Source organism: Nelumbo nucifera, chromosome 2 (genome assembly GCF_055504915.1).
Source record: "Nelumbo nucifera cultivar China Antique chromosome 2, China Antique-T2T, whole genome shotgun sequence".
NCBI lineage: Eukaryota > Viridiplantae > Streptophyta > Magnoliopsida > Proteales > Nelumbonaceae > Nelumbo > Nelumbo nucifera.
Genome location: NC_142650.1, coordinates 77,525,122 through 77,597,210, shown reverse-complemented (window position 1 = coordinate 77,597,210; position 72,089 = coordinate 77,525,122). Strand labels below are relative to the sequence as shown.

At 39.3% G+C, this 72,089-nt stretch overlaps 2 protein-coding genes across 5 annotated transcripts; both read right to left on the bottom strand.

The window, feature by feature from the left end:
* Positions 1-26,330: 26,330 nt before the first annotated feature.
* Positions 26,331-26,819, bottom strand: LOC148802351 (uncharacterized). The gene has a single exon (XM_088897878.1). The coding sequence runs from the start codon at positions 26,817-26,819 to the stop codon at positions 26,331-26,333; it is 489 nt and encodes a 162-aa protein (XP_088754004.1).
* Positions 26,820-37,956: 11,137 nt separating this feature from the next.
* LOC104589499 (putative arabinosyltransferase ARAD1) lies at positions 37,957-66,788 on the bottom strand. Of its 4 annotated transcripts, none has more exons than XM_010247849.3 (3): positions 66,594-66,788; positions 64,996-65,741; positions 37,957-38,809 (listed from the first exon to the last, which is right to left on the bottom strand). In XM_010247849.3, the coding sequence occupies exons 1-3, from the start codon at positions 66,739-66,741 to the stop codon at positions 38,255-38,257; spliced, it is 1,449 nt and encodes a 482-aa protein (XP_010246151.1). In that variant the 5' UTR covers positions 66,742-66,788; the 3' UTR covers positions 37,957-38,254. The 4 variants fall into 4 exon arrangements, with proteins under 4 accessions (XP_010246151.1, XP_010246152.1, XP_088754887.1 ...); XM_010247850.2 differs by having other exon boundaries at positions 64,996-65,050; positions 65,138-66,759; XM_088898761.1 differs by having other exon boundaries at positions 64,996-65,773; positions 66,594-66,754.
* Between the last annotated feature and the right edge of the window lie 5,301 nt (positions 66,789-72,089).

Sequence of the window (72,089 nt, the reverse complement as noted above, 5' to 3'; positions counted from 1 at the left end):
ATATACATACATACATACATACATACATACATACATACATATATACATACATACATACATACATACATACATACATATATATACACACACACACACATATATACAAGAAATTAAGAGAGAAAATTTCCATATTTCTTAGTCTAAAATATTTTATATTGTAAATATAAAATTTAAAATTTATTCTTTTAATAAAATCATTGTAATATTTTAAATTTATTTTTTTTTTAAGTTTAAATCTTTTTAACTGACCAACCAAATTGAAAATTAACCCAAACCGATACCAATGTCTTCAACCCACATTGGCCCAACTGATTGAATCGTTCGAACCATCACCTGACCTTGGTTCCAGGTCTAAGTCTAGTGGGGACCCATGCGATGCATGGACTTTGTTAAGCAAAATTTTGGTATGGTTTGGCCATTTTTCGGGATGTTAGACAGTTGTATGCCCTTAGCTCCAATTAGAATGATGTACATTATGAGTTTATTGTAAATGAATAAAAGTGCATATTTGATTCATGTTCCCTTGGTATGTTTCTGTGTAATACCCTTAAATTGGACACTTAATGAGACTCGTGTTAGTTTAGAATGTTCACAGCCAGTGGGTCGGTCTGGGGAGACCTATCCTGATAAGGCTGACACTGTTGTGCCACCAAGTCGGTTGGGGTGGCCTATCTCAGCTGCCAGGGTGAGACCCTAGGTGCATACAGTGTAGGATTAATTAAATTTTTGAACTGGACCAAATTTCCAGTATTGTCCTGGACCTTGGAGATTGATGGGCAAAACTGGAAAGTTACACCCGACCCCTAGACTCGATTATGATACTGCACTAGGTGTCGGATTGGGCTGTCTTTGATGTACCAATCAGTGAGATCCTTAGCGGGGGTCAAAACCTGGGTATGTTGGGACAGTCTAAGAATTCATCTGAGTGGGTGATCATAGTGACAGGATCAGCCCCTTTGTCGGACAAAGGTATTGATCGGGGATGCACTCTCACTGATGGAAACCAAGACTGCCGGCAGCCGATTTCAATCGTTGAGATTTGTTTTGCAAAATATATTTTATATGAGATATAAAAGTATATATATTATGGTTTCTAAAAGGTTTGCAAAAAGGTTTTAATTCCTGGGATCCATATAAGTAGAGAGTGCAACACTGTTCTTTACAGCCGAGGGAGAGGTCTTCTCTTGTCGGGTAGTGTATGATCATTATGGGTTGAGAGGTCAAGTGTAAGACCATTGAGGATAATACCTAATGGGCTAATCTTGCATCTGCCCACAGTCCCTGGGTGTTAGAAGGTGGCTTGGCCCAGAGACCACTTAGGGTAAGTGTTGGGCCCATAGAGCCCATTTGATGGGTTTCAGGGGGTGCACTATCCATAACAGTGTATTCGGCCAGGCCTTGTAACAAAGGCTGGGCCGAACCCATGTGGCTGATGTATAGATCATTGCTTGGGTCCCACGCCATACAAGGAAGCCCAACTAGGCAACAGTTAGGAAGGTTAAGTGAGCACATAAGCTTAATGGGCCTAAAGCCCATTTCAAACTGGGCTATTTAATTAGTTAAATATGGGGGCGAATTCTGAGATGGATTAGCAGATAGGATAGGGTCTTGACCCTATCCACTCAGAGAGTCCAGATCTGAATGTGATTCAGATCTAGAAACCTCCTAATGAGATTAGGAGAAAGCTAATCTAATTTGCAGATAAGATAAGGGTTAATCCATATCACCTAAAGAGATGTTTTGATCCAAATAAGATTTGGATCAGCAACTCCTAATTGGATTAGGAGCTTATCCTTTGGGGTTACAATTAAGGAAGGGGGCGACAGCCAAAAAGAATAGAGATTATTCACATTCTCTTGAGTGCTGAAAAACACAGAAGAAAGAATTAAGCAACCCTGCAGAATTCTTTCTTGCCGCCTCCTTGTTCTTGCCGCCCTGTTTGCCAGTTCGATCTCCAGTTGTGGGAGAAGTCAAGATTCGATCTTGACATCAATTCTTTGAGAAAGAATAGATAGGAAGTTGTGCTCACGTGCCATCCTGCTGTTTCTTGCGAAGGACAGAATTCTTGGAGAAGAATACTGTTAATTCTACTCCATCCTGCACTGCGCCATATTCAGTGGGAACAGTCTTTGGATCCTTCCTTGGGCGTGAACACCTTCGTTAGGTGATATTACTTCTCCGTATCAGGTATAATCTTCTCCTATTACTTTTGGTTCAGATCTGGTTCAGTTTATGGTTCAAGATTGATTATTGAAAATATGATTTTCTAAATAGGGAATGCGATTCCTAGTTGATAGGGAAAGAAAAATTTTTGAAATTCGCCCCTTTATTCCGCAAGATTTGGGCGTCCATACGATGGATCTCTCATCCCATCAAGAGAAGTGTCATAATGGAGATCTAAGAATTTGATAGTTCTTGGCCACATGAGTAGTCGATTTGGAATCTTTTTATACGAATGGTAAAATGGGAATTTCTAGATTTGAAATTAGATGGGTGGGGTCGGTTAGGAGGCTGATGAAGTTTTTGGTAAGGATTGGTTGGGTGTCTTAGGAGAAGTTTTATGATAGAGATCTAAGATTTTGAGAGTAACGGGCGATGAAAGTGGTTAGTTTGGATTGTTTTTTATGCGAAGGGTAAAATGGGAGTTTTTGGGCCTGAAATTGGATGGGTAGTCAATCAAGAGGTTGATAAAGGTTTTGGTAAGGTTTTTATGTTTTGAGAGAAGTGTCGTGATGGGGATCTAAGATCTCAAGTGTAGTAGGCAACGGGAATTGTCAATTTGGAATCTTTTCTATAGAAGGGACAAAATGAGGATTTTAGGTCTGAAATTTGGTGTATGGGTAATGAGACTGTCTGATGGTTCTAGTGGTGTTGTAATCCTGGGAATCTAGGTTGTGTATTTCGGCCAATGGGGGGCTGAAAATGAAATCTTGGTTTGATGAGTGGGTAAATGAGGGAATTTTAGGTGGAGTGGTATGGATTTGAATTACAAGGCTATTGGTAGGGTTTCATCATGTCAGGGATGTGTGGATCATCGGTTTTAGGCTTGGGAAGTGTTGTAACATCAAATTCATTGAAAATGGTTGGTATGATTGGTTGTTTAAGAGTTTTGTTTTATGTGGTGGAGTTTGATCATGTGAAAGGTGTAGTGATGTGGCACAATTGTGACTGTCAAAAGGAAATCTTATGGATTTAACATTGGATTTAAGGGTATTGGAGCTAAGATTTTGTATCCTAGGGCTTTGACATGTTCTAAAGAGATTGTGGGGTCTGATTGGGCATCCAGAGTGTGAGAAGTGGGTTAGAGATTAAGTCTAATAATTTGAAGGGAGAAAATGATAATTTCAAATTATTAGAAATTAAGTCTAATAATTTGAAGGGAGAAAATGATAATGTTAGTTTATCAATCTCATCCAAATCAATTGAAATTTATGAATTAAAATATGAAAATGATAATTAAAAATATTCCCTTCAAATAATCTTTGAGGAGAATCAATTATTAAGATCTGAAAAGAATTAAGTCCTCGATCACAAAGTTAAAATTCTCTTCCAGTTGTTCAATTAGATCAAACGTAAGTCAAGGATGACAAGTAGTACAGAATAGAAAGATTTTAGGATATCACTCCACTCAAAGAGTTAAAATTGTTAACAAGATTTTAAGTTTCAAAGGTTATCCTAGTAAGGTCAAATGGTTTTGCAAGTTCCTCACAAGTAGAAATCACTCTTAGGGAAAACAAGGGCTAAATCATGGACAGGAAAAGGCATAGGCTACTCTTATCATCAACCTAGCAAGTTTCCATCTGGGAGAAACCTAGAACAAACACATGCTAACAAGTAAGAAATGTGCAAATAATTCAAGGAGCAAGCATGAACTTGCATAGCAAAGAAATTAATTACTAACATATAAAGGATAACTATCAACTTAAATTACCAAATGGAGTAGCTAAACAATTTAACCAAAACCATTCTTGTTTGACATGCTAAAAGGGATGTTATCCACTTAGAATGAGACCAACATAACCCAAAGGAAATTAATCATCCAATTATTATTAAAGAAAACCCTAATCAAATTCACTAACACAATGATTTACTGAGAACTAAATACGAAAGAACAAACTAGATTATTGGTCAATTATCCCCAACCAAATTATAAGATGTTGTCTAAGAAACAATTCAACAAAATGTCCAATCACACTCTCAACGCAAATCATTTTGGGTTAATGTTTAACAAGGATCATAAGATCAATCCAACGACTAACTCTAGCAAATAGAAAATAAATTGGGGATTTCATATAAGCTAGTCTATTCCAACAAGAAAATTTGTTAAGGATTAATACAAATAGTAAATCCTAAGAGAGGTACCTAGAAAGAAAACAACTCACTTGGCTAAAAGTATTGACTAATTGCTACTTAATCAATCTAATCATCTAATAGATTATAGAGAATTTTAGTGAATTAAATAAAACAAAACTAACATTCTGGCCTAGGCAGCATTACAATTGAATAATTAAAGAGAATTTTTAGAGGAATAAATAAGGAAATAAAATGATAGTCACAAAATGTGATAAAGAATGAGGTTAAGTGATCATTACCATACTTTGAGAACTGGTCGATCCTAACAATGATGTGGGTGAGAGACTGAGGAAAGGTTTTACCACCCCATAATGTTACCTTCAATCTGAAATGTAAAGCCATGAATTAGAGCTGCAAAGATTGGGCAGAAGAGATAAGAAGAAGAAGAAGAAGAAAGAGAGCAAGCAAGAGAGAGAGAGTGAGAAAAAACCAATGGGGAAGAGTGATAGTCACTTTAGTGCCAAGGCAATTTTATAATTTCATTAAAGTTGTGAGGGATACTTTAGTAATTTTATGGGGGTAAAGAGGCAAACTAAGATTCCATTTTGGTGACTAGGATTTTAAGATGATATATGAATGGTAGGGATAGAGTCCGAAGGTGTAGTGTGGTCTTTGATGACTACGTTAATAGAATTTTCTAAAATGTTAATTTTATCTTTTCAGTTGAGGGGGCAAATAAGGGTATTTTTTAATGAAAATTGTTAGGTTAGGGTTTTTAAGTGTTCTAGATCCATTAGAAAGGTCTGATTGGTCCAACTGCACTTGCATCAAAGGGAGTTTGAGGGTGAAAGAACCATCTAATAAGGACACTCCAAATAAAATCTTTATCTAATGGAAGAGCGGATGAAGGAATTTTCAAATGAAATTTAGCAAGGTGGGTTATAGAGGTTTCTTGATCAATTGGTAAGGTCCAATTGGTTCAAAGATTCTAGGATCAAAGCACTTTGTTTAGTGGGTGTCCTTATATGTGTGGAATTTATTGGTAGTGTTTGATAAGTCCAAAGTTGGGTCGAAGGGATTGATCTAAGAACTCAAAGGTTTTGGCTAACAAGGTAGGCTAAAATGAAATCAAGGTATAATGGAAGGCTAGATATGGTGGAGAGTAGAGGTGAGATTCTGTGGATAGGTGTTATAAGGTTTCTAAGATTTGAACCAAAGGATAGGTTTTCAATTAGATGGGTGGAATGAGAGAGCTAATGGTTAAAAGCATCTTAGGTCGCATTAGGTTGGACAATTTGAGATCTCATAACAGAATATTGGATTGTTTATAGGACAAATGGGGGAATTTTGTTGTGAAATTTTATTGGTTGACTGAGTATGGTCTTTTAGGATTAATGGTAGAATCTGATATGATCAGTGTTGTAAACATCGGAAAACAACTCATTTGGGCTAATTTAGAGTTGTCACCCATCATTTGATTAAATTAGAAGTGATGAGCCTCCTGAGAATCATGCTTGAAATTGTTTTAATTTATTAGTGACTTCAAACCCAAGGAAATGTTCTAACTCATCCGGGTAAGACTCAGATGGGAAAGACATTAGGCAACACTTTTCCATTTACAATAAGATGGGAGAGGGAAGGGATTAGGCACCACTTTTCCATAGGGTAAGGTTTTCAAAACAAACACACACATATTAATGTCAATTACTGAATGGATATTACATTATTAAATAACAAGGATCATTTAACAAAACCTTAAAAGTCTAATTAATATTAATGGGGAATAACATGTAGTGAAAAATTATTTTATTTAAACTAAAAGAAAACGCATGACAACTAAGATGAGAGTTGTCTATCAATTCAAAGAAAAACAAGATCTAATGGTGTAGGATAATAACAAATATTATCCTAATCTAGGCCACTTAATGATCTAAGGAAGTAAAATCTTTGATGCTAAGATGATATGATGCCTCCTTCTATTTGAAATCGAAGACTAAGAAGTAAAAACCAAGTGATATCATGGAACAAGTAGAGAAAAACAGATGACCTAAACAAAACTCTTATAAAGTCATTAATTAATAACTCGTCATTTAATTTTAAGACTTCATTACAAGATAAAATACAATAATATGAGAATACTTAGTAATATGAGTAAGAATTCTTTGACTTTAAACCAAATTTTCATGAGACATAACCATCTAGAATGATTATTTAAGACAAAACTAGATTTTCATAAGGCATGACCATTTAGAATGGAATCTTTATCTGATGATGGGGTAAATAAAGGAATTTGATGTCAGTCTTTGGTGGATAGGTGTCTTGGGATGTCAAGAGTTTATTGGTGGAATATGATGGGTTCAGAGCTGGGTTAGAGGGGTAGATTTGGGAACTCGGTGGTTTTGGTTAATAAAATGGGTGGAAATGGAATCTAGGTTTGGTGAAAGGCTAGATGATGGAGATAAAAGGTGTAATTCACTAGATAGGTGCTTGAAGGTGTTTGGGACCTAACAGAAATGACATGCTTTCAGTCGAATGGATAGAATGGGAGATCTGATGATTAATATCATTTTAAGTTACCTTGTGTTGGCAAATGTAAGGTCTGAAAACAAAATTAGGTGTTGTTCTTGGGGTTAAACAAATGAGTTTTGTCATGAAATTTGGTGGGTTGGTTGAGTATAGGATTTTGGGCTTAAAGGCAAAGTTTTATGTTGCAGGTGAGATGTGATTGAGCAGTTTTGTGCTTTAAAGGCTTGGGTTAATTAGGATTACTGAAATAAAATCTTTAGTGAATGGAGGGTAAAATATTGGAGTTTGGAGAAGAAATTTGAATTAAACAGGTATTTTAAGGTTTTAAACTAGATGGTTGGACTTGATTTGATGGTAAGGGTGTCTATGAGGTTTAATCAAGGCTATCAGGTTGTGGTTAGATTAGTTTAAAGGTGAATTTAGAAGATTCTAGACTTGGACTTTGACTTCTTAGGATTTTTTAGTGTTTTAAGAAGATTAGACTAGTCTGATTAAGTGTTCAAGGTATGTGTTGGGGATATAAGGGAAAGTTGAGCAAAAATTTGGTGTTAACAACTACCCCTCTTTATGGTAAGGTACTAAGCTATGAAACAACAAAAACAAAAAGAGCATACTGACATTTTTGTGATGGAAGAATTAGAGAAAAGGGTTTTAGAAAGGAAGGACTTCCCATGTAGTATTACCTCATCATATAGAGGCTAACTATATTATATTACATTTACTTGTCCACTGGGGAAATCATCTCCATGAGGGTTAAGGAAAGATGCATGTACAAAAATATAGTGAAATTGACAATAAACCATATGTTATGTTATGATGTAATTTAAAAATCCATTACATATCAAAGAATCGACATAATTCATATTATGCCATGTTACACTTTGAAAATCCATTATATGTAAAGAAATCAACCAAAACCATGTTATATCAGGATATTTAACAAAACATGTTATGTTGTAATGCAATTAAAAATCCACTATATGTTAAGAAATTAGCAATGACCACATTATGTCATTATGCAATTTTAAATAAAGTATGAATATTGAGAAAAAGCACATTATGTCAAGGTGTAATTAGAAATTCATTGTAATTTTAATTTTTAATATAAAATTAAAAATAAAAACACCACCTATTTTCCCTTGTCCCCATCGGGTCATAGGTGGGGATTGAATTCCCTGCCCTGCCCCGACCCCAATTATATATATTAAATATATACATATATAATATTATTTGTATTATATATATATATATATATCAAAATATATTTAAAATATTTTTATATTTTAAAAAGTTCCCTTATTTTAAGTAAATATATTTTTAAAAATAATTTTAATTTGAAAATTTTGTGGATTCAAGTCCCTGATGGGGAATCCGTCTCCATTAGGGTTTAGGGATGGGTCATTTTTATCCTTGATTGGGATTGGGGCCAGAGATGGAGATTTGTTTTAAAGTCAAGGTTGGGGAGGGAATATGATCCCCACCTTGTTTCCATTCCTACTATCAAATTGGTTTGACTTGGAGATTTGATCGGATGACCCATGACCCAGACGAAATGGGTATACACCATTTACAATTTTAAGCAAGAAAGAATAAAATAATTATTTCTAATTAAATGAATTAGGAATTTCTATTTTTCTTAAAATATTAAATAATAATTTATTATTAATTAAACAAATTAGTAAGTTTGAAATACCAAATTCCCACAACGTCATATCCTATTCCCTCCATCAATAATCACATGCCTATACCAATTTTTATTTTGTCACACTTCAAGTTTGACTTGAACTATAGGACCATCCAGAACCTCTTTGAGTTCAAGTTGAATTAAAATAACAATTTGATCTCCAAAAGTTATCCAACTTCTACTTTTCTTCTATATTTCTATTTACATATTTAGGTTGTCAATCTCTTTACTAATAGGGTTTCTTCATTCTCTAAACATTAGTTGCAAATTTGTAGCGGCTAAGCATGCTATATTAGGTCAGAAGATCAAAATGGTGATTTGAACTTTAAGTTTCCTCATTCTCTATTTTCCACTAACCCTCATCCTTAGAACATTAGATGTGTAGCAGTATTGACTAGGAAGGGAAGGACTAAACCCGCCTAGTCATTATTTCATTTGATTCTTTCTTTGATGTTCTATTTCAATACCTAATATTGTATTGAGATTATTTCATAGCATATTATCATTACCTATCATTTTTCCTTTTGATTGATTATTTGTTTCGGGTCTAATAATTTGTTTCATTAGAAGGCAATATGGAATAGTTCCATTGTTGATTTTGCTTCAGAGGTGGCATAACTAGAGAAGAGTTGTATTGTGGGTCTTCTACTACCATGTGGTTGCACTATTGGACCTCCCTTCTCCCTTGTGGTTTTTATCAAAATATGTTAACAAGTATTTTCTAATGCAGGCCACACAATTTTTACAGAAAGAACCCGAATGACTCTTCTATTATCAAAATCTTTCTTTATATTATTTGAGACACAGCCATTTGGTCAATGACTAACATGTATACTTGTTAGAGGGAAAACTTCAAGAAATGGTCTTGTGGTGGTAGGAGACAAGTCTTTTGTTGGGATGTATCAACTGATCATGTGATTTGAAAACTTTAAGGCCAAGAAAGTGAGGTTGGTTCGTCATCTACGTTAATTTCTTTTGTCTACAAAATTTCCTTCATTTCTTCAAATGATTCAACTTGATATTATGCTATCAAATCCAATTTCTCAAAAAAAAGGGCGGGGGGAAGTAAGAAATGAAAATGTAATTAATTATATTAGTAGTTTTCCTTGTATAGCATTGTTTCATTTTCAAAGTACATTGCAAATAAGACAGTATTAGCCTTAGAGGCGGAACAACCAACTTGTAACTTAAATAAACTAAGAATCAACCCATGGTGCTCAATGTGAGATATTCCAAGTATAAGTTCTTTAAGTGTTGTTTGGGATGATCCTGAGAGCTGAAAATGGAAACCATTTTTTTTTAGATATTACTCAAAGTTATATAACATAACTACAACCCAAACATGACTTAATGGTTTTCACTTTTATGTTATTATAACAAAAACATAAATGAAAAAGCTAAGTGAAGTTGTTGTAAATGCAACTGACTTTTTAATGTAACTATAATGCAGTTGCCCATAACTTTTTTGATTGTTACTCTAACTCAAAATGGATCCATTTACTTGTCACATATTTTATGTGGATCAAGCTCAATATCACAAGTAATCTTTTTATATATAAATTTACTTGAATTAAGTAGTTTTTCTTAATATTGTACTTGATAAAATTATCTATGTATTACATTTTTGCAGGGCAATAATAATGAGGGTGTTGGTGCTTCTCATGATATGACACTTGACAATGGACATGATTGGAAGAATTTTTTACTTCAACTTTTTGTATCTTAAATTTAATGATATGAATATATTATGTTTTGGAAATCAATAAATATATGTACTAAGTAATGGATTTTAATGTTGTGCATTGATTGGCAATATGTTATATGATGTAACAAAGATTAATAGTTGGCAATAGCCAATTTCTATTGGTAATAGTTCCATAGTCAATTAAGCTATTGGTGATAACTAGATGTGAATTAGCTACAATTGAGTAATATTTACAACAACTAATTAGGTCATTAGTAAAAGTCGGCCAACAATCAACAACAAATAAGTATTATTGACAACAATCAATTTATATTAGCTATAATCAAATAGTCTATTAGCAACTAGTATATTATTTACAATAATTATTTGTATTAATGGCAACTGTTAAATGAATATAGACAACAATTTGTAATTCTTATTACATGATAAACCATTATTTCAGTTGATAACAAGCAACGACTACTCGCTTGTTGCTTAAAATAGTTATAAGTGCCATAGACTTCGAGTTCAGCATGGCTTGGTAAAGCCTCCAAAGGTCCAAGACTATGGCGGCCAGGAAGAGAAGAGAAGAGAGGAGAAGAGAGAGAGAGAGAGAGAGATCTTAAGAAGCCCTAGGGTTAGGGCTACATGATAGTCTGATCTGGAAGGATAAATGTCCCTCCTTTTATAGAGAGGGACTCAAGTCTATAAGTAGAAGGATATAAAAGGGAATCATTCCTATTATGAAAGGGAATCTTTACGTTATCTATTAAGAAAGCACCATTGGGATCGTGCCTCATACCTAGCGAGATCCTTCAAATATAAAATTTCCTTTCTTTTAAGAATTCTCACATGGCACGTGTAGGCTACGTCCCCTTACGGGTTTCCCAGTGACCACGTGTTAAAGGACATGATCTAACTAGCGATGTTATCACAAGTCTCAAGTGATGCCCATTGTTCACTGTGGGTCCCAAGAGGTTTTTTATGCTCATCACAAGTCTTTTGGATGACCTTTTGTGCTTACCACAGATCCCATGTAGCTTTTAAGCACATCGTAATTTTTGCGATAGAAATTAAGCTCATCATAAGTTTGTGATGATTCTTAAGCTCATTGCAAGTCTACGATGGTTATTAAACTCATCGCAAGTCTGCAATGGTTATTAAGCTCATCACAAGTTTGCAGTGGTTATTAAGCCCATTACAAGCTCTGGGAAATTCCACATTAGATTTGTGCTTGTGGCCTTATTTTGATATCTAGAATGTAATTGGGGTGATAAAGAACTACATGTACTTACAATTAGCCCCCTGATTATTGATAAGAGTATTCTTATTGATAAGCATAAGTTATCTTTTCTTCTTAATGCGCTTTGAACTGCAATGAATGAATCTGGTGATTCTACGATTTTTAACTCTTAGTGCTTAATGAATCATTTTTTTTTTTTTTTTTTTTGCGATTTCTTACTCTTGGTGCTTAGTGGATGGATCTAGTGGTCTTGAAATTTCTACTCTTAGTTCCTAGCCCCCCTGCTTCTTGATAGAATTCTATCAAGAAGCATGAAAAAAAATTAGATGGAATTGTCAACCCCCTTATTTCTTGATGGAAGGTGTTCTGTTAAGAAAAATTCGAGAGGGGAAAAGATCGGACCAAGTCTACAACCCCCCATTTGAATTATTTTGGGGTTAGGTTAAGCATGTTATGTCGAGAGGTGTATATAGGACCTCAAGCACATTGATACATGTTAAATATTGTTGGAACATCCAAATAATCGCACAATGTTGTTAATATACATATGTTGTGATCGATGTGTTGTTGATATAATTACTAGTGGGTTTCTAAAAAAATAGGAAATGTTCAAAGATAGTTTTAAAGTATTATGACTTTACATTTTAGTAAGGGAAGTATCAAGTAGGGGGAAAAATATGGCACCATTTAGTGTGCAAGATTTTGGAACATGGTAATGCTCTTACAATGTGATTTGAGAGTTTGTTGCGATTGCTTTATTGCAGCATACCGATATTCTTATAACAATAATATTGCAGATCATTTATTTAAACTACGTGTCGTATATATAGTAATGTAGTTTGGTCAATGTGTTGAAAGATTAATAGTCAATTGAAAATAGTATTTTCCCCGCTAGTTTGGTGTGAGAGGGACGTTGTCGAAGCTCACTAGTGCCAAGTTCTTGAACAATTGTTTGATTATAGTAAGCTTTGTGATCTTCTATATTAAGGGAGAGTATGTCATCGCACTTGGGGTTGCCAAGGCCTTCCTGGGTTGATAGGGTATGTCATCACACTTGGTCTTGCAAGGGTATGTCACCGCACTTGGAGTTGCAAAGGCCTTCCTGTAGTTTCCAAGGAATGTCACCGCACTTGGGGTTGCTAAGGCCTTCCTAGGGTTTGTAGGGAATGTCATCGCACTTAGGATTGCCAAGGCCTTCTTGAGGTTGCTAGGGATTGTAAGATTGAGCCTAGGGTTTCCAAGGCCTTCTTGTGGTTGCCAGGGTATGTAAGACCGCACCTATGGTTGCTAGGGCCTTTTTGGGGTTGCCAGGGTATGTGAAATCTGCACCTGGGGTTGCTAGGGAATTGTGACGTATTTCTGGGGTTGCCAGGGCTTATTACAACCAGGGTGTTAGCTGGGAGGTGGTGCCCGAATCTGGTAAACCAAGGATATAATGGATAGTCTATGTTGGTGATTAGCACTTGTTGCTCAAGATTTCTATGTGATGCTGCAAGAAACATGTTAGTGAGTTGCAAGATATGTGACGAATGCACAAATATTTTCTTAAAACTTATTTTAAAGTTCATAAAATTGACTCAAAGTCATATCTTCACTGTAAAAAAGCCATGTTTGAAATCATGTTTTTGAGGAACAATGATAAAGCATTCTTTTGGAATCATATTTCAGAAGACGGTATTAAAGGTATGTTTTTGAAAATAACCATTTGATTCGAAATTCCATGTTTTGGAAAGCAATTTCTTTATTGAAATACTAAAATCGACTGAATAGGGGTCACACTAAAATGTTGGAACTGGGTAATGCTTCTTGCAATGAACCAAAATTATATTTGAAGTTTTTGGGTCTGAATTATCATAATTTGAAATATATCAGAAACATGATCAATCAAATATATATAAGAGTTTCACATGGCTTTGCTAAAATCATTGAAACCCCCTCTCCCTTTTAATAGTTTTTACTACTAGGAGAAAAAGTAAAGAGAACAAATCAGAGAAAAAAAAGGCAGTAGGATATGTGATATTTAAGAACACAAACAAGTTTAGAAGAGATACAACCCTTAATTCATATCATGGTTTTCAAAATTGGACCGGACCGGACAGTCGGACCAGAAAAACCGGTAACGAGTCAGCCATCCGGGTCCGGTTTTACTAGAAACTGGAAAATTGAAAAAAACGTTGAAAAGTCAAAAAAACCGCAGACTCGGGCGGTCGGACTGCTAAACCATTCGACCCGGGCAGTGGTTCGTGGGTTAAGATTTTTATTTTTAAAGTTTTAAATAAAAAAAATAAAATAAAATACCCATTATATCCCAACCAGTTCAAATCCTTATTTGATTTTCCCTTTAGCTTTAGGGTTATTTCCCATTTTCTCGAGTTCCCTCCTCACACCCTATAGAGTGATCACTTGCGGCGGCCATCACCTCCGGCATCCAATGGCGATACACACCGACGGCGACCGGCGAGCTTGCAGTGGCGAAAAGTAACCCTCACCCCAACATTTGCAGCAACGTCCAACGGTGAGAAGATCCAGCACTTGCAGCGGCGACTTGCAGTGGCGGACGACGAGCTTGCAGCGGCACTTGGCACTTGGCAGCGGCACTCAGCATTCGGCATTTGCATTGGTGAGCCCAAGCCCGACTTGTAGGCTTGTAGTGGCAGCGAATCCACTCGACACTCAGCACTTGTAGGCTTGCAGCGGCAACTTACCAGCGACCAAGCCCAACTGCCCAAGCCCACCGGCAGCGAATCCACTGTCACACCACCATTACCAGCACTCGGCAGTGAAACCCTGAAGGTATAATTTTTTTTTCTGATTTTTATTTGTGATTTAATTGATTTTTTTAATTTTTTTTATTCATTTGGTTCATCAGCCCCTGTTTGTTCTTCATTTGGTTCATCATTTTGCTTTGGACCTGCTAGGCAGAGGCTTTTAGTGAATACTTTATAGTTTATAATTAGGATTAGTAGACGATAAGTTGATAGATTTACTAGTAGAAAATTGTTGCTTGTATTTTTGTATTAGTTTCTTATTGATTATATGCCTTGTTGAATCCTCAAACTTCATTTGATGATCAGATGCTTAGTTCTTTGTTTAATTAATCTGACTTAATTTGTTTTTAATTTTCATATGCATATTTTGCTTAATTTTCTTATGATGATCAGATGTTGAAAGTTTTGCTTAAATTTTTGCAAGCAATTTACTCTCATTTCTAATGGAGTGATTTTTACATTTTGGTTAATTTTTTGCTTAATTATTTTTTGCTTATATGGAGTGATTTTACATTTTGGTTGGTTCTTTTAGTCAATGCAAGGTTTTAAATTTTATATTTTGTGTTTGTATGAAGGGATCTATTTTTGAGTTGGGTTTCTTTGATTGAACTAAGATGATGGAATCTCAAAGTCCAAATGCTAATACATCTGATCCAGCTCCATCACAAGAGTCCATTTCATCAAATGTTAGGGGAAAAACTGATTCTGCTTGGGAGCATGTTTCCCTTAAAGTTGACCCTCTTAATGGATCAAAGTCAATGACATGTCTTTATTGTCAAAAGACTTTTAAACGGTGAGGGATTAATAGGATGAAACAACATCTTGCCCAAAGGAAAGGTGAGATTGCAATTTGTCATAAAGTACCCCATGATGTAAGGTTCAAAATGGAGCAATCATTGAATGGAATCAATGACAAAAAAAGAAGTGAAAAGCAACCAATGAATTTTGTTGACACTAGAGCACAATGTGGAAGGAATGATAATGATGATGATATTGATATTAGAGAAATAGATCCACCTAATACACATGATACCTATCAAGGGAAAAAACCAACTACATCATCAGGAAAGGGGAAAGCATCTTCAGGGCTAATAACTAGCCATTTTGCTCCATGGACCACTCCAGGTGCACAACCTGGAATTAAGAGTATATTGGCATCTAAGGGAGCAATTAATCATGTGGACCATGCTGTTATGAAGTGGTTGTGTGATGCTTGTATTCCCTTGAATGCTTTGCATTCAAAATATTTTCAGCCTATGTTGGATGCCCTTGCTACTATTGGTCTAGGGTACAAAGCTCCTTCATATCATAACTGTAAGGCCAATTTGTTGAAGGATTTAGTTCAGGAGGTGCAAATGTTAGTTGATAAACTCCGTAAGGATTGGGCTACATATGGTTGCACTATAATGGCTGACGATTGAACAAATACATGTATTCAAACATTGATTAATTTTTTAGTCTATTGTCCTACAAAAACTGCATTTGTGAAGTCTATGGATGCTTCTGAAATAGACAAGAGTGTAGAGAATTTATTTCTTTTGTTTAAGGAAGTTATTGATTGGGTAAAAGAAAAAAATGTTGTTTAGGTGGTCACTAACAATACAGAAAATTATGTAGCTACAGGAAGATTGTTGGAAGCAGAATTTCCATGGATATATTGGTCACCTTGTGCAGACATTGTCTAAACATGATGTTAAAGAAAATTGGGGAAATGGATTATGTTGCAAATGTGGTTCAACGTGCATCTAGAATTACCAAATTTGTCTACAATCATATTTTTGTACTCTCAATGCTAAGGAAGAGACCTGGTTGGACTGAGATAGTACGTCCTGAAGCCACTCATTTTGCAACTAATTTCATTGCATTGGATAGCATTTTGAAGCACATGCATGATTTGCAAAATTTGGTGACAGATCGGAGTTTTATTGATTCTAGGTATGCAAAAGATGTAAAGGGGAAGGGAGTAATACAAATAGTTTTGGATTCTGAATTTTGGGTACAATGCAAAATGATTGTGGGTTTCACATCACCTCTTGTTAGTGCATTGAGACTTGCAGATTCTGAGTTTAGGCCTGCAATGGGGTATATGTATCATGCAATGTTGAAGGCAAAAGAATCACTGAAAAAGTTTTTTTATTATAAGAAAGTTGAATATGGCCCAATCATGGACATTATTGATAGAAGATGGAGTAGACAAATGGGTCAGAGTCTTCATCTTGCAGGGTATTATTTTAACCCGACCTTCCAATATGATCCGAAATCAAAAATTAAATCCCCGGCTGTTATGTCTGCAATTTTTGATGTCATTGAAAAGCTTGCAATCACCATCAAGAAAAAGAGTTAGGACTGATGGTAATTATCATTGATATTATCTCAAATGACATTTCCATACTTGATTATTTTAGCTATTTTTTGAGTTCTAATTTTTTATTTTCGTTCTTTAGATGATGATGAATTTTTCATTGAGCAATGGAGAATCATGGTGGAAAATGCAGCCAACATCCATGTTGGAGATATAGATGAAACACAACCTCCCGAAGATGAAGATGAAGATGATGGTGAAATACCACTTGGCTTTGGTTGGTAGTTGGTACCATTGAGAAGTGGAGCAAACATATCTGCAGAATTTGGGTGATTAGATTAGTGAACCAAACTCTATATTGAACTTGAAGTTTTGATTTGTGTTTAATACTTGGTGAACATGGTTTTTTATCTTTTTGTTACTTGTGTTTATGATCTTTTTATTTTTGAGTATCTAAGTATTATGTTTGATGAATTAAGAATGCACGATGTTATAGCAATATGAATAAAATCTTTTGCAAAATTTCTTTTCTTGTCTTCTTATTGTTTTTGTATAGGAAGTCCAAAGGAAACTCTAAAAGACTTGACCATCTAAAGGGGTCCCTTTCCATAAGGTGAAAGAAAATACTCTTTTTATAGTTTGCATTTCTTATGGCCTGGTAGAAGTTTTTCTTACCTTTTTCTTTGTATATTTGGAATACAGGTTAAAAGGGCTTGTCAGAAAATCAAAGAAAGTAGAAACTAAAAGCATGAAATAGCTAATGGTAAGGTGCATTGAGTTCTCATAATGGGTATTTCTCAAGGAATGATTTTGTTTCTCAATTATAAGTTATAACTTTTTTCTGTTAATTAAAAATGTTATTTATCTAACTAATGGTAAGGTGCATTGAGCTATTATAATGGGTATTTTCTAATAAGTAGGGGGAAGAGGACTTGATGGAAGAAGAAGAAGAAGAAGAAGAAGAAGAAGAAGAAGAGGAAGAACCTGTGTTTGTAATGACTGATGAATTGATGGAATTCTTTGCAAAATTTGAAGCAAAAAGGAGACAAGGTGGTTGTTCAACCCGGCGACGCTCTCGCTCAAAGGTCAACCATGCAGAAGCTCCAAGGCGAGCTCGACCGAGCCCGAGGTGAAGTACTTCAGGCTCGAAAGGGGAGCGAGGTCCAGGAACTGCTCGTCCGGGACCAGGAGGCACAAATCGCCTGGCTATCTAAGGAGAGCGCTTGCTACCGGGAGGAGTCGTCGAGGGTGGTAGCGGAGAGGGAGCTTCTTTGCCAGTAGGTCCGGGACTTGGAGTCCACGCTTCAGAATCGGACTCGGAACTTCGATGCCATGATGGAGGCTGAGCGAGCTAAGGCGGTGTGGGACTTCAAGGACTCCCAAGAGTACCACGACCTCCGGAAGAAGTTGTTCAGGCTCAACCTTGAGGGCATAACGATGAAGAGCCCGGATCCAAAGACGGCGGACATGGCAGAGGAGGAGGAGCCTGACTCTCTGGAGGATGACGAGGATGTGGAGGCGGTGGATCCCTGAGGCCGGTTGCTGCTCTTCTTGTTCTCTCTTCTACATGGATTATGGTGGTTCCCGGGTGTTTGAACCCGGTTTTAAATATTTCTTCTCTTGATGAACTTTCTCGGGCTGTTAGGCCCTGTTTTTTATTTGTGTTCTGATGAACTTCTCCCGAGCTGTTAGGCCCGGTTTTTATTTATAAAAGTTAGTAACTAAATGTTTTGTCTTTTTCTACTAAGTATTGTGTTCTCTTTACTTTCTGCCGAAGCAATTTTATCACTCGACCTGTTATAGCTACATCCACGAAGTATTGTGTTCTTTTTTTCTACTAAATGTTTTGTCTTTTTCTACTAAGTATTGTGTTCTCTTTAAATGGACATAGGTTGTCCCTCATCGGGTTCAACTAGTATGCTGAGGCGAGCTACGCTTCATAGGATTCATGTCGAGCTGCCTATGCCTATGGCATTAATACTTAGCCTTTACCGACAAAACGATTAGGTCTTTCATAGTGTCGAGGTCTTAGTTAGCTCGGCGTTTTAGCCCTTATGCTGAGGGAGTGACTTATAGTCCACTCTAAGGGTTCGCCCATGCCATAGAGGCGACTGGGTCTTATCGCGCCGAGGTCTTCGTTAGCTCGGCATTTTGGCCCATAGGCTCTAGGAGTGACTTGTGGTCTACTCAGTAGTTCACCCATGCCATAGAGACGACTAGGTCTTATCGCGCCAAGGTCGTCGTTAGCTCGGCACTTTGGCCCTTAGGCTCTAGGAGTGACTCGTGGTCTACTCAGTAGTTTATAGGTAATATTGCCTTAAGTTGATGAATATTCCATGCCCGATGTACTTGTTTCCCTTCTAGGGTTTCGAGCTCGTATGTTCCTTCTCCGAGCACCCGCTTTACTCGGTAGGGTCCTTCCCAATTTGGCCCGAGCATACCAACACTGGGCTCAAGCACCATAACTTTACGAAGGACCAGGTCACTGACGCAGAGGATCCGCTTCTTAACCCTTGCATTATAGTACCGAGCTACTCTCTACTGGTAGGTCGTGGTCCTAATATATGTGAGGTCCCATACTTCATCAAGTAGGTTGAGGTTGGTGCGTAGCTCATCTTCATTTGCCTTGTCATCATACGCTTCTAGTCGTAGCGAGGGAACCTCGATCTCGGCTGGGATGACTGCTTCAGTGCCATAGGTGAGGTTGAAGGGAGTCTCTTCTGTAGCGGTCTTCACTGTGGTCCCATAAGCCCATAGAACACTGGCTAGCTCATCTGCTCATAGTTCTTTAGCTCGGTCTAGGCATGCCTTCAGTCCGTGGAGGATAGCTTTGTTTGTGACTTCCGCTTGGCCGTTTGCTTGAGGGTGTGCGACTGAGGTAAAGTTCTGTTGAATTCTCATGTCTTGGCACAAATTCTGGAATTTAATGTCCTTGAACTGCTTGCCATTGTCTGAGATGAGTACCCGAGGTAATCCAAAATGGCACACTATACTTTTCCAAAAGAAGTTTTGTACGTTCTGAGCTGTGATTGTTACGAGAGGTTCGGCTTCTACCCTCTTAGTTAAATAATCAACTGCTACCACTAAGAACCACCTTTGGCCTATTGCTGGTGGAAACGGTCCGAATATATCGATCCCCCACTATGCGAAAGGCCACGGGCTGGTGAGGTACTTCAGGTCAGCAGCAGGTTGATGGTGGATATTGGCATATTTCTGGCACTTGTCACACTTTCTAACGAGCTCGATCGCATCTGTTTTCATTGTTAGCCAATAGTACCCCTGTCATTGAGCACGAGCTCAGCTTTGGAAGGTCGAAAGCAACGTACGTAAAGGAGCATGTAGGATCTTTGTTATAGCCGTTCGTCAATTATGATGTATTTGACCGCCTAACGCTCTACCCTTCTAGCGGCATTGCGGTCTGCAGGGAGGGTCCCGTGTAGCAGGAAGCTCGCAAGCAAATCAATCCAGCTCGTCTATGCTTGAACGATAGGAGCGACCTCCTCTACCCCCCCGAGAATGTTAGGCTGAGGCAGGTTCTCTATGTACACGGTTCTCATGGTATTATCACTGGTGTTGGCTAACCGGGACAGGGCATCGGCCTTAGCATTCTTCGATCTTGGGATTTGCTTGATGAAGTGTGACTGGAAGTTGAGTAGGGCCTCTCTTACTTTGGCTAAGTAGGTGATCATGGTTGGTTCGCGAGCTTCATATTCGCCTGTGACTTGATTGACCACGAGCTGGGAATCACTACAGATGACGATATGCTTGGCTTTCACTTCCTTGGCTAGAGCCAGCCCGGCTATCAATGCCTCGTACTCTGCTTCATTGTTGGATGCTGCAAACTCAAAGCATAGGGCGTACTCCAGTTTTGTGCCGCTTGGGTCGTACAGAATGATTCCAGCTCTGCTGCCCTGCTGGTTTGACGAGCCATCGATGTAAAGGATCCAAGGCTCCTAATCCCAATTCGCACTTGGCCCAACTAGGAGAGATGCTGCACTGGTTGCTACCTCACGGTGCTCGAGCTCAACCGGCCTGGGAACTTCAGGCTTCCTGAGCTAGGGGCCTCGTGCTCGACCGGCCTGGGGACTTCGGAGCTGAAAGTGCATTCTACGACGAAGTCTGCTATGGATTGGGCCTTGATAGCGGTTCGCGGCTTGTATTGGAGGTCGTACTCGCTGAGTTCAACTGCCCACTTCGTCAGTCTACCGGAGACCTCGGGCTTGAGTGGAACATGCCTCAGAGGTTTGTTGGTGAGGACGATGACAGTGTGAGCTTGGAAATACGGATGGAGCTTCTGGGCTGCAATAACTAGTGCATAGGCCAACTTTTCTATCTCTGGATATCTTGTCTTTGCTCCCTGCAACACTTTACTAACATAGTAGATAGGTCGTTGGACCCGATTTTCCTCTTTTATCAGTACCGAGCTGACCACTTCGTCACTTGCCAAGAGGTACAACTCTAAAACATCGCCCTCCTCGGGTCGGGTTAAGACCGGTATACTAGCGAGGTACTTTTTGAGCTCGTTGAACGCGAGCTGGCACTCTTCAGTCCATTCAAAACCTTTGCTTTTAATTGCCTTAAAGAAAAGCAGGAAGCGGTCTGTCGACTTGGACATGAAGCGGCTCAGAGCATCTATTCGGCCATTCAGCCTCTGAACCTTCTTCAGCTTCTGGGGTGGTCTCATGTCTAGGATGGCCTTTATTTTATCCGGGTTGGCCTCAATGCCAAGCTGGTTAATGATGTAGTCCAAGAATTTACCCGAGGTGACACCGAAGACACACTTATTGGGGTTCAATTTCATGTTAAATTTACGCAAAATTTCGAAAACTGAATGCAAGTCTTGTATTAAATCATGCGAAAATTGGGTCTTGATGACCATGTCGTCTACATAGCATTCTATTTTTCTACCAATCAATGGCTCAAATAATTTATTTACAAGTCTCTGAAAGGTTGCCCCAACATTTTTCAACCCAAAGGGCATGACCTTGTAACAGGTCGAGCTCGGTTATGAAGGTAGTCTTTTCTTCGTTAGTCGGGTCCATCCTGATCTAGTTGTAGCCCGAGTAGGCATCTAGGAAGCTTAGCAACTCGTGCCCTGAGGTCGCGTCCACCAGATGATCGATCTTGGGGAGTGGGAAGCAATCCTTTGGGCAAGCTCGATTCAGATCGGTGTAATCGACGCACATGCGCCATTTACCGTTAGCCTTTTTTACCAGAATGGAGTTGGCCACCCAGCTCGGGTAATGGACTTCCCTAATAAAGTCGGCTGCGAGGAGCTTCCCGACCTCCTCGTCGACTGCCCTCCAACACTCTAGGGTTAAGTTGCGTTTCTTCTGTCTAACGGGCCTAACTAGAGGATCAATATTAAGCTTGTGAGTTATGATGTTGGGGTCTATGTTGCGTATCTTTGCCGCAAACCATGCAAAAACATCTAAATTTTCAAGTAAGAAGCATACCAGTTGAGATCGTTGGGGCTCTTCAATAGAAGCACCGATCTGAAGTGTTCGAGTTGGGTCCTCTTTCAATGCCGTGATAGAGACAATCTCTTCCGTGGGAGCAGCTCCCTCCTCGCACTTCTCCGTAGGTCACTCCAGCTCGAGGTCGTCGGCCACCTTGGCTTTCCCTTTGAGTGCGGCAACGTATCACTTGCGAGACTCAAGATGGTCACCACGCACTATCCCGATTCTGAAGTCCATGGGGAACCTCATTGCCAAGTTGTAAGTGGAGACCATTGCGTGTAGGGCATGGATGATCGGCCGACCTACTATGGCATTGTATGGGGAGGGGGTACTAAGAAGTCGTGGTTGAGCCTCACAATGCTAGGCCAGGTGTCGACTTCCACAGGTACTGTAATCCTTCCCAGGGGCTTGACTTCCTCTCCGCTGAAGCTTACCAGGGGAGTGTTCGCGGGCTTCAGGTCGCTTTCTTGGAGCTGGAGCTGGTCAAATGCTGCTTTAAAGAGGATGTCTGCCAAGCTGCCGGAGTCGACGAGGACACGCTTGACTTCAAAGTCATTAATCTTTATCATTATGACGAGCACGTCATCATGGGGGTAATGGACCCCGCGCGCGTCGTCCTCTGTGAAGAAGATCGGATCTTCCGTCCTTGGCCGCTTCGGTGGATTCTATTCTTCCCTGGCGGCCTTGCGAGCTAATGTCCGAGCTGCAACTATGGTACACCCACGACAATCGGACCTTTCACGATCACATGGATGGTCCCCCGAACTGGTATCTCTTCTGGGGGCTGCCTCTACGGTTGCTCTGCCTGCCTACTGGATTCGAGAGCATCTCTATTCTGCTCCCCCTGCCGACCTGCTTTATTATTATTATTATTATTTTGTACAAAATTTTTTATGTATCCGCAATGGATGAGCTTATCTATCTCGTCGCGGAGGTTTTTACAATTTTTGGTGCTATGACCATGGTCTTTGTGGAAACTACAATACAAATTTTTATTCCTTACATTAGGGTCTGCCTTCAACCGAGGTGGCCACTTCACATATGGGGCATCCTTGATGGCCATAAGGATCTCAGCCCGCTTCGCGTTCAAGGGCGTGTAGTCCGTTCTTTCGGCTGCTAGAGCTCGGAAAGGCTAACTTGGCCTTGCCCCCCAAGCTGGGTACTTTTTCTTCTTACCGTCCCCTTGAATCAAGGACTCGCCTTCCCTTTTTCTCTTCTCGGGCACACTTGCGTTCTTCTGGTTAATTTCCTCCTCTGTCCCTATAAACTGATCTACGGGCTTGAGGAACTCGGTCACAGTTTTAGGTTGATTAACAACCACATGCCACTTGAATTCTTTATGGGTAATGCCTCGCTTGGCCGTGGTGAGACGAACTGCGGGGTCCAGATCGGGTATTTGCAAACAAGCGTCATTGAACCGCTTGATATAACTCTGAATGGACTCCCCTTCCTTTTGGACTATGCCAAAGAGGCTTTCTTGAGTTCTTGGCAGCTCTTGCTGGTGACAAAGTGGGAGGTGAAGACTTGGACGAACTGTGCCCAGCTTCTTATCGATCTGGGCGCAAGGTTTCGGTACCATGTGCGGGCCACCCCTTTAAAGGTGGTGGAGAATGCCACGCACATACAGGATTCACAGGCCCTTTCCAGGTGCATCTAGGACTGGAAGGCATCAACATGGTCGTTCGGATCGCAGGACCCATCATAGTTATCCAGGGGAGGGAGCTTGAACTCCTTTGGCATAGGGACCGCAAGAAGTTCTGACAACAAAGGGGAAGGAACTGAAAGGAGAGGAGTAGCTTTGACTTCATTTGAGCTTACCTCCTCCTTACCCTTGAGTTGGGGCAGGATGCGAGTAGCAGTTCGGCGAGCTCACCGGCGCCTCCGCTGCTACTTCGTCGGCTCGGCGTTGGTGCTGCTGGCTTCAGTATTATCGAGCTCGATGGGCTAGGACTGCTGATGATAGCTGTGAACCGAAGGGCCCTGCCTGTAATCTGTGGCTAGGACGTCAAACTGGTTTTCTGTGAGCGGGAGCTCGGACTGAGAGTGTTGAGGCGATGCGGGCCTGACCGGCTAGGAGGCCCCTGACCTGCCTGCAGGCTACAAGGCGGGGGTGACTAGTCTCTCCTTCCTGCTATGGGATGAGGCTTGGCTTTTGAAAGGATTCTGGGTTTGAAAGGCCTCTCCCCGGCGAGGGCGTTCGCTCCGGCGGGAGGGCTTGGCTTGCTTCAAGGCCGGATGCTGAGGGGGAAGTAGTTGTTGGGCCTGAGGCAGAGAAGGGAACTGTTGTTGGTACTGGTACTGAGAAACTTGATGCAGCACTTGCTGCTGGTAGAGTTGAAACTGTTGGAACTATTGCATTTGAGCTTGCATGGCTCGCATACACTGCACCAGGTCTTCGAGGTAGTTTTGGTTGCTCACTGGGGGAATAACGGAAGGTTCAGTGAAGGTTGTTCCAACCGCGGAAGCGAGTGGACCGTTCACAAGTGCCACTGTGTGAGGCACGTTCAAGCTGGGAACTCTGTCCACAGAGAGGGGGATCGTGAACTGTTCAATGCAGACAGTAGGGAGCTGGGGTTGCTCCACTGAAGCGTTCTGGTCGACACCACGTCCGACATTACTAGAGAAAGCCATGAATGTTGAGTTCTTAGAGAGAGTTGCAGATATTAGAGGAAGGATTTTTTAAGCGTTCCCACAGACGGCGCCAAATGATGCAGCACGATCCGGGCACTCCTATCAGGCGGACGCTTGGCTCCTATCTGGCTATGAATGGTACCTGAGAAAAGGAAGGTAATGGATTCCCGGGGAGCTCACCCAGTGGGAATACTCCGATGCTTAAGTTAGAATACTTGAGAGAGCTATAAGGGATGCAAAGAGAACTAAGAGTGCAGATAGCGCTTGATTAGTAAAATTCAAGATTAATTCAAGATTCCTCCGCCCCTTCTAGGGCCTTTAAATGCAGATGTTCTTGTCAAATCAGAAGTAACCGCCACTGGCCCTATGTCGCAGCCGTTATTTTCTAGGGCTGCGCAGGTAATTGTTGCAGAGTACTGCCCAATCGGATGAGACACGACCCAAAAAGGACAGACACGCCACCCTCTATCGAGAGACGTGGGTGCAGTCTGCTGGGCTGGCAAGGACTGTGCCGTCAGTTAGGAAACGTGATGCAGTCTGACGGGTATGGTCTCGTCAGATAAGAAGCTTCCTGAGAACGCCGCGTCGCTTAACAGCGAGCTGCTTTGTAGCGAGCTATCCCATAGCGAGCTGCCCTGTAGCGAGCTATCCCATAGCGAGCTGTCCTGTAGCGTGCTCCCATAGCGAGCTGTCTTCACAGGACTCACAATGAAGAATAGACAAATTAATTCCCCTAAATAGTTCTGGGAATAGATGACTCAAAGCAGAAAAATAAAGATGACCTAAACGAAAATGACATAACATGACACAACTAACAAACTCTGAAGAGATATATCCAAAAGCAACTTTCTTAAGTTGTCCTTGGCATTGTCCAAGAGTATCCAATAGGTATATTCCATTCACCTCATGGCCACTTCCAATCACTTTCTGAGACTTTAGGTCTGCAAAAGCACAATAAGAAGGAAAAGAAAGGTAATCTTATAGCATTAATGGTTCCCTTGCTAGAGATAGGAGCAAGAAAGCCATTGGCTAGGGTAATCTTATCATGGCCAGGAAGCAAATCATAAGAAATAAATAAGGTAGAAAGGCAAGTCATATGATCAGAAGGACTAGAGTCAATAATCCAAAGGAACCTACGATTACCTAAGATAGTTGCAAGATTGGCAGTAACTCATATACCTGAATGTGCAAATGCAGAAGTAGTTGAATTTCCCTAAGAGTTAAAGGAAGAGGCTGCACTCACTAGGTGACTGATCATCCTCCCATACTTCTCATATTCTACCTTCATAACTGCTAATTGTTCACTGACAATCCTCTCATTAGATAAGCACCTGTCAATATCTGGAATAGTGGCTATGTTGGCACTTCCAGTCTTCTTTTGGAAACGAGGAGGAAGAATCTCAAGTGCTGCTTCCAACACTTATCTTTTGTATGCTTTGGTTTCTTGCAGTACTCACACACAACTTCTCTTTTCCCTGAACCACCTAAACTTCCTGTAATCCCCTTCAATTTCAGCCCCGTGTTGGAAAAATGGTCACTTAGGCTAGCCCCTTGAACCTGGACCAGCGTCCTGCTCACTTCACTACCCACCAAGGCATAGGCCTGAAACAATGATACATTATCCTTGGCTAAGATATTTTGCTTGGTGATGTCAAACTAGGGATTCAGCCCTGTCAAGAATTCAAAAGCCCTGTTTCTCTCAACTAATTTCCTATAGGTTTCAGCATCATTAGCACTTTCCTAGACAACAGTTTCCATTAGGCCTATTTCTTGCCAAAGGGATTTCAGCATTGTGAAGTAAATGGCTAAAGGTCTCTCCCCCTGCCTTAAATTATTCACATCACTCATCAGCTTATATGCCCTAGCCACATTTAGTTTTTGAGAAAAAGTTTCAGCCACACTACCCCATATTTCCTTTATTGGGTTCATCCATAAATAATGTTGACTGATTTGTGGTTGCATTGAGTTCACTAACCATCCAATGATGGTATAATTCTCTTGCATCCAGTTTTCATAAGATGGATCATCTTCCAGAGGAGATTTCTTGCTCCCAGATATATACTCCCACTTGCCTCTACTACAAACATGAATTTTTACTGATTCTGACCATCCCAGATAGTTGGTTTCAACTAGCATGACTATGGTCATAGCCAAAAGAGAGTCAACAGGAGCTCCCAGAACCTGTCTGGATTCAGCCACACACTTGTTTTCAACTCCCAAGATATCCATCTTCTGAAAACCACTCCAAAAGAACTTCAAACAGCTTCAATTGATAAGCAAGGAAGACAGGAAACAATAGATACTAAGTACCAACCTTTATGCAGTCGTATCTATCAGTTGCATCTCACCCAAAACCCAGGAGAAAACAAAAAATACCAGTCTCTCCTTGTAGACTTTGACGAACACCAAGAAACTTGAATCGATCTTCAAGAAGAAGAACAAGGACCCCTTCAATCACTAAGCACCAAGGCGAAGCTCCCTATGGAGCCCGCAAGCAAAATTCTCCAGTTAATTGGGGTTTTGGGCAAAAACACCAGGGACTATCAGAATGATGACAAAGACAACCTTCTTTTCTCCAAAAATCCACTAACAACTGGGCTACAAAATGATCTTCAATCACTCATTCGATTTAGCTCTCCATACACACTTTGTATGGGAAAAAAAAAAGAAGAAAGAAAAAGGAAAGCCCTCTCTGATACCAAGAAGAAAAGGAGTCTTCTGAAATAAATGGACTAATTAAAAAGTTGTGAAAAAGTGTTAGAAATCAGCAAAACACATAAAGTAAGAGGAGAGAAGAAGAAGAAGAAGAAGAAGAAGAAGATGGCGGTAAATAGGGTTTGGAGAGAAAACTTTCAAATGAATTCTCTCTTCCCTAATTCCTATTCATTAAACATAATTTACAATATTTATAGGGAGGCCCTTAATTGGGCGATTTACTTAAGTAGACATAACATAAGAATGGCCCATTAGCTGGAGGCCCATTAACAACATAAAAACATAAACAAATAGATAAATAAAAATAGCCTATGTAAAAGTAGCCTATGGGCCATTCAACCCATTCTCTCTACACTCCCCTTCAAGCTGAGCGTAGTTGTTAATCATGCCAAGCTTGCTAGTGTCATGTTGAAGTTTGGCCTTGGAGATTCCCTTGGTAAGAATGTCAGCTAATTGTTCTTCAGAAGTAGTAAACAGCAAACAAACTTCTCCGGAGGCCACTCTTTCACCATCTGAGGCAGAAAGTTTGTAACTCGTATCAATAGGAGTAGCCATTGGACTTGCACCCATCTTGCCTGTTTCAATGAGCAAGTCTAGCATATACTTTCATTGAGAGATAAAAATTTCATCCTTAGACCGAGCCACTTCCATGCCAAGGAAATACCTCAATTCCCCAAGATCTTTGATCTCAAATTCTGTATGAAGGAAAGATTTTAGATCATTTATCCCTGTTGCATCAGTACTAGTCACTACTATATCATCAACATAGACAATAAGATATACCACCAAAGAACCTCTCCTCTTTACAAAGAGGGTATGATCAGACTAAGTCTGTATGTAACCAAAGTTAATAAGGGCAGCCCTAAACCTTTCAAACCATGCCCTAGGTGACTGTTTAAGTCCATAAAGAGACTTTTTCACTTTGCACACCTTTCCCTCCATATCTGTGTCATACATCTCCAGTGAAAGAGACATGTAGACCTCCTCATGTAATTCTCCATTCAAGAATGCATTTTTCACATCCAATTGATAGAGTGGCCAATCTAAATGAGCAATCGAAGATAGTAGAACTTGCACAGATATCATTTTTTCAATAGGAGCAAAGGTGTCCAAATAGTCAATCACATATGTTTGTATATAGCCGTTTGCAACCAGCCTAGCTTTGTACCTCTCAATGGTGCCATCAACATGGTATTTGATGGTGTAAACCCACTTATAGCCTACTGGCTCCTTCCCTTCATGCAAATCAACCACTTCTCATGTGTCATTCTTATGTAGAGCATCTATTTCAGTTCTCATAGCATCCCTCCATTTTAGAACAATAAGAACTTCTGATACTTACCTGGGTATAGGGTTATAAGCAACAAAACAAAGATAGGGATAATATGAAGGAGAAAGCAAACCATAGGAAAGTTGTTTAGAAATGCAATGTGCAGTACACTTCCATTTACCTTTCTTGATAACAATTAGGACATTAAGATCTGGGAATGGTGGCTCCAAAGGGACTGTATCAGTACCCATTGTCTCTTCAGTAACTGAAAGTATAAGAGGCTCATGTGATATAGAGGAAACAATCTTCCCACTTCTAGTTCTTTTCCGCTGGTACAACCTAGGATTAAAGAGAGGACGAGGAGGTAATGGAAGAGGAATAGGAATATTGGAAGGAACATGAGATGATTGCTCCTCCCTTGACTCACTTCCCCAGAGAAGAATCATAGAAAGGAGTGGACTCATCAAAGTTAACATCCCTTGAAACATAACGAGTTCCAAATTTTGTATCAAAACAACAATAACCCTTTTGTGTGGAGGCATAACCAAGGAATGTGTACATAATAAGTACATCCAAAGACATGAAGGGGAATAGGAAAAAGGTCCTTACCCAGATTAAGGGGGCTAAGAGGAAACTTAAAACCCAACACTCTGGATAGCATACGGTTAATTAGGTAGGTTGCAGTGAAAAAACATCCCCCCAAAATCTTGTAGGAACATGTGAGGAAAATGGGATACTTCTTGCAAATTCAACAATGTGACAGTTTTTTTCTCTCAGCAACTCCATTTTGTTTTGGAGTTCAAACACATGAACTATGGTGAACCTAAATTAGTGAGAGAACAGGTTAGGTTCCTCTCAAAGTATTCTTTTGCATTGTTAGATCTGAAAATTTTGATTCTATAATCAAATTGGGTAATAACAAATTCATGGAAGTACCTCACAAGCTTGGGAACTTCATCACAGGATATCATCAAAAATAACCAAGTATATCGTGAAAAATCATCAATGAACGAGATAAAGAATTTATAGCCACCCATAGAGGGTAAGTGGTATGGCCCCCACACATCAGAGTGCACAATATGGAATGGAGAAGATGATCTTTTATTACTCAAAGGGTAACTGCTTCTACAATGTTTTGGCAACTCACAGGACTCGCAATGAAAACTAGACAAATTAATTCCCTTAAACAGCTCTGAGAATAGATGTCTCAAAGCAGAAAAAGAAAGATGGCCTAAACGAAAGTGACATAACATGACACAACTAACAAACTCTGAAGAGATATATCCAAAAGCAACTTTCTTAGGTAATCCTTGGCTTTGTCCGAGAGTATCCAGCAAGTATATTTCATTCGCCTCATGGCCACTCCCAATCACTTTCTAAGACATCAGTTCCTGAAAAACATAATAAGAAGGAAAAAAATGTTACACTGCAGTTCAAAGATTTAGTTAGGCTACTCACAGATAACAAATTTGTATTTAATTTGGGGACATGAAGAGTAGAAGAAAGTGAAAGAGAGCCTGTAGCTTTGATGGTTTCCTTGCCAAAGATAGGAACAAGAGAGCCATCGGCTAAGGTAATCATATCCCGGCCAGGAAGCAAATCATAAGAAATAAATAAGGTGGAAAGGCTAGTCATATGATTAGAAGCACTAGAGTCAGTGATCCAAGGGATCCTACGATTACCTAAGATAGTTGCACGATTGGCAGTAACTCGTATACCTGAATGTGCAAATGCAGAAGTAGTTGAATTTCCCTAAGGGTTAAAGGAAGAGGCCACACTCTCTAGGTGACTGATCATCCTCCCATACTTCTCATATTCTACCTTCATAACTGCTAATTGTTCACTGACAATCCTCTCATTAGATAAGCACCTGTCAATATCTGGAATAGTGGCTATGCTGGCACTTCCAGTCTTCACATTATCAGTCTTCTTTTGGAAACGAGGAGGAAGAATCTCAAGTGCTGCTTCCAACACTTATCTTTTGTATGCTTTGGTTTCTTGCAGTACTCACACACAACTTCTCTTTTCCCTGAACCACCTAAACTTCCTGTAATCCCCTTCAATTTCAGCCCCGTGTTGGAAAAATGGTCACTTAGGCTAGCCCCTTGAACCTGGACCAGCGTCCTGCTCTCTTCACTACTCACCAAGGCATAGGCTTGAAACAAGGATACGTTATCCTTGGCTAAGATATTTTGCTTGGTGATGTCAAACTAGGGATTCAGCCCTGTCAAGAATTCAAAAGCCCTGTTTCTCTCAACTAATTTCCTGTAGGTTTCAGCATCATTAGCACTTTCCTAGACAACAGTTTCCATTAGGCCTATTTCTTGCCAAAGGGATTTCAGCATTGTGAAGTAAACGGCTAAAGGTCTCTCCCCCTGCCTTAAATTATTCACATCACTCATCAGCTTATATGCCTTAGCCACATTTACATTTTGAGAAAAAGTTTCAGCCACACTACCCCATATTTCCTTTGTTGGGTTCATCCATAAATAACGTTGATTTTGTGGTTGCATTGAGTTCACTAACCATCCAATGACGATATAATTCTCTTGCATCCATTTTTCATAAGATGGATCACTTTCTAGAGGAGCTTTCTTACTCCCACTTGCCTCTACTACAAACATGAATTTTTACTGATTGTGACCATCCCAGATAGTTGGTTTCAACTAGCTTGACTGTGGTCATAGCCAAAAGAGAGTCAACAGGTGCTCCCAGAACCTGTTCGGATTCAGCCACACACTTGTTTTCAACTCCCAAGATATCCATCTTCTTAAAACCACTCCAAAAGAACTTCAAGCAACTTCAATTGATAAGCAAGGAAGACAGGAAACAATAGATACTAAGTACCAACCTTTATGCAGCCGTATCTATCAGTTGCATCTCACCCAAAACCCAGAAGAAAACAGAAAATACCAGTCTCTCCTTGTAGACTTTGCAGAACACCAAGAAACTTGAATCGATCTTCAAGAGGAAGAACAAGGACCCCTTCAATCACTAAGCACCAAGGTGAAGCTCCCTATGGGGTCTGCAAGCAAAATTCTCCAGTTAATTAGGGTTTTGGGCAAAAACACCAGGGACTATCAAAATGATGACAAAGACAGTCTTCTTTTCTCCAAAAATCCACTAACAACTGGGCTACAAAAAGATCTTCAACCACTCATTCGATTTAGCTCTCCATACACACTTTGTATGGGAAAAAAAGAGAAGAAAGGAAAAGGAGAGTCCTCTCTGATACCAAGAAGAAAAGGAATCTTCTGAAATAAATGGACTAATTAAAAAGTTGTGAAAAAGTGTTAGAAATCAGCAATAAACAAAAAGTAAGAGGAGAGAAGAAGAAGAAGAAGAAGAAGAAGAAGAAGATGGCGGTAAATAAGGTTTGGAGAGAAAACTTTCAAATGAATCCTCTCTTCCCTAATTCCTATTCATTAAACATAATTTACAATATTTACAGAGAGACCCTTAATTGGGTGATTTACTTAAGTAGACATAACATAAGAAAGGTCCATTAGCTAGAGGCTCATTGACAGCATAAAAACATAAACAAATAGATAAATAAAAGTAGCCTATGTAAAAGCAGCCTATGGGCCATTCGGCCCATTCTCTCTACAGAAATAGGTTTGGGTTTCGTGCTTCTGATAAACACCCACTAGTCGTGCTTGGGGTCTAACCCTATCAATTGAGACATGTTGCTCCAACTTCTTGGCAGCACACTAGTGTTAGCGTTGTCAGAATAAACTCCCAAGCCTATCCAATGGATGAAAGCATTCTAAAATAATATGTGTCTCTTTAGTGTCCAGTTTAAGGGGTAATTTATAGAAAATATACCAATATAAACATGAAACATCATTGTACTTTATTCATTTACAGATAAATGTTTATGTACATCAGTTTAATTGAAGTTAAGGGCATACGTTGTTTAACACAAGGGATAGTGATGTTTACTTGGATAATTATGCATAGAATAGAGTTATTTAGGGTGGGGTCAAAATGACAAGAGGTTTCTTAGCCATTACAAGTGCACTAGATGAACATCCATGAACTAAAGGTTGGTACGATGAAGATACTAATTAAGATGGTGGCTTAAAGTTTGTGGGTGTGGGCGCATACATTGTGAGGCTCAATGGGGATAAGGGTATGCCCGATGGAGGTTTGTTGGATGGGTTTTCCCTAGTCTGGGATATCATCCAATCAACCCTAGAGACCAGTGCACTCATTGTCTTAAGTTCATCAAATTCTTGGCGGGTCACCAATTGATTATCCAAGGGTGCAAACGATTCTCTCTATCTATGAAACACCAGACCAAAGAAGCTATATTTATTATGAAAGAATGCAAAATGGATAATAAAAAAATGAGGTGATGAACTTTATTAAACAAGGATAAGCAATCCAAGAAATAGGACACCTATACTATTATAATTATATAGCAGTGACAACATGTCCAGAACCTTTAAATTAACCTTGCCTTGTTCTCGTTTTCTTCTATCCTTTCTCTCTCATTTTTATCTAAAGAGATCATCAATCCTCAAATGACAGGTAATCATATGCATGAGACAAAATAGAGGGAAAAACAGAAATGTGCATGTGTGTGTATGTGTTCCATTGGTGGAGTGAATGAAATACGAAAAAATGTAAGGAATATGTGGCAGGTGGGACAAGACCTATTAAGGAGGCAACCTAAGGTTGTTCAGAAAGTATAAAAGAGTCCTAAACAAGTATGGAATCTAAACAGGAACATAAAGAATGTGGGCACTGCAATATTGTGCTCATCGATAAAGTTGCTTATCCCTCTAAAACGAATATTGAAGTCCCTTTATTGAAAAATGCCCATGAGACTTTACGCTTTATATGCATGGACCCAGATCAACTACATACTCCATCTAAAGTTCTCATTTCAATGGTTTGAGTCGTCTCAATTATTAGTGTAAATTTCAACAAGAGTTAAGATCCTTAGCTGCAAGATTGGCAAGCTACCATCCACTTACCTGGGACCCTCTCTTGGTGCAAAGTGTACATCATTGTGGAAAAGTTTCAACTGGGATCAGGTATGTAAAATGGACCCTCTGGATGTTCTGTTTAGAGAGGACTGCAAAGATTTCATGCTAGTTTCAAGAAGGAATCAAATTGAAAGTAGGGCCTGGAGACACAACATAAGTTTTCTAAGAAGCACACAAAGTATGTTTTCGGACCCAAAATCAAAATAAAAAAAATCAGCCCTATCGGATATTAAAGCTCAAAGTTATGCTCTCTTAAAGTTTGCATACATATTTAGTGTAAAACCCGTGACCTGATCACTAGTTTACAGGTATAATTTTCATGTTGCCCTTACTATAGCAGGTTGTGCCAGCCCGACATGGCTACTATAGTGGATCAGGCTGGCATGGCCTACGCAAGTTGGAGGTGGGGCCCAACACAAGCCTGATCTCATAGCCCGTAGGCCTTGGGTCGGGCCAGCCTATATTTTTCATTTTCTTTCTTTTTTCACTACAAAAATGAAAAAAAAAAAAAGGAAAAATGAAAAATTCAATGATTATAAGTTGTAGCAACAATTTGAAAAGAAAAATCATCTTAAAATTTTATTCCGTATGAATAATCAATTCATACAATAAAAATATATACTGATTAAATAAAATTGAAAAAAAAAAACACAATGAAATTGAAAAAAAATGTTATAACAAAATAGAAAATGAAATTTACAGTGAAATTAAAAAATGTACAAATAACTAACAAGGTACAATAAAATTGATGAAAATCTCAAAATTTACGATCACCTAAAAAAATTTCTTCAAGTCCCACTAAGTGGTGATACATGGGATGACATATCTTGCAGTCTATCTTCTGCATCAAACCAATCTTTTAGACAAATGCACATCTCCAATGTTCCATCTGTCATCTAGCTCCTTTTACCTCTCAATCCATTTTCTACACTAAAACAAAACTCCGCTACTACTATCGACACCAAAGGGGTTAGTAGATCATGTGCCATAACGATAAGCATAGGATAATTATTTTCCTGTGCTTTCCACTATGCTAAAATATCAAAATTTCCTATGTTGGACATCTAATAGTCTATTAGATATCTTTTCAAATAGCTAGTGTCAATACTACTACCACTACTACTATACTTTGATAGTAAAACTCACGTTTACATTTATTGCAAATTGCTCTCATGCCCTTTCCTGATACATTCTTCAAGATAAAATAATTCCAAACATCACTAGTTTTTTTTCTTGGTACCATAAAATTACTTGGGCCAGCATTAAATTGGATTTGAGAGGGGGTTTAAGAGGAACTAACTATTTTAATAAATATTAAAATCTAAAATTTATAAAAGAATCCAACCTGGTAATTGCACTTTGGTCCTCAAAGTCCATTCTGTCGATTCAGTATTTCAACTTTGAATGCAAAGCTTTCAAGTCATTCAAATTGCCAACTTCAACATGAGACACTTGGTCAAGCCTTCCTATTTGTTGAAACTTGAAATAAAAAAAAAAAAAAGAAAAAGAAAAAGAAAAAGAAATGAGTATATGAGGGTAGACTATAGAATAGTACGAAAGTATGAGAACGGGATATAGGAGATTGAATTTGATTGAATAAGAATGATTGTTGTTAGGATGAAAATGTGTAAGGGTTAGGATATTTATGAGGTAGAAATGATTGAATTGACCAAAATATCCTCCTAAACTATCCATTTATAGTTGTTGAGAGGGGTACTTTTATCATTTATAAAGTTTATTTATCACTCTACTTGAAATACCCCCCCCCCTATACCAATTGGAGGCATTTTAGTCACTTTTGCACCCCCTTTGATAAAACACACAAATACCCCCCAAATAATAGTTTATAGATGTTGGGGTAATTTGCCATTATACCAACTTATAGCGGCTATAATTGGCACAAGTTGTGTTGTGCCTGGGCCACAGGCTGTGCCACCGCGAGCCCACATGGGCCACGGACTGTGCCTAACATGGCCCATTCTGTCCTGGACCATGTTAACCTGCAGGTGGTCTGGCCCATTTTACACTTCCACTAGGTTGAACAGGTCAATTGTCCAACCACCCAAGTTGGATGATTTTTCATTAGGTCAACGATTTTTTACCAATTTCCAAGTTTTACTATAACTGGACCCAAAATCTTGATCATGGTTCAAATGATTCTACCGGTTGGGTCCACAGTGGGTTACAAACAATATTTTAAACACCTAAATCTCATCTTCTCTCTCCATTGATCAGAGCTCCACAGTTCTCAAAGTTACGCATTTCTTGCATATTAATTTCCCTTCAATTATGTATATGACCTTGTAAATAATCGTTCACTTAGCATTTCCATATAGCCACAACTGTTGCATTCGAAAATCCTTTTCCACAAGTAGTGTCTATCTTTCTGTTGTTGCTTATGCCATGATGATTTATGTGCCTTGATGGAGAAAAAATTTGAAGAGGAACTGTCGTTGCTTTCATGGATGGCTCTCTTTGAACCAATATCCTGAGAAAGTGAGAACCAAACTACACATCAAACTAGAAAAGTGTCTGGTCCATGGTTTTCGGTTTTTCTAGTTCAAAACTACCAAGCCCATTCTAAACATTGGGTCCAACTATGATATGGAAAACCATACCATATCTAAAACCTCTATTACTGCCATGTATACAGAAGTTACCGAATTTATTTAAGTAACCGGTAATTATTTTTTTATATATTAATTAAAATTTAAAACACTCTTTAACTTATCCGTTAACCGAATCCTCGTTACCCATTCTTATCTCTTTCGAGTTTCCTCTTCTGGTCGAGCTTCTCCTTTTAAAATTGTAAATCCACAATTGGGTTATGGATTTGTCCTAAGTAAAGGATTTGGATTTGGTGAATACATACCCCAGGATTTATGCGAGTCAAAATAATGTTCCTTTCCTGTAACCTTATAAGTGAACGGGCAATTGGTTGATGGTTGTCAGACAAGGTTGGAACAATCTCAGATTGAACTTTAATCACCTTTCCATTGTCAACAACCTAATCATTTTATGCATACTGTTTCAAGATAATCTTGTAATCCTTATAGCGCTTAACCTCTGCTAACATGCCAGCAATGCGTTGGGGATCCACCTCTGTATTTATTTTCCGCTGTAAGACATCAATTTGATCCTCAAATGATCGCATTGTGTTTACAACTACAAGTGTTTCATCAAGTTTAAATACCATGCCAAGACAGCTAAGATTTAGCATGACAAGACAAGAATTGTAAAGCACTAGTGCAACATTAAAACCCCAAAAACATAAATATTGTTTATCATTCTTCCTAGATAACATGGCTACCAAATGGAGTTCCTCCTCTCCTAGTGGCATAACTGTAGTCTGTAAACCAAAAATCAATAAACACAAGGCATAGTAAGCGAAAAAATGTTTTGAGAAGTTGAAAATAAGCACATACGGGGAACTAGCAATTGAGTTGTATTTTCAGAGGAACTGAATGCTAACTAAGAAGCTGAAACACTTAGTCGGTTAAAAGTAATTGAGTTGTATTTTCTTCTAGGTTGGACATATTTCTGAATTTGTTACTAGCTAGAGAGATTTTGATATTTTGTTTTGTTAAGATTTGTTATGTTGGAGTTGGAGTTCTACCAAGAAAGACCATTATTACTAGTACGATGTTGTATTATACGAATTAGCAGTTATAATAATGTGAATAGAAATTAATCTTACCCTCATGAACTCACCCCCCCCCCCCTAAAAAAAATACAGATTAATGAATCAAAAACTAACTCGATCTCTAATGCTACAATTCAGTTACTTCACCACCTCGACAGTTGCCCACGGATATGTGCATTGTGGAACTCTTCTTCGATGGCAGAATGCTACAACAATCCCTCCTTGGTGACTACACAGGAAAAAAGAAATCTGGTTAATAACCAAAATGCAGAAAAATACACCTCTCATCTCCTATAGACTACAGTCTATAGATGTGGCTGCAGGTGGTTAATAGAATAATAAGTACTTAAAGAGCTTAATTAATTAATTATTACCTTCCGCCAACGAAGGTTGTCTGGTCTCTTGAAGATGACAATGGACTCGATTGCAACTGGGGAAGCCATTTTCCATCGGCAATAAAGGTTGTCTCTCTCTATAGTGGGACTCGATTGCTTCTTGATAATAAGGTTGGCATAACGCAGGGCATGGGGTTGGAATTTGGAGATAAAGAGAAAAGGGGGAGGGTGACATTTTTTTGAAATGTGATTTAAATAGTTGTTTTTAAAACTGGTTACCTGGGATAACCCGTATTCACCCAAACAAAAAGTTGAATGTTGATTGGTCCATCTCATCCGATATGATATGGATATCATAGATTTTCCCTGCTTTCAAATATCCTCTTAGCAATTTGATGAAAAAAGGGACTCCAGTCCTAAAAACCCAAGTGAAGGGTAATTTTGCATTTGACCCTAGAGATGAAAATATGCCCTCGTTACAGTACAATGAACATAGTTGATACACCTTTACAAAGCCATATTTTGAAACTAATTCTCTGATGTAAAACACAAACTCCCCTCATTTACATTACAAGTTAAAAGGCTCAAAATTTGTAGTGAGAAAAATCATCTCACCTTTCTAAAGCAGTAAATTTATTTACATGTTAACGAAATCATTCAGAAAGGGAGAATCAATGCAACCTACAATGCTCTTTTGGGATAACTTCTCACCAAAAATTCTTTGCCGATGGAATTACTATTGTCCTTTTCGTCCTCCCAACTTCAAAGCGGGAGAATCGCCTTGACTTGTTTAACTTCAATCGGACTGATGACACCTTACGTGCCACTGCCTGCCAAATCATTTGTACAGCATCATCCTTTTGCGATGGATACTGAAACTCGAAGAACCTTTCAACCTCTTTCAGTCTTTTCCACATCCGTGTCCATTCCTCCTTACTAATGCTCCTGATCAGATTGATGACGAACTTTTCTTTTAGAGCATCCGATGTGCGTACAAAGATGCAAAATTCCGAGTAATCAAGCACATCTTCATAAGGAAGCTCGATATCATCACTAATTATGACAGGAACACAGTGACTAGCAATGGCATCAAATAGGCGGTTGGATGATGGAGTGTCACCAGCAATGTTTAGGCAGTACTTTGAGGTCTGCATTCCTAAGGTGGCACTTCTGATCCCATCACCATGGATACTCCCAAAAGAAAAATGCACGTCCTTTTCTTCTTTCAGAAGATAAAACAACTCTTGCCGAATGAACCCACCCTGCAAAGAATCCCATGTCATATTATCTAAGAATCACATACTATAACAATCCAAGCCATCTGAGGTAACTATCAACTACACAATCAGCCTACTAATGGGAAAAAAACAATTACAAGGCCCATAAACAATCAAGTATGAACTACCATTTCTTGAGTCCAATCACAGAAAAAGGCCCCCATTAGATGATCCCTGCTACCCCATTTAGATGCACTCTAGACCATTTTAAGAACTAATAGCAAACAACTTACCAAAAGGGTAGTAAATTAGATTGTTAGTATCAAATCAATTAGGTGAATTGATGGTGTAGTGGAATTAGAACCTGTTTGGATAGTGAGTATTCATGGAAATTGAATGTCCACCACTTAAGCAACTATTGGTTAGGCATCTAAATGGAAATTAATTCAGTCATATCAATAACATTACATTAATACCATAAGAAATGTTGGTAGACCATATGGAGGGAAGTTCAATCATCACAGTTCTCAATAATGTTTATAGAAACCAATTATTTTAAGCTTATTCTAGTGAAAGACAAGATGAAATGCTATAATATTATATTATCTTATCAATAAGATTATATTAACACCAGAACCATCATGTTGGTAGACCGACTGGAGTGTTCAATTACCACAGTTCTCAATAAATGTTATAGAAACCAATTATTGAAATGTATTCTGGTGATAGGAAGACTGAAATGCTAGCTTTGGGGACTAAACTATGTTCTTTTTCAAGAACCTGTAAAATTTGAATCATAAGCTACACTATTGATCAGAGATGGAGCCAGAATTAATTTGGATCTAGGCCATGCTAATCATCACAAGTGGAGCTAGGTTTCATTATTTTATGGGAAAATTCCCGATTAGTACCTTGTACTTTGGGCCTACTGCCACTTTGGTCCCCGAACTTTAAAATGCAACAATTCAGTACCTGAACTTTCAAAACGTGTCAATCCAGTACCTACTCTTAATCAACCGTTAAATGGCATTTGAAAAAGACGCAAATGCCCTTCTAGTGTGTCTTTTTCAAATGCCACTTAATGGCTGGTTAACAGTTGATTAACGGTAGGTACTGGATTGACACTTTGAAAGTTCGGGTACCGAATTGTCGCATTTTAATGTTCGGGGACCAAAGTGACACTAGGCCCAAAGTACAGGGTACTGATCGGGAATTTTCCCTTATTTTATTATGGCAAATAAAAAGAAATATACTGAAAAAGAAGGCAAGAGAGTATATAAGAAACATATGACCTTTGTGGACCCACAGGAAAACATACATCATCAAAGAGCCCATCCGCTAAGGAGACCCATTATCTCCACTTTTGTTTATTTATGTGATGGAAGGCTATCCCAAATAACAAATAAAGCAGTGGAGGGGGGAGTCTAGAAGGGTTTTCATGCCTCCGAAATGGATACTGAAGTCCCTTTATTTAAAAATGCCCATGACACTTTTACTCTTCATATCCATGGGCCCAGATGAACTACTCCATCTAAAGTTCTTACTTCAATGGTTTGAAGTCATCTCAATTATCAAGGTAAATTTCAAGAAGAGTTAACTAATCCCTGTTGGCAAGATGAGCAACTACAAGGAATTGGTAAAGATCCATGGCTGCAAGATTGGCAAGCTTACCATCCACTTACCTAGGACTCCCTCTTGGTGCAATGTGTATAACTAAGGCCATTTGAGATCCAGTGTGTGAAAAAGAGGTAATTAGCAAACTGAAACCAAAGTACCTTTCAGTAGAGTAGTCGATCAAGACTACAATCAGTCTTGAATTCAAAAGAAAAAGAATGAAGAAATTGCAGAAGAGAAGAAGAGAAGAGAAGAAGAGAGGAGAGAAGAGAAGAGAAGAAGCACATGAAGAGATTATGGAAAAGAGAGAGGGTTGGTCTTGACATCAGCCGAGACACTCTTAATATTTATATATGTTGACTAATTGTAAAAGGGCTGAATTGCCCTTATTGCTTACATGGCAAATAAACTAATAATAAAGCTGAAATAACAAACTGGAATAACTACCAACTAACACTGGCATAACTAACAGAAATATGCTGCCATACGAACACAGTGGAGACCACATCAGTGTTCTCTACACTCCCCCTCAAGTTGGGAATAGATATTTGTCATTCCCAACTTGCATAGGTCTGCCTCTAACTTCTTTCTTGGAACAGCCTTGGTAAGAAGATCTGCGAGCTGCACGCTGGAGGTGATATACGAAGACACACTTCTTGAGATGAAACCCTTTCTCTGACAAAATGTTGGTCTACTTCAATATGCTTAGCTCTGTCATGCTGTACCGGATTATGAGCTATATTAATAGCAGCTTGATTATCACAATACAACATTAAAGGCTTCTCATAAGCAATACCCAACTCCTCAAATAATGACTTCAGCCATAGGATTTCAGCCACACCATTAGCCATAGATCTATATTCAACTTCAGCACTAGAACGAGAAACAACACTTTGTTTCTTATTCCTCCAGGAGACAAGGTTACCTCCTACAAAAACACAATATCCAGAGGTAGACCTTCTATCATCAACACTCCCAACCCAATCAGCATCTGTATAAACCTCTATCTTCATGTGATCATTATTCTTGAATAATATACCTCTACTTGGACACCTCTTCAAATATGCTAATATCCTCTCAACTGCAAGGTGAGTAGTTCTAGGAGAGTACATATACTGACTAACAACGCTGACTGCATAACTGATGTCCGGTCGTGTGAGACAAAGATAGAGGAGTTTTCCAACTAACCGTTCGAACATAGCTTTATCTTCAAGTGGCTCTCCACCCTCTGCACTGATTTTGTGATTCTGTTCAATAGGTGTATCTGCAGGCTTAACACCCAACTTTCCAGTTTCTTCCAATAGATCTAGAACATACTTTCTTTGAGAAACAAAAATCCCATGTTTAGATCTAGCTACCTCAATACCCAAGAAGTATCGTAGCTCTCCCAGATCTTTCACCTCAAGCTCTTGATGAAGGAGTTGTTTAAGAGACTCAATCTCACTGTTATCATTCTCTGTCATTACAATATCATCCACATATACAACAAGCAAAGTCAAGGAAGAGTCCACTCTCTTAATGAACAATGTATGGTTTGATTGGGCCTGTACATAGCCGAATTTTTCAAGGGCTTGTCTGAATCTATCAAACCAAGCTTTGGGGGACTGCTTTAGTCCATATAAGGCTTTATTCAACCGACAAACCTTCTTTCCTGTCTCTGCATCATAAAATCCAGGAGGTAACTACATGTAGACTTTTTCCTGTAAGTCTTCATTGAGGAAGGCATTTTTAACATCCATCTAGAACAAGGGCCAAGAGTAACTGGCTGCGAGGGATAATAAAACTCTAATAGTGATCATCTTTGCTACTGGAGCAAAAGTCTCCAAGTAGTCTATACCGTAAGTCTGAGTAAATCCCTTTGCAACTAACCAGGCCTTATACCTTTCAATGAAACCATCAGCATTATGTTTCACAGTAAATACCCATCTATATCCAACCGGTTTCTTCCCTTTAGGCTGATCAACTAGCTCCCAAGTATTATTCCTCAGAAGAGCATCCAATTCAACCTTCATTGCATCTTTTCACTCAGGAACTGACAAGGCTTCCTGCATTGTTCTGGGGATAGGAATATCAACAATGGATGTGAGAAATGACCTGTAAGAGGGGGACAAGTGATCATAGGACAAGAACTGGGAAATGTAGTGAGCTGTGGATGTGGTGCAACGTCGTTTGCCTTTACGGACTACAATGGGGAGGTCAAGGTCATCCAAAGGAGGTAAGGGTGCAATAGTGGAAGGTATCTCAGTGAGACATGGATCTGATAGAGGGACTGTGGTACCTGGATTTGGATCCGCAGAAGGAACTGGGGCTGGCCTGGACTACTGATGACCGAAATCAACCTGCCTCCACCGCCTGTGATAGACTCTCAAATCCTAACACCTCTGACAACCCTCCCCATTACATCCCTCATCACTCAATGGAACAGGTAAAGGAACTTCTGATGAATTAACCCCACTCTCAAAAAAAGTAACATCCATAGAGACAAATCTCCTTCTAGAAGTAGGTTCATAGCAGCAATAACCCTTTTGAGTTTGTGCATAACCGAGAAAAATACATTTTGAGGCCTTAGGATCAAATTTGGAACGAGATGAGGTCCAAGAATCTGAACAAAGCAAGTGCAACCAAAGGTTTTAAGGGGAACAGTAAACAATTCTTTATCAGGGTATAGAAGGGTAAATGGAGGCTTCATGTCAAGAACCCGTGAAGGAACTCGATTAATGAGATACACTACTGTAAGAATAGCATCTCCCCATAAACGAATAGGCACATTGGAGTTAAACATAATGCTTCTAGCCACCTCCAATATGTGCCTATTCTTCCTTTCAGCATCCCCATTTTGCTATGGTGTATAAGGACAAGTACTCTGGTGAATAATCCCATGATCAAGGAAATAAGAGGCTAATGAGTTGCTAAGTATTCTTTCGCATTATCGGATCTGAAGATTTTGATTGACTCCAAACTGGGTCAAAATCATCTGATGAAAGATCTGGGTTAAAGCAGGAACTTCATCTCGAGAATGCATAAGGTAAACCCAAGAAAAACGGGCATAGTCATCAACAAACAATAAGAAATATCTGTATCCCCCCATAGCAGTGATGCGATACAGACCCCAAACATCGGTATGCACAATATCAAAAGAATTACTACTTCTTTTATTACTCAATGAATAAGATGTTCTACAATGCTTTGCAAGCTCACAACTCTCACATCTCAAATTGGACATCTGAACAGACTCAAATAAATTTTTTTTTGATAAATAACAAATACTTTTATTAAGAGATATTAATATAGAAAAATACAAAGGGAGGGGTAAAAACTCTTAACCCTCCCAAGAGAACATTTCAGAATACAATGTTTCCCAAAACAAACTATCTCTTCCCACCCCTGTTTAGCCAATGAATTTGCCAAGCAATTGGCACACCTCTTAGTCCACTAAAATTTGACTTCCATATTTTGTATGAGATATCTAATTTTCTTCTTTTCATTCAAAAACTTCCACAAACTAGAATCATCTTTCATTAACCAGTTGATAGTCAAAATAGAATCACCTTCCACTATCAGGTTTCTGATATTTAATTCTCGAGCTCTTTTTAACCCTTCCATAACAGCCAATATTTCAGCTCTAAGAGAGTCCCCCCAGCCAATAGGACCCGAATGCGATAATTCAACCTTCATCATCCCTGAAAGCTCCCCCTATACCCGACAGACCTAGATTTCCTTCGCTGCTTCCATCAAAATTTAATTTAGTGAACCCTGAAGCTGGTGGGGACCAAACTCGATGAATTACATTCTTCCTTGGAACTGAACAAACCACTTCTTTCCACTTCCTGATGATATCTCCTTCTGAATAGTTTTCAAAAATGTGAAAAGTCTTAGCCCACTGAATCACCCTTATGGAAATTAATTCAGTAATTACACCTTTATTTCTTTCTTTCCCATGAAAGGTCTATTGGTTCCTTTCCTCCCAAACTGTCCAACATACAACTGCTCTTACACATCTCCATAGAATTTTCCCTCTCTTCTTCAACCCACTAACAGTAGTAGAATGGAATAGGCTTTGTACATTTGAGGAGGGGTCCACCTGCATCCAAAAAGGTAGGAAAACCAACACCAGATTTCTCAAATAAATTTGGAAACAAACTCTTCAAAGACCGAAAGGATAAATGACCCAACCGATTATGCCAAAGCATAACCTGACTAACAGACTGAGAAACAAAAGACTTCCTATCATGACTAACTTCCCAATGAGAACTCTCTCCAAGCAGATAGATCCCATTTGTCTCACGGCCAGTCCCAATCACCTTCCTTGTCTCCAAGTCTTGAAAAACACATCGGTCAGGGAAAAAAGTTACTGAACAATGCTGATGTTTTGTAATGCTACTGATTGAAAGCAAGTTAGTATTAAGCTTAGGAACATGCAGAACTGAAGACAAGGAAATGGTATTAGACAACTTAATGTCTCCCTTGCCAGAAATGGGAACAAGGGAAACATGCAATTGACACTTTATCTCTGTTAGAAGATAAGTGATAGGTAGTGAACAGTGATGGCAAGCCAGTCATATGGTCAAATGCACTTGAGTCTATTACCTAACAATGTTTAGTGTTACCTGGAGTTGAAGCACGATAAGCTGAGGTCCGAGTACCTGAATGAGCAAAAGCTGATGTGGGAGGAATTGATGGTGGTTGAGATGATGGAGCTGAACTGCCAACTTCCTTTTCCAACTGAGTCAGGGCAGCCCGGACAGCAGCTAGGGTGTCTAGAGGTGTGCCTTTTGTGCCCGATGAGGATGCACAATCAATATTAACAACCATATTAGCATTACCCCTTTTGTTCCTAAGTTTTGCTAGAACTAGATGAGGGTGCAGCTTCCAACATGTGTCTTTAGTATGCTTAGGTTTCTTGCAATGTTCACACACTAGATCACGCTTGTCTTCCTTCTTTATATCCCTCTCTGTATCACCCCCAGACTTAGGTTTAACTGCTGCCAAGGATGGTGGAAAGGACTGATGCTGCATCATAACCTTTCTCCTAGTCTCTTCACTATGCACTAAGGAGTAGGCTTGAGATAAGGTCACACTGTCCCTTGTTAGTAGTTGTTGTCTCACAATATCATAGTCAGAATTCAGACCAGTTAGGAACTCAAAAACCCTATTAGTTTCAAGTTGCTTTCTATGAGTCCGTGCATCCTTCTAACTTTCCCACTCAAGTGTTTCTAGGTGGTCAATTTCATGCCATAGAGATTTCAAGGTAGAGAAGTAAACTGAGACTAGTTCCTCTCCTTGCTTAAGGTTGTTAACCTCACACTTCAATTCATAAGCCCTAGCAATATTAAGGGGTTGGAAGTAAGTCTCCTTTATGACATCCCAGATTTCCTTGGCTGTTTTTGCCCACAAATAGTTCCGGCTGATATGTGGCTGCATAGAGTTGCACAGCCATATCATAACCAAATAGTTCTCCTGAACCCATTTGGTATAAGTTTGATCCTCCTTAGTTGGTTCTTTCACATCTCCCAACAAGTAGCTCAGTTTTCCTTTACCCCCAATGGCCATCATGGCCGATTGAGCCCATTCTAACTAGTTTGATCCATCAAACTTCACAGTTGTAATCTGAAAGGCATTCTCAGACATGTTACCAGAATTGCTAGTCCCAAAACACCTTCCCGCTGATTCTTGAACTCCATTCTTGATCAAAAATTAATAAAAAAACTTTTTTTAACTACTGTAATAGAAAAACAACACCCAAACAACTGACAACAGCTGGCCTAGGTCTTCCAAAGAACAAAGAAAACAGAATTCTGAATGAAACCAATTCAAAATCTGATCTGAAACCAACAACAGTTCTGAATTTTAGGGTTTTCTCTCAAAACCCTAAAGGAAAAACACAGATTTTCCAGCTGCACCTCTCAAAATAAACCAAGATGATTTTTTTCAAAGTTATTGTCAAGAAAAAGCTTACTTTATGAAAGAAAATCTCTGGCCGCCACCTTCTATCTGATGCACTACCCTAATCTTGAGGATCCGAGGCCTTTTTTGATTCTTCCTAACTACTAGAACTCTCCCAGCCTTCTACCATCTTCTTAGTAGCAGCCGCACACTACCAGTAACCTCCAAGAATCAGCCGATCCTCCTTTGTTGAAAAACTTCTAAACCTAGGAGATTCTCATGTAATCAATCTAATTAGACTAACATAAGAGCTCCTAGGTCGGCTCTGATACCAATTAGTCGATCAAGACTACAATAAGTCTTGAATTCAAAAGAAAAAGAATGAAGAAATTGCAGAAGAGAAGAAGAAGAAGAAGAAGAGAGGAGAGAAGAGAAGAGAAGAAGCACACGAAGAGATTTTGGAAAAGAGAGAGGGTTGGTCTTGACATCAGCCGACCCATTCTTAATATTTATATATGTTGACTAATTGTAAAAGGGCTGAATTGCCCTTATTGCTTACATGGCAAATAAACTAATAATAAAGCTGAAATAACAAACTGAAATAACTACCAACACTGAGTCACTGACATAACTTACAGAAATATGCTGCCATACGAACACAGTGGGGACCACATCAGTGGGGTCCACATCGGTGTTCTCTACAAGTAGAAGTATAAACAACTCTACCGATGAACATACTATTGCTACTGCCCATTTTCTTTGTCCCTGTTTTGAATTCTAGCTACCATGATAGAAAGGTTGGAGAATTGACAGAATTTCTATGGAGGCTGGAGGGAGGAGAGGAGAAAAAATTGGACTGGGAGCAAGTTTGTAAACCAGCAGGTGGATTGGGGTTCAAACGGCTTAAACTGATGAATACAACCTTATTAGGAAAATGAGTTTGGAGGTTTCGTACTCAATAGGCTAGGTTATGGAAGCAGATCATTGTAGAAAAGTTTCACCTGAGGTCTGGGTGTCTACAATGGATCCTATGGATGTTCTGTTTTGAGAGGGCTGCAAAGAGTTCATGCAAGTTTCAAGCAAGAAACCAAATTGAAAGCAGGGCCAGGAGACAGAACAAGTTTTTGGAGAAGTGGACAGTGTAAGTTTCTGGAGAGATATATGGTTTGGTGATAGAGATTTGATGGAGAGATTCTCAAAACTGTTCATCATTGCAGAGCATAAAGAGGCCTGGGTAGCAAACGCCTATAAGATTGTGGAAAATGAAGTTACTTGGTGCCCTACCTGTAGAAGACATCTAAATAATTGGGAGACTGAAAGCAGCAACTGTTGGATGTGCAGAAAGCAAGGTAGAAGGGAGCACAAAGATTGATTGTATAAGGTGAGTCTGATGTGGTTATTAGTTGTCTACTAGATGGGACAAACACATCTTGGTGTTTCAGAAATGAAATTAGGCATTTTAAATGGTTCTCAAAGGATTTTCAGATTGAAGTTCATTGGGTACAAAGATCAGCCAACAGCCTGGTTTGTGGTTTGGCAAACTTCTCCTTGCCTGAGAAAACAAAGCCAAAGTTTTACTCATTTCCACCTCTATATTTACCACTTTCTACAAGTCAATCAAACTTTCAATTGCGTGCATCTCATCAATGTGAACCTCATCATCACCATCATTCCAACACTGACTCCACTTCCACTTCCCAAACATCATAAAGGGACATAGTTCGATATTTTTTCCTTTTAAACACTTTTACTCCATCAATGCTCCTACTACCTTCAGCCCCACTTCAATCCACCTTATCTCCTTCAACTTGACCAAACCCACTAATCTTTCAAACCCCACATCCCTTCTAAACCTTGCTCCCTATCAGATTTCTTCAAAAAAATTTCATCCAAATCTTGTCGAGTCACCTCCTCACCACTAACCCCTCCCTAGTCCCTCCATCCTTCCCCCTTCATCTTGCACCCCAACACCAACACCCTTACCACTCATCAATGAAACACCCACACCAACCCCTTGATTAGCATCAACCTTCACACTTTCAACTCTAATCCCTCCCTCACCACCTCTTGGCTCAAAACTCCCACCAACAGAACCAAATAAACTCCTATCAACCTCCAAACAATTACTTAGATTCAAACCTTCCTTCATCCTCAACCCCTGAGACTTTGAAGGACCTAGCAAAATGCCTCCAATAGCCCTACCTCATCTCTATTCTTATATGCACAAGTCCATGAATCATCTCCAGACCACCACCAGAACACACTATTGCAACCTCTCCACCGACATCTGGCAACACGCTCTTTGCCAATTAAGGCACCATGAACCAATCCATTTCTTCAGGAATTTGAACCTCTTCCACCCCAATCGGCAGGCTCTACTTACCTCGCTCATCAATCTTGCTACAGTATTAACAGGCACAAACCTTAGACTTGCGTCCAATGGTTTTCTATGAGTTTCTTTTTTGTATTATTCTCTTTCTCGTTGTCGAGTTTCTTGTCTTCCAACCCATCTGCAATCTCATAACGCATAACAACCCAAACCCACTCCTCTTTTCTCCTTATTGACTGAGTGTCACAAGGTGACAAAGCCCCAAAGAACTCGTTGTGCCAAACACTGCTCTGCAACTGTAGCACCTTACCTAGAGCTTTCAAGCACCCTTCCACCAGTCTACCTCTAAGTCTTTGTCATGGTCTTTTTCACTAATCTGACTCTTGGCACCATAATGAAAAAAGACCAGGTTTACACCCCCTAATGGGCCCAAAATATGGCCCACCCCCTCCATGAATAGAGGTCAACCCCACATTCTATTGTTGGCTTCCTCACTATAGGGAGGATCAGAGGCCCTTTTACAAGGCATCTTGGTTAATGCCAACTAACGTAGGGGCTGATAGATAGAATGCAAGGTCAATGGCTAGCCTTGCTTCAAAATACAAATCCAGACAATAGTTGCTGGGCTTCTAGTAGCCGAGAAGAACTAGAAAATAACAAAGAGAAAAGAAAGAAATTATGTGTTTCTCCAACACTGATTTCAAGGAAAACTGCAGAGAAAAATAAAAACTAATTCATTCAATTCTGCTGTTCTAGATAGATTTACCTGTATATATAGACTCCTCAAATCTTAGAGATTCGGCAATTACTAAAACTGCAGTTGGCTCCGAAATAAAATCTCAAGAACAAAAAATAGAATCAATTAGAACTGTGTACAAAAGGTAAAAACTAGTTCATTCAAATTCTGCTGTTTTAGACAGATTTACATGTATATAGACTCCGCAAAGCTTAGAGATTTGGCAATTACTAAAACAGCAGATGACTCCAAATAAAATCTAAAAAATAGAAACTCAGAAAGTACAAACACAACAAAATAGTAGTTGACTAACAATTAGAAACTGCTATTAGCTTAGTTCCTTCTTCCATAAGTTTTAGTAACTTTGGGATGTCAAATCTTTCCATGACTTGATCTGGTGTATTCTCTATTTCTGTATAAGGCTATACTGCATCACTGGCCCATTCAATAGGGTTCTTAGTCTGTAGCAGGATTTGAATCTTCTGTGGATTAGTGTAGTGTTATTAGAGTAATTTTAGTGGAGTTACAAGTCCTTATTTCAATGTCCTTACGGATTACCTAGGATTTTTTTTTTGATCAATAACAAATTCATTAATTCAATATAAGAATAATTACAAAGAGGAAGACAAACTTTCTTATCTTCCAATTACAATTTGAGCCCCCAAGAAACGGATTACCTAGGATTACCCATTGGTTTGCCTTAGTCCTAAGACAAGTAGGAGTTCTATCTAGTAAGTTTTTAGTCTAATTTGGAGTTTGCAAAGAGAGATCCAAGCCCTCATTGTTAAGTCTATAAATAGAGTCAATTTTAGAAGAGCCAATTTAATGAACAGAAGTTTGTCTTAGTAAAGACAAGTCTCTCTCTCTCCAATTGCTTCTTCCCTAAGCAATCTATCTCACTATTGTTTGTTCAGCAGTAAGATTTCTTCTCTTTTTCCTTTTCCTTCTAATACTTTGGTGAATAGCAAGTGATTTACTTGTTTCATTGTTTCTTCATCTTTGTTAGTTATCAATAATCACCGAAATTACCTCATTAAGTTGTGGGTCCCACACCATACAAGCTGTAATCTCCTAATTGGATAAATATTTTCCAGAAATAATAGAGTTCTAATGGATAATTAAGAGATTTGCATAAGACTCCTAGTCAAACTATGTGCTAGACAAGTCTAATAAGACTAGGATTTGACTAGTTTGACTAGTTCAAGGATTCCAATCTAATGGCTGATTTAAGAGAGCTAGACTCTCTCTAATCTTGTCCTAATTGAATTAGGAGTTCTAACTTGTAATTAGATTGGGAGAGGGCTCTTGCAGCCCTCCCAAGTCAATAAATAGAGAGGAATGAGAGGGGATCAAACCATGCTTTGTTCTCTCTACTAGCTGAATTCGATCCCCCATTGTGAGACACTTAAACTACACTATCCTAGTAAGGTGAGGCACAAGCCTTTTTGAATCAAGGCACAAAATTACAAAAAATGCTAAAAAATTAAAAAAAAATGTCAGAAAAATAAAAAAAATGCCAAAAATTTTAAAAATGCAAAAAATCAAAAAATATTAAACATGATGTTAATAAAAAATATAAGCTTAAATATTAAAATAAATGTTTTAATATTCAAATGAAATTTTAAAAATAAAAGCAAACATATAAAGCATTTTCAAATGAAATTTTAAAAATAAAAGCAAACATATAAAGCATTTTCAAGCATGTAAAACCCACAATCTCTTTTTTTCCTCAATTGCATTACTTCAAGTAGCTAATGCGATGTAAAACATATTGCGTCCTTGATTCTATGAGTCGCCTTTGTACCACACCCCTTGAGGCAAGCCCAAACAAGTCCATGTTAGGGTTTTAAATTCTTATTTCTCACATAAAAAATAATTATTTTATAACTTTAATTGCCTTTTAAGAAGATATTTTATTGGAATGAATGAATGAACAACATTAGCAAAATTTTAAAAAGGCACACACCTGGGTTGAGGCGCATTAGGTGCACCTTTTGAAAGGAGTGCGCCTAGGACCTGGGCGAGGTGCATACCCTAAAATGCACCTCGCCTGTGCCTAGGCACACCTTTTAAATCACTGCCTGAGTCAATATCCATTGGTTCAAGCATCACTCCAGCCTTCTTTTGGGTCAAGAAAATCACCCAAAAACATCACAAAGGGTGGACCTTTGCTGTTGTACTTTCTGGAAAAGAAACCCAACACTGCAAACATAGAGTAGTATTATTGGAAAGATTCAAGCTTGGGTGGAACACCACTTTAAATCTGCATTTGTGGACTTCAATATAAGGTAATGCACTCAATCTTCATCCAAAAAGATCTGATCTTTCATGGTCCAAGAACCCAATCGGTCCTATGAGAAAAACCGGTTTTCTCATATGCGCGCTTTCAGCACTAGTCCACCTCTCTTGTTGCTGGGATTTTGTGCACAACATGATCATTAGATGATCAACTTTCAAAACTGGCGACTGGATGGAAAGGAGTGTCAAGCATTCTGAAAGAATACACTTGCTTGGTAGATGGATTGAAAGGTACCAGGAGATTTGTAGCGGAAAAACAAGAGAAAAGCACAGGCTTAACGAAGATGAAGCGGAGGCCTCCCACGGAGACTGTTGGAGAGGTGACCACGGATCAAGCAGCAAATAATGGTAGAATAGTTTGTCTTGCCTCCAAGAAAGAATGGGAAAAGAAGCTAATACCACCTTAGTACCACCAAGGGACTGGAGGAAAGTTGGCGGGAAGTTATAAAAGAGTTCAAGTGAAACTGCATCATTATTCTAACTCCTTTTGAGGATCATAAAGCCCTGTTGGAGCTAGTAGAGTCAGAGGCTGGGATTGATGCTATTTGTGTTAAGCTAGCTTCACTGCTTCAGGTACAGTAAGTGTTTCCAGATGGCCTCCCACCTCTAATTCCAAAAGCTTCAGCGTGCAAGACAGAGTAGTGGTTCAGTTGCTAGGTCTCCCTTTTCATTTGTGAAGGCCAGAAGTGTTTTACTCAATTGCCTCCCTTTCCATGGCTCACTTAGATGGCCATTTTATGAAAGACCTGCGATCAGCAGCTATCAGCATGAGCAAGGTTTGTCCTGAAGATGTTCCCCAGTTAGTGAAGGTAAGTGTTGATGGAGTTTTCTACTCTGGCTGGCTGGTAACCACCATTGAAGCATCCTTGTGGTGTGAAGGAAGAAAGGAAGAAAAAGATGAGAAGGTTGAAGAAGACTAGGTCCGTGGATTGCAGAGAGTGGAGAGTTTAAACTATTTTGAGACTTTCACTAATATGGAAAATCTCAAGGAGGAACATTTAAAAGGGATGGAACCAGATAAAAGATTACAACAAGTAGGAAAAAGAGTTGGTGTGTGGCAGGTCTTATGTGCAGGCTGTGACAGGTGGGTGCATAAAGCAGACAAATGTTAAGCAGGTTTCACCAGAAAGGGATGGAAATAGCAGTACAGGGGGTTGTAGGCCGGGTCAAGGCATTTTTGGTATATATGGTCAATGTGGAAATCTGCCCAGTAAGGGAGCGATGGACCACATAGGTACTAGTAGGGAGGGAGCCCTCTTAAATTCGAGGAAATGTGGAAATGGGCCAGCATTGAATGTTTTGGAATCCCATTCTTTAAACACTATGCTGAGTCATTTAGAAAAAGAGAAGAGCCCCATTGAGTTAAATAAAGGAAGTAAAGAGGTTTTAATTGGGTTGAGTCAAATGAGCCAGTTGGGAACTGGCTGTTTTTTTGTGTGGGAGGCCAGTTTAAAGAAAAATCAACGCTTATGATCTCCATCAGAAAAAGAACCATGGAAGGTCTTATCTATCCCCTCATGTCTGTTGTTTCTGCCTTAAAGCCGGGGAATCTGTCAACCACATCCTGCTTCATTGTGAGGAAACTAGAAAATTTTGGAACTTTTTCCTAACATTATTTGAATGGTGACGTGAGACCTTTTAAATGGTGACGTGTGACCTTTTAAATGGTGACGTGTGACCTTTGAAGGGGTTGATAATGGATGGTTCCTCGGGTCCATCATCTTCTTCCTCTCGACGATTACCTCTTTCTAGGAACCAAGGGAAGGATAATTCCCTTCAATGTTCAGCAAAACGGAAGACATTCTTCAGATTGCCACAATCCCAAAAACAAGAAACCTTCTCCAGCCAAGCCTGATGAAGGTGTGGAAGACTGTTTTTCAATGAGTGAAAATGAGACTGACTCAGAAAATCCTGATGCTTCAAGTCTTGGCAGAGTTTGTTTGGGTTAACAGAAGGCTTTAAAGAGAATGAAAGCTTTCATACAAAACTGTTATTCTTGGAGGAAGATGAAGAGATGAATCCAAAGTTGAACGAACCAGTGATCTCTGAAGCTTCCTTGGGGATTGGCAGAGAGGAAGAACCCTCAGTCAGTTTTAGCTTTATTCACTACCCCTTGGGATCAAAAGCTCCCCCAAACTTGCAACAAGCGCAGGGTGTCCCGTTCATGGCTCTTACATCCCCTCTTTCTCTGAGCAAAGGAAATCCAGTGGCATCTCCTCATCTTAATCAGGGTCTAGGGTCTTCGTCCAAGTCTCCAAGCTGGCCCGACCTGTTCCCATCCTTTTGGAAAATGGTTCCCTTGGGTTGAGTTCCAATCCAAATGCTCAGTTGAATGGCTGTCCTGTTGTTACCTTATCTCCAGGTATGCATGTCAATAAGTTAAAAGGCTACTAATGAGTTTCATTTGCCTCTTTCAGATACATTTCAGCGCCAACTACGACAGCAGGAGCCCAAGAAGAGTTTTTAGGAAGTTTGGAGGGTAGGGCCACAACAAGGGAAGAGGAGGTTGCATGTAGGGAACATGGAAACTGGATTTGGAATTTGGTATGTGAAGCTTTCAAGGAGTTGCTAAATAAGGAAGTTGTGGGGGAAGATAGCGAGAGGTACAGGGGATTTTAGAAGGTGGATAGGTGGAGAACATTTGATTGATTTCACAGAGGAGTTGGGTTTGAAGGTAAAAGAATTAAAGAATATCAAGGTTTACTCCAAAAAGAAGGGGGACAAGGAAGTACATAGGAGGAGAAAGTTGACAGAGGTTGAGAGATTAAAATCTGATGTAGCAGAGGATTTAGAGTTTAGTGCAAGGGGGGGAAAGAAGGAAGATATAGAAGTAGTAGTTGGGGTCGATTAGGGCAGTCTAGTTTTAGCTAACATAAAGATAATCAGTTGAAATGTTAGGTTTGGGCAGTGCTAGAAAGTGGTGGGTAATAAAGGATCTACTAATGAAGGAAAATCCAGATATAGTGTTGCTACAAGAAACAAAAATTGCAAATCTAGATAGAAGATGGATTAGAAGTGTGTGGGAATCTAGAGGTTTAGGATGGTCCTTTATACCGTCATGAGGGGCATCAGGGGGTTTAGTATCTGTAGTGAGAATGAGCCGAATAGGCCTTAGTGATTTATTTCTTTTAAGTTATGTTCGTTTAGTTATGGGCCTCCTTTGTTTTCTTTTAATTGTTTCTTTAGTGCTGGCTGCCCCATTAAGGGCATCCAAAGAATTGTACTCAGTTTAGAATTAAGAGAATAAAAGGCATCCTGGGGGGCTATAGAGAAAGGATCGAACTCTTCTCTTCTCTCTTTCCTTCTCTTCTTCTTCCACAAACTACTCCTGAAACCTCTCTTTCTTCTTTCTTTCCTCTTCCTTTTTTTATATTTTCTGAATTATTACAGGTGTATTTCACAACTTGGTATCAAAGTAGGTTTTCACCTCCAACATCTTTCTCTTTTTTCTTTTTTTGATAATTCAACATCTCTCTTTTCTTTGCCCATACACAATGTATGGAGAACTAATCGGTTGATCAATTAACAGCCTATGCAGCCCAGTTAGGAGGGTTTTTGAAGAATTTCTATTGAGAGTTTCATCCTTAGTTGAAGCCCAAAGGCAGGTTCTTGGAGATTTTTCCCGAAAACCCAAAATAACAGACAAAACCTTGTTATAGGTCGTAGTGACATTTTGAAGCTGGCACTTGGGGATCAGAAGGAAGCCTTTTGATTTCTATTGAGGGTGGTTTGGGTTGGACTGAGTTATGGAACCTCTGGTAGGAGCGGCTGAAGTTTATCTCCTCTCATCCTGCAATGTCTTGTGAAACCCTTGACAGGTTGAAAGGTTGTTCTTTGCTTGGAATAGCAAATCTAGCCTAATAAAGCCCTAATTTGATTTTCATTTGCCTTTGTTCACTCAATGGAGCAAATTGGAGGAGAAACCAAATATCCCACAGATTTTGGGTTTGGACATGGAGGGTCAATGGATAATCTTTTTGGGGCAATGACCACTATGAAGCTGGATGGGACCAATTATTTAGCCTTGCCTCAGTCCATTAAGATCCATGTGTGTAGTAGAGGGAAATGGGATTACATTACCGGGAGCAAGAAAAAACCAATGGAGGATGACCCTACCTATGAAAGGTAGATGCAAGAAAACTACACAATAGTAGGTTGGTTAGTGAATTCTATGCAACCACACATTAGTCAACACTACCTGTTGATGGAAACTGCAAAAGAAGTGTGGGATAGTGTCACGAAGACTTATTCCCAAAAACTTAATGTTGCTAAGGGCTACAAATTGAAGAATGATGTGAATAATCTAAGACAGGGGAAGAAGCCCTTAACCATCTACTTCTCCATGCTGAAATCTCTTTGGCAAGAGATTGATCTGATGGAGACTGTTGTTTGGGGTTGTACAAAGGATGCAGAAACACATAGAAGGCTTGTGGAGAGAAACTCGATCTTTGAATTCCTCACCAAACTCAACCTGGAGTATGATATTGTGAGGCAGAATGTTTTGGAAAAGAATGAGGTGACTTTGTCTCGGACTTATGCTATGGTGAGCAGTGAGGAGAGCAAAAGACAAGTTCAGTCTATAAAGCCACTGGTATATGCCAATGTTGGGATGAAGCCAAAGGTCAATACTGAGAAAAAAGATGTTATCTGTAAATACTGCAAGAAGACTAAACACACTAAAGACACCTGTTGGAAGCTACATCCAAAGCTTATTCCTGCCAGACTCAAGAAAGAAAATAGTGGTAAAAGGTTTGAGAATGGAAAAGGTGGAAATACAAATGTAGCCACCTCCTTACAAAGTGAACAAGGACAGAGTGGTAAGAAGTCAATGGGAGAGTAGTTTGTAGCCGCCAGGGCTGAGTATGAGAAGTATGGCCGAATAATCAGTCACTTGGAGCCCACTGCTACAGCATCATCAGAGACCATTCCTTCCTCTACACATGCACACTCAGGTATTCGTGCCACTACAAATAATGCTTCTGTCTCATGTACTCATAAAATCCCTGGATAATTGATTTTGGTGCCTTTGACCATATTACCAGTGTTTCACATTTATTCACCCCTTACCAACTCCTTTTTGGCTGGGTATCCCTTGCCCCTATCACAGGAAAGGGAGACATAAAGACCTCACATGCCCCAACTTTATCATCTATTCTTCACGTACCTAAACTTAACACCAATTTGCTTACAATTAGTAATTTAACTAAATTCCTGAATTGTAGTGTGACATTTTTCCCTTCATATTGTGTTTTTCAAGACATGAAATCTTAGAAGGTGATTGGGAGTGGCCATGAAGCGAATGGGATCTATTTGTTAGACATACCTGAGTAGAACCAAGTACAACCTCTGAGAACTGTGTTTGTTTTAGAGTCCGCTAGTCGCATTATGTTATGTCATAGTTGTTTGGGTCATTTGTCTTTTTCTTCATTGTGCCAATTGGTTTTCAGAGTTATTTAAAGGAATAAGTATGTCAAGTCTACATTGTGAGTCTTACGAGTTCTCAATGAATTGTAAAAACCCTTATCCCTCTAGTAATAAAAGATTGACTATTCCTTTTAATATTGTTCACTTTGATGTGTAGGGGCCTTACCATTTACCTTGTATAGGTGGCTATAGATATTTCATCATGTTTATTGATGATTTTTTACAATATACCTGAATTTACCTTATGCGCTCTCGTGCTGACGTGCCTAAGCTTGTGCAACAGTTCCATGAATATATATTCACTCAATTAGATACTCACATCAAAATATTCCGATCAGACAATGCTAAGGAATATTTTGAGGACCTTACCCTTTATCTTGAGAAATTTGGGATTGTCCATCAGAGTGTTTGTGTCCGTACTCCACAACAAAATAGAATAGCTAAGAGGAAAAACAAACATATTGTGGAAGTCGCAAGGAGTATTCTTTTTGCTACCCATGTTCCTGTGAAGTTTTGGGGTGATGCAGTTTTAACAGCTACCTATCTTATTAACCGTATGCCTTGTCAAGTCTTGGGGTTAAAGTCTCCTTTTGGAGTCCTCTTTCCTAGTGTTGAGATTCTGCATTTCTCTACAAGTCTTTGGTTGCACTTGCTATGTCCACATTCCCAATTCCAAAAGACATAAATTTGAACCCAAAACTCAAAAGTGTATCTTCCTTGGTTATGCCTCAAACAAAAAGGGTACTAAGGTGCGCCTAGGCGTACAGGCAAGACGGATTTTAGGGTATGCGCCTCACCTAAGTCCTAGGCACAGCCCTTTCAAAAGGCGCATACCTGGTGCGCCTAGGCATATGCCTGATGCGCCTTGTGTCTTAGCCTAGGCATGTGCCTTTTGAAAATTTCACACTTTTTTGCTTTTTTTTAACTTAGCGGCTAAGCTGGGGGCTTCGCCCCTAGACTCCCATACCATGCTCCTCAAGGCAAGCCCAAACATGGCCTAAGGGGCGTGGCACAAAGGCACTCGTAGAATCAGGAATGTAATATGTTTTACATCAGAGGTAAGGCTTTGTGGATTGAACTTTTTCAGCAATGGATAGAGGCTTAGTGGAAGGAGGCTTTGTGGAGAAAAGCAAAATGGAGGTCAGCTTTGAGGGTAGAGGCCAAAGATTTTCTCTTTGAAGAAATACGAATCAAAGGAAGAATGGGACTGAAAATAAGAGAACAGAAGAGGGCTACGGTTCTTGTGGAAGGCTCAGACATGATTGTCTGGGTGAAGGAATATGTCTTTGATGCAGCAACTAAAGGGAAACAGACAAAATGGAAAGAAAAGTCCTCAGAGTCAGGTAGGAGGTATGTGATGGAGAACAAGGGGAATGCAAAGGGTGCATTCATATCTCTTACTGAATATTTTTCTAAAGGAAGGAAGCAGATGGTTTGCTTCCCTCAAGGGAAGAATGGCAATGGATGGATAAAGATAGCTGGGATACTAACAAAATTCCTAAATAGAAGGGAATTGGAAAAAAAAAAGAACTATCGGAAATTGATGAAAGGGAACTAAGACCATAAACTAGAAGACAGATCATGTATAAGGAAGAGGTACCAGAAAAGAAATTTTTAACCATGGCAAACAGTAGGAGGGATCCTTCCTAGATAGCAGATGGAACAGCAGGAAAATGGGAAAGAACACTAGTGGTTGAAGCTGGAGGATTGGTGACAGATTGGTGGAAAGTTGCAGAACTACTGAAGCTCAAACTAGAGCTAAGAAGCACCTTCATCTTAACTCCGTTTGATTCTGCTAAGGCAGTATTGGACCCTCTCGAAAACCAGGTAAATGTTAGAGCATGTTGTATCCAAGATGTTATGGGGACCTTTTCAGTCTATAAATGGTCTTTTTCTTCAAACTCGAAAGTGTTCTTAATGGAAGATAATGTTACTGTCCGAGTAGTTGGGCTGCCATTCCATCTCTGGAATCAAGAAACTGCAAACTCAATTGCTTTGCTGTGTGGAGCTCGCCTTGATGGTGTCTTCTGGGGAGATTTGCGAAGTGCAGCCATTCTGGGGGAATCAAGAAAGTAGTTTTTGGGCCCCTATTGTGGAGAAATTTGACAAGTGCTTGGCGGCTTGGAAAAAGAATTACATTTCAATAGGGGGTAGGCTGACTTTAATTAAGGCTACACTTGCCAACCTTCCAACCTACTTCCTTTCAGTGTTCAGGATTCCTCCAAGGGAGGCTAAGAAACTGAAGAAGAGAATGAGGGACTTTCTATGGGAACCAGGAGAGGTGAAAAATGATCACTTGATCAGATAGGAGATAGTTAACAAACCAAAGGAAGAAGGGGGTTTAGGGATAGGGAACATAGTGTTGAAGAATGTAGCCCTTCTAGGGAAGTGGCTATGGAGATGGCCCCGAGAGAGAGAGAGAGAGAGAGAGAGAGAGAGAGAGAGATTATGGCATGAGGTGGTGGCAAGCATTCATGGTTGTGCAGGAAATGGTTGGGATTCCGGGATATCTCGCCGAGCTACCCTTACTACACCTTGGAAGGCTATACATGGTATTCTCCCTCGCTTCCTCAGATTCATTAGGTATGATGCTTGTTCTGGTAATGCTATTCTGTTCTGGGAGGATATTTGGGTGGATACTCAACCCCTCAAAGATTGTTTCCCCTCGCTCTATTCCATTTCCCTTCACAAACATGAGCCAATTGCAACTTTTCTCCCGAGCCCGTTAAACCCCTTATCTTTAAACTAGGACTTTGGGTTTCGTAGAGGGTTAAGGGATGGTGAGTCGAGTTGTGTTATTGAGCTAATTCATTTACTAGAATCCGTTTGCTTGGACCCCACTTCTTCTGATCAAAGGGTTTGGACTCCTCTTCCAAAAGGTACTTTTACTTGCTCTTCTTTTCTAAAATCCCTCAGTTCTAACCCCATTTCCCAAGGATTCCCTATCAAAGAAGTCTGGGCGCGACCTACTCCCCCAAAAATTGTTGTATTCTGCTGGGAAGTCTTCTATGGGAAAATCAATATCAATACTTTGGAAAACTTACAGAAAAAGAGACCCTCGCTTTGTCTTTCCCCAAATTGGTGTTCCTTGTGTAAGGCCGAGAATGAGGACTGTTTCCATTTGTTGATCTCCTGTTCCTTTGCTACAGCTATATGGAGGTGGAGCCTTTGTTTATTTGGAGGTAGGTGGTCTATGCCTTCTGATTTAAGCTTGTTATTCAACCCATCTGTCTTTGTTTGGCATACTAGAAGAGGTAAGGTCATGTGGAAATGTGTCAAGGCAGCCACTCTGTGGACTCTTTGGGAGGAAAGGAATGCAAGAATTTTCTTAGAGAAGGAAAGAGGGTTAGATGAAATGAAGGATTGTATCCTAACAAGAGCAATCCATTGGCTGAAAACTGTGGATATCTTTGATGACTTGTGGAGGAATTGGCTAGTAATAGCTAACACTTCAACAAAGAATGATAGAATTCTGTCAGAATGGATTCCGCCTTTGGAAGGTGTCATCAAGCTGAACTTTGATGGAAGCAGCCAAGGCAACCCCGGGCCTTCAGGTATAGGGGGTATCCTGAGAAATAAGGACAGCAACATAATTTCCCTATTCTCAGGACCGGTGGGAGTGGGGGATTCCACAAGGGCAGAAATCCTTGCTGCAATACAAGGAATTCAGATCGCCAACCAGCTTGGGGTGGAGCATCTCCTAGTTGAAGGGGACTCTCAGGTGGTAACAAGGTGGCTCCTAAACTTGAATACCACCATTTGGGGCTACAAAGATCTCATCAAAAAAGTAAAGTGGTTAACCAGCAATATGAGAGTTGAGGTAAAATGGGTTAGTAGGTCTGCTAATTCTTTGGTTGATGCTTTAGCCAAGCAGGGGGTTTCTAGGGAAGATCTTTTTTGTGCTTCTATGTAGGTTGTTATTAATTTGGAAATTTGTACTTAACTAGCCCGGAGAGGTTGCAACTCGTGCCTTTCCTTGGGGACTTTGTACTATTGTCTATTGCTGTTTAATAAAATTATTTCACTTATCAAAAAAAAATATGTTTTACATCACATTAGCTACTTGTATTGAGGGAAAAAAGAGATTATGGGTTTTACATGATTGAAAACGGTTTATATGTTTGATTTTATTTTTAAATTTTCATTTGAATATGCTTTATATGTTATGTTTGTGTATTTTAATTTTAGATAATAGGTTTTTTAAAACATTTATTTTAAAATTTAAGTTTATATTTTATATAAATATATATATTTGCATTTTTTGGCATTTTTTTGAATTTTCTGACATTTTTTATTTTTTAGCATTATTTTTATTTTTGTGCCTTGCTTCAAAAAGGCGCAAGCCTCGCCTTGCGCCTTGCACCTCGAGTGCAAATTGTGGGCCTTAGTGATTTATTTCCTTTAAGTTATGTTCATTTAGTTATGGGCCTTAGTTATGAACCACCTTTGTTTTCTTTTAATTGTTTCTTTAGTGTTGGCTGCCCCACTAAGGGCATCCAGGGAATTGTACTCAGTTTAGAATTAAGAGAATAAAAAGCATCTTGGGGGTCTAGAGAGAAAGGATCGAACTCTTGTCTTCTCTCTTCCCTTCTCTTCTTCTTCCACAAACTACTGCTGAAACCTCTCTTTCTTCTTCCTTTCCTCTTTGAAAAGGGGTGAAATGTGGGAGGAACTTTTTGACATTAGGGGCTTGTAGAATGGACCCTAGTGCTTAGGGGGAGATTTTAATGTAGTAAAATTTACAAATGAGACAAATAACCCAATCAAGTAGTCTCTACCAACATGAGGAAGTTTAATGAATTCATTGAGGTTTGTGAGCTAAAGGAGATTGCTAATCAATAGGCTGTTTACAGTTGGTCCAAGTTACAATACCCCCCTATATGTTCAAAGCTGGATAGATTCGTTTCCAACCTTGAGTGGGAAGAACATTGAGTAGGTTTTGATGGCAAGAGCTTTACCACGAGTGACTTCTAACCATTGTTCGATTAGTATTGGAACTAAGGACTTCTTAAATGGCCCCAAACCTTTCAGATTTGAAAATATGTGGCTCACACACCCAAACTTTATCCATAAGTAGACCTATTCATGGGCTGGGTAGCCCGATAGGCTGGCCCGGCCCAGCCCGTTATTAAGTCAGGCTTGGTCATAATTTTAGGCCCGTGGGCTCGGGCTCGGGCCTAAAACACCGGGCCCAACTTTTTTTCAGGCTAGGCTCGGGCTTTCTCATAAAAGCCCAGCCCAAGCCCGAGCCCGACTTGATACTATATATTAAATAATAAAAATATTTTGTTTAATAAAATATATATACAATATTTTTTCTTTGTTCTTCTCTTTTTTTCCAAGTAATAGTGAGATGTTTATTATTTTTGAGTTTTGAATATAAATAAAACACTTTTTTATTGAATAAAAAAAGAAAAAAAAAAATTGTTTTCAAATTTTTGGCCGGGCTCGGGCTGAAGACTTAGGCCCAATGGTCGGGTCAAGCTCAAGCTCGGGCCTGAGTGTATTCTATTGATACATATGCAAAGCCCGGCCTGAACCCGGCCCATGAACAGGTATATACATAAGGTGGAAGACTAGTGGAATGAAAAATTGAGGGGAGTGCCTTGGAAAGGTGTTAAATTTCATAAGTTAAAAAGACTCAAATGTAAGATTAAAGAGTTGAACACAAAACAATTTGGAAGAATTAAGGTGAGGAAATTGTGTGCAAATTTCCAAATTAAACTTTTGGGTAATAAGGAAAATCAAGGGTTGTTAAGAGAAGAAGATAGGGTATTAAGATGGTCTTTGAAAAAAGAACTAGAAGAAATCTTGCTGAGGAAAGAGATATGTTGGAGGCAAAAGTCGAGGCACCAATGGATTAAAGAGGGGAATGGAAATACTAAGTTCTTCCATGCACTTGCTAATGGTAGAAAAAGGAAGAATTTCGTAGAGAAATTAAAAGTGAATGGTGAAGTTCTAGAGGATCAAGGAGAGATTGACAACTGTTTTGTTGATTATTTTAAGACAATTATTAGAAGGCAAGATGAGGTGGGGCTTACCGTGGATGGTTTGGATTGGCCAAGGCTGAACCTTGAGTTGGAAAGTGGTGGAAAAGGATTTTGAGATGGAGAAGGTTAGAGGGGCATTGTACTCGATGGATAGATCAAAAGCTCTAAGACCGAACGGGTTCACAACGGCTTTCTACCAAGACTGTTGAGAGATTATTAAATCAGACCTTTGGGCAATTTTTCAGAAGATTGCTAAGGATCATTTAATTAGTCCAGGAATTAATTCTACTTTCTTAGCCTTGATTCCTAAGATTTTAGGAATCTTTTGCAATTCAACCAAAAGATTTTAGACCCATCAGCTTGGTAACTAACATTTACAAGCTCTTCCCTTTTTGATTAGCCATCCTCAAGGAGCATTTGTTCAAGGAAGACAAATTACAGACTAAATTTTGGTAGCTAATGAGTGTGTGGAACATTTCAAGAAAAGGGAAAAGAAAGGTTTTTGATGAATAAGGGAAAAGAAAGGTTTTGTGTATAAATTGGATTTTGAGAAAGCCTATGATGGTTGATTGGCCTTTTCTTGTTGGAGATGTTGAGAAATTGTGGGTTTGGAAAAGCTGTTGTGGTTGGATTGAAGGGTGTTCTAAAACATGTCATTATTCAGTTATAGTCAATGGAGTGGTTAGAGATTTCTTTCTAGCCACTAGATGTTTGAGGCAAGGGGACCCCTCTCTCCTTTCCTTTTTACCTTGGTAGCTAAGGTTTTCAATAGACTTATCTCAAGAGCTGATAGTTTGGATCTCTTCAAAGGTTAGAGGGTAGGGAGGGAGAACACGATTGTAACACATTTGTAGTTTGCGGATGATACAATCATTTTCTACGAGAGTGGGGAACCCCAGAAGGCAAGGAATTTGAAGTAATAAAGTTGTTTGAATTTATCTCAAAATTGGTGATCAACTTTGAAACAAAAAAAGTGTGGTGGAGTTGAATTTGGGGAGGAAGAGCTGGTTGTGGTAGCAGAGATCCTAGGGTGCCCTACAGGTAGTTGGACTTTGAAATATCTAGGTATGCTCTTAGGAGTTAACCCATAGGAAGGAAGGTTTTGGAGTCCAATTATGGAAAAAAAATTGCTAAGAAACTGCCAAGTTGGAAGAGAAATTATATGTGTCTTGGGGGTCGAATTACACTAATAAAGTCTGCCTTGTCAAACCTTCCAGTTTATTTTCTCTCAATCTTCAAAATTCCAAAAAGGAAGGTGTTGAAAATAGAGAAGATAATGAGGGACTTCTTATGGGAGCCTGGTGATGAAAGAAAGGATCACTTGGTGAGGTGGGAGTTAGTATGTAGAAGCAAGGACCAAGGGAGGTTGGGCTTAGGCAATCTAGGAAAGAAGAATGTAGCTTTGCTGGGAAAATGGTTGTAGAGATGGCCTCTAGAGAGGGAGAGGCTTTGACACAAGTAAGTAGGGAGCATTCTTGATCCTAAGATTTGATCTTTCTTGGTCCAAGAATCCCAAACGATCAAAGGAGAAAAACCGAGTTTTTTTTTTTCTCCATGTGCATTTGAGCATTAGGGTTTGCAAAAAAAATTTGTTTCTCAACCTATCTAATTGCTGGAATTTTTGCACAATAACCACTAGATGATCATCTTTTATTACTCACTAAAAAGGTGTGGTAAGCCTCAAGCTAATATTCTACATTGCTCAGAAACCCCGGATTCCATTCATGATAAACATCTAGTCCTTTAACAATTGGTTATGTTGGCTCTTTTGAAATCTGAAGATCATATTCATTTTTACTTTGAGTAACAAGAATCAAAAGTTTGATGCAAGGTTTATTCAAGGTATGATGAATAACTATCATTGAAGAAACGAATGCCAATAAAATGAAACAAAAGGATAAAAGAAAGCAAGACTACAAATAAATATCAGGAAATAGTGAATATAAAAGACACTTACATCTTTCCTGTATATGGCTCCCTGGAAATACAATAATGTCGGGCGGTTGTCATAGCTAGATGAGTCATTGACAAAGGTTCTGATTACATGTTTGTAAGGTGCAATTATATCTTTCTCAATATTAGCTATTGTAGGAGGATACCTTCCAAAATCTGCAAGTATGAACATGGCAGGCCATAGCTTCATCCTTGCATCTAGCATGCTATTTGGATGATGTGCCAAAATTATATGGTCACGTCCTCCTGATCTCTTCCATTCCTTTTGTGCAGTCAAAAAATTAACCAGCTTCTCTTGCAACAATTTGTTTCTGCTTATTTTTCCTTGTGGATGTACCTTGGAATAACGGTTATAGCTCAAGGAAGAGAAGAATGGAACAAATATGACATCTGCCTCACTTGAATTGTGAACTCTTATGGCACTACGAGTCCCAGATATATCAGGAAATCTTGAAGAAAGGAGATCTAGTGTAAGCCAATATTCTATGCTGTGTTGTATGTTCAATCCACCAGGATAATCAGGAATTTTGGTTTTAAGATCAGGCCACACATTATCCCCCTTTGCTTTCCAATCTAAGAGCTCAAAATGAAATTCAGGAGGCAAATCATACATGAAAACCTTCAGGACCACCTTATTTGAATGGAATTTAAATTCCTGTGTTGCTTCATCTTTACCTATGGATGCTGAATGGATGAGAATTGACAGTTCATTGCCATTTTGGTTTCGAGCTTGGGAGTTTCCATTATCCACTGTTGCAAATAGCAAGGAATTGGGTAGCAAGCTGTGATCAATGAAGTGAGAAGGACTGGTGGAGCGCAAAACAAAGAACCAGGAGAAGATGAACAAGAAAGTTGATATTGTGAACAAACAAAAAAGTGATTTTCGAGACATAACTCCAAGGAAATGACCATTCCTTTCACCCATTGAAATACTAATCCAGAAAACCACCAAAACCTACGAGAAAATACTTTTCTATCCTGAAGGAAGACGATACATTGAAACAAACATCTAGGCAGAGAAAAAATTCACTGGACATGTTTCGGAATGACTAATTTCAAAACGAAAAATTAGTCATGATGCCCTCTTTCCGATTTAGAGAAAGGGAAAAGAAAAGAACAGGTAATCAACTGAAAGAAAAACTGTGTAAGATCACATGGGTATAACCAAAGCCCTCCAATCTTCCACAAGTCCCTCATCTCTCACCATGAAAGTAACAAAGATGATATCAAAAATCAAGCAAATAAACACCGAAAACCAATCAAATTTGTCAAGAGTGATAGATGTTCTAAAAGGTCAATAACACCCATTCTTACAAAATTAAGGAACAAGTAGATCCAAGGTTGTAAAACCCAATAACTACGAATATTTATCAGCAAGAATAGTCAGTCTCTCTACATTTCAAGGAAAAGGCACCTAGCTCAAGACCCCGACCGCAAATAGACTCCAAAAGATGCAATATCATCAACCCCTCAACGAAAACATTCAGAAAATGCAGAGGAAAAAGAAAAAAAAAATCTAAGAACAGACTAAACCCAGCAGGATTTGACGAACAAACAATGCTAAAATGGAAATAGGTTTATCTGAAAGTCTATCATTCGTACCATTGACAAACCATAGCGCAGAAAAATGATCGGTTAAAGCTGAATCTTTTCTATGCCTCCCAACAAGCGTGCGGTTGGGGTCTGTCCGAGGCTGCGGGCTCGTCGCTCTGTTCCTGCATATTGCTAAATATGCAAGTGACGAAAACATTAATTATAGAAATGGTTGAAGTATTGGCCTACTGGGTGTTCGTATCAAAGATGAATATTTCGCTTTCACTCAATCGTGATTAAAATCTTTTATCAAAAGATAATCGTGATTATAAAGGATTAATAAACGCAAATACGCATTATAACATTCATTAAAAAAATCTGCAAATTTGTCTTTTGTTTTTCTTCGGTGAAAGAGGTAGAGTAGAACTGCAAATTTTTAAGAGCCCACCAGTTAAAGATCCGTTTCAATTTAGGGAAAATTTTCAATCAGTACCTGTATTTTGGTTCGAGTGACAATTTAGTCATTGAACTTTAAAATGCGACAATCTAGTACTCAAACTTTCAAAATGTGACAATCTAGTACCTACAGTTAACCAGCCATTAAGTGGCATGTGAAATGATACAAATGTCCTTTAAGTATCATCTAATTTTCTTTATCAACCATCTACTAAAATCAAAACTCTGACGCGTGAATAACACCACAGCAACCACTACGCCAAACGATGAACCAACTCTGGCACATGCTCGTTGAACAGTATACTTAAAACCTTTGGCGTCGTGACATGAGCATTCACCACCCTCAACACCTTCACCCCAATCTCTCCACCCGCACCTTGAAGCTCACATTCTCGACTCTCAGTCCCAAGAATGAGAAAACCATCATTAGAACCGCTTGGCCAACCTCTGTCGCATTTACGTCTGTCTCTTCTATGTCATAAGCACTCAGCATCGCTAGCGTGCTACCCAAGTTGTGGCCAGTCATGTTTATGCTCAACTCCTTATCTCGGTACTAATGCATCAGGTGCTTGACATTGCTCAGGATATGCTCTTGAGCCGAGTACTTGTATAACCGACATAGAAATGTTATTGTACCATATATCAAGATACCACTTGGTAGAATTGCCTGGACTGAAGAAGCCTAAGGCCAAGGCATCTCCTGCCAATACTAAAATCCAAGGATTTTAAAACTAAATCGGACAACGAACCGGTCAGGGGTTTGGTTCCTAGGCCAAACGGTCTGACCGTCGAACCGAACGACCAGGTCGTTTTGAAAAAAAATAAATAAATAAATAAATGGTCAAAACTGTTGGACAGTTTGAACGGTTCAACCGCCCGGGTCAGCGGTTTGCTAACCAACAACGGTTTTTGGTGAAATAACAATTCTTGGGTAAAACGGAACCGGTCACCTGACCGATTCCCGATTTTTTCGGTCTGACCATCCAGTATGGTCCGGTTTTGAAAACCATGCTAAAATCTAACTCTCACTTAACATTTCCCCTGATCTAATCCGATGCAAGTTAGCAAAATCGATGATGAAAAAGAAACAATGATAGAACAGAGCACACCATGAACAGTTCTTTTGATATTGAGATCTTATTTGTTCCATATTTTTCCATTTGGCCTACCAAAACAGGGGTAACCTACAATTTTTATTGATTGAGGGAGCAAGGTCTGAGTTTGAGAACAGAGAAGAGAACGTGAGGGCTTTAGAAATTTTGTCCATATGAAGAAGAAGATTCGCATGGAAGAAGAAGACAACCTCGTGTCTTGGGTTTGCCTTGTAGATCCAAAGCCACAATCGCAAGAAGACTTTATCTTCCCATTAATGGTTGGAGTTTTCTGAACAACGAATACAGGTTAACTCAAACAACAAATGTAGAATAGCATAAAAAACCAAAAAGAAATATTCAATAGATATAGACCTTGCAGCGGAAAGATATTAGCTTGGGTTTCTGATCTCTTCCTTCACCTTCAATCTCAAGTTCGGGTATTGGATAGTCACATTATACATAACTGACGGTCCATTAATGACAAGTACTAGATTGTCACGCTTCGAAAGTTCGGGTATTGGGTTGTCACATTTTAAAGTTTGGGTATCAAATTATCACTTGAGCCAAAGTATAAGGTACTGATCGGGAATTTTCCCTTCAATTTATAATGGAGACTTGGGAGTTAATGAGTGGTACAATGTCCGTAACTGGACATCTAGAGATGTGAAATTAGAGAAGGAAAACAATAGAAAAATATGTGACCAAAATATTATGGAACCACCAATTGTATATTAAATACTCAGAGATAATCTTACCATTTGATTGTAGAGTAGGGATGATCATTCTTGGCTCGGCACGGCCGAGCCCTCAAATTTCTAAGCCTAGGCCTAGGTTTTTGTGTGTAAGCCCGACCTGGCCTAGGCTTGCATCAAGCTTAGAAATTTTGTGTCTGGCTTGGGCCCAACACTTCGAGCCCGACCCAGTCCATAATATAATATAATATATATTTTTAAATATATTATAGGAAAATTGTCTAAAACTCACCATGACTTTTCAACATTTTTCTTAAATTTGCCATAACCTTTTAAAACATTGTTGGTTGATTTCTATTTTACCCTCTGTACTCTAGATGTCCTCTACCATGTACTGCATCGATAAGGTAACCAATCTCTCAATGCAAATGTCTCAAGTAAAGGCTGAAGCTTAAAGGGCCTGCACTCCCTACCCTAGTCCCTACAACAAATGATTACGCTTTTGACCTTCCACCAATGCCTCTCTACTTCTCTAGCTCTGAGCAAAGCCCAAAGCCAACTCTATTGATGAGGTCGATTGATCAACTAGTTCCCTAGTAGCTAGCATCCACAGTGCTGCTGCAGCCGAACTAAAGGAGTTGAATTGAGTTTAAAATATTAAGGACGATAATGAGTATGTTACTAACCTTGGTAGGCACTTTTGATCTCTCTCCTTGGCGATGTTCTAAACCTGGATCAAGAACTCTCGACACTGCTCATACAAATGGAATAGATAATCAATGCTGTTCTTTTTGGAAATAGCCACCTCATCGGGCTCCATTACTATGAAGAGATGGTTTCATTGTCGCTCCCCACTACCAACTCCATCCTCCACATCCTCCGCTACTCCATCATCTCCGTCCTCATCCCCACTTCTTGGCGTTGTCTTCCTTTGACAATTATTTTTCTTCCTTTTCCATGGCTGCCACCTCCCACATACCCCCACTGCTTGCTCCTCTGCCTCTCCCCACGAGCTCCTTCTCTTGTTGCATTGATTCTTCCAAAGGCTCTAATTACAACATCAAAACAACAGAAATAGCTTAGTGTGATAGGTCATAGGTTAGCCATTTGATTCTTTTTTTCTTAAATGGCGTAGTTTGATTGGAAAAATGATAGACTTCATGACAAATCTAGCATATGCTAGTGTTAGACAATGTATGCCATTATATCTAATCAAATTGATGTACATAAACATTTATCAATAAATGAATAAAGTACATTATTACTTCATGTTCTTATTTGTGTATTTTTGTGAATTACTCGTTAAACTACACACTTATGAGACTCGTGTTAATTTAGAATGTTTTTAACCATTGGATAGATTTGGGGAGTTTATCCTGACAAGGTTGACACTGTTGTGCTACTGAATTGGAGTAGCTTGTCCCAGTTGCTAGGGTTAGACCTCAAGCACATCCAATGAGTGTTTAGAAGAAACAATGAACTTGGACCAATTTCCAATTATGCTTGGGACCTTAGAGATGGATGGGAAAAAATAAAAAGTTGCACTTAACTCCAAACTTGATTATGATACTACACTAGGTTTTGGACCGAATTGTCTTTGATATGCCAACCAATGATATCTATCAAGGGTCAAATACCAAGGCATGTTGGGGTAGTTTGGGAAATCACTTGAGTGAGTGATCATAGTGATAGGATCGGCTTCTTTGTCAAATAAAGTGAATATTAGGGTTTACTCTCTTTCTGATAGAAATAAAACCGTCAGCAATGGATTTCAATTGTATTTGAAATCTGATTTGCAAAATATATTCGTGTGTTATATTACAATTTTATGAAAAAAGCTTTGCAAAAGGTTTTAATCTCGGGATCCATCTGAATAGAGAGTGTAACACTACATTTTGCATGACTTATTACCTGATAGGCTTTATCTTACATAAGTCCATTATCCTTGGGTCTTCATAGGGTGGTTGAACCCAAGGATCATTTATGTGTAAATATTGGGCCTAGAATGAGCCCAAACTGATTGAGTTAGGGTTTCACTACCCCTGAGTAGTGAATTCGGCCCAACCTCTACCCAAGGTGGGGCTGAATCTTTATAGACTTGTATGAGACCATTGTGGGTCCCACACCACACAATATTCATGCATAAAGTGGCATGTAATGTTGGACAGTTTTGTATGCCCCTAGCTTCAATCAAAATGATGTACTTTATGAGTTTATTGTAAATGAATAAAAGTGCATATTTGATTCATGTTCCCTTGGTATGTTTTTGTGTAATACCCTTAAACTAGACACTTAATGAGACTCGTGTTAGTTTAGAATGTTCACAACCAGTGGGTCGGTTCGGGGAGACCTATCCTAATAAGGCTGACACTGTTGTGCCACCAAGTCGGTTGGGGTGGCCTGTCTCAGCTGCCAGGGTGAGACCCTAGGCACATACAGTGTAGGATTAATTGAATCTTTGAATTAGACCAGATTTACAGTATTGCCCTGGACCTTGGAGATTGATGGGCAAAACTGGAAAGTTACACCCGACCCCTAGACTCGATTATGATACTGCACTAGGTGTCGGATTGGGCTATCTTTGATGTACCAATCAGTGAGATCCTTAGCGGGGGTCAAAACCTGGGTATGTTGGGACAGTCCAAGAATTCATCTGAGTGGGTGATCATAGTGACAGGATCAGCCCCTTTGTCGGACAAAGGTAATGATCGGGTATGCACTCTCACTAATGGAAACCAAGACAGCCGACAGCCGATTTCAATCGTTAAGATTTGTTTTGCAAAGTATATTTTATATGATATATATATATATATTATGGTTTCTAAAATGTTTGCAAAATGTTTTAATTCCCGGGATCCATATAAGTAGAGAGTGAAACACTGTTCCTTGCAGCCAAGGGAGAGGTCCTCTCTTGTTGGGCAGTGTATGATCATTATGGGCTGAGAGGTTAAGTGTAATACCATTGAGGATAATACCTGATGGGCTAATCTTGCATCTGCCTACAGTCCCTGGGTGTTACAAGGTGGCTTGGCCCAGGGACCACTTAGGGTAAGTGTTGGGCCCATAGAGCCCATTTGATGGGTTTCAGGGGGTGCACTATCCATAACAGTGTATTCGGCCAGGCCTTGTAACAAAGGCTGGGCCGAACCCATGTGGCTGATGTGTAGATCAATGCTTGGGTCCCACGCCATACAAGGAAGCCCAACTGGGCAGTAGTTGGGAAGATTAAGTGAGCACATAAACTTAATGGGCCTAAAGCCCATTTCTAACTGGACTTATTTAATAAGTTAAATATGGGCGAATTTTGAGATGGATCAGCAGAT

Coding starts and splice junctions, on each gene's coding strand:
- LOC104589499 (XM_010247848.2), bottom strand. CDS start 65,916: ATGGGTGAAAGGAATGGTCATTTCCTTGGAGTTATGTCTCGAAAATCA. Junction 38,810..64,995: donor GAGCCATATACAGGAAAGAT/GTAAGTGTCTTT, acceptor GATTCTTTGCAG/GGTGGGTTCATTCGGCAAGA.
- LOC148802351 (XM_088897878.1), bottom strand. CDS start 26,819: ATGGATATCTTGGGAGTTGAAAACAAGTGTGTGGCTGAATCCAGACAG.